Raw genomic sequence first — 66,700 nt, forward strand, 5'->3', positions numbered from 1 at the left:
ATACTATAAATATCTGAAAATGTTCCAACACAATCGATCAAATCTGATCATGCATACAAGAATCAACAACACTTAATCCAAAATCAGGAAGTTTCCTTCCTCACATACTATTCTAACATCTATGCATGCAAAATGAGAAACACGTAAATGACTTAGCGGGTAACCTAGGTTTCATCAGTAATTCCCAGTGAGTTGGTACTAACGTAGAAGTTAGCGGAATACTGTGAACCTTACTTTGAAGAGGTTTTTTGAACTTAGGTTTTTAAAGAGTTTTCAGAGGAAATCAATGAAGAAAAAGAAAACATAAAAGTGTTCAGAAAGACCACCGTTATTCTTATATACTTAAGCTCAGACACAAGGATTACTAGAAAAATCAAATAATTCCAATATTGATTCCCGTGATTAAGTGCACTTAACATAATTTAAGTCTTATAGTCTATAGTAGTCTAGTTCGGTTCTAACTAAATCTCAACTTAACTAACTAAATTACCATACTTAAATGATAAACAAATCTAAACAGCCGTGGTCTTAACAAGTTCGCCCAAAGCATCTGGGTTGGGCAGATACTTAACAGAAGAGTCCACCAAACCACAGAACTCATCTAAACTAAAAGTACACCAAATGGCACAATACACATAATTCTATATTTAGCCAAAACAAACATTTTACTTACTCATATCTGTCCTTATTTTACCAACTATACGCCAAACAGTAATCAGATACAAAGACTTCACCGGGCAAGTTGTTACATCATATATTTATAATTCAAATCATGAAAGTACAAACTGTAATTGTTACTCGTCTATGACTCTCGTCTTTCCTTTCTCTCGGGACAACCCGACGTCTTTTTTAGCTACGTTCAATAATTCAATTACAAAAATGGTATTAGTTTCCACTCAATTACATAAAAAACATATAATTATACATATTTTTATTTTATTCATTTTAGTCCCTATATCCAAAATACTTATATATTTCGTTATTTAACATCAGATCTAATTTTAATTTCATATCCTTCTATTAGGGACCTTATACTTTTAACCTCTATCATAATTTCTTAATAACTCTTAATTTATTCAATTTAGTCCCTAATGTCAAAAATAACTAAACTTTCAATTCTAAACTAATCTCATATATTTAATACAATTTCAACTAAATACAAAACTTAACAATTACATATCTATTAATTTCAAGCTTTAATCTCACAAACCTCAAAACAACAAGTTAGTATAAACTTAACAATCTCAAAATATAATCATTGGGTTAGCTCGATTAAGCTTAATGGATCGTGGATCTATAAAAATCTTAAAGAAAATTGCTAAATTACCTTGGTAATTTGGATCAAATTGAAAAAAGGAAACACCTCTTCTTCCCTTCAACCATGGATGGAAAGCTTTGAGAGAAATATAATGAATTCATCCTCTCTCCACTATTTGATATATTTATACTTAGATTAATTACTTAATTAATAAACTTATTCATGTTTAGGTTTGTTTATTTAAGGCATATATATTATAATTATAATCACAAAGATAAATGACTATCGTCATTATCATCCAATATTCTACAGAAATAATGGTTTAATAACCATTTAAGTCCCTTGGTTAATTACCAATTAGGTCTTCAAGCATTTTCTATTATAAAATTTAATAGTGATTAGACTTTTACAATTTAGTCCCTAAACTTTAATTAACGATTTTTCTTGATTAAATTTCTTAACTAATATTTAATATATTTCCGTACTAACTCTGTAAATCCTCCTATTATAATCTCATGGACTCGATTTATGGAATTTGGGTTTTGAAACCGCATTTTCTGACACCGACTAAAATCGAGTCATTACAAAACTCATCAACAAGAGTGAAAGCTTGATTTGGTAGATCAGATAGCTTGAAATAAAACTCATCAAGAGTCTCACTTTCATGTATTTTAAGTATCACAAATTTGGTGGTGAACATTTACAACTTTGATTGTTTTTACAGTGTTGGGTCTTTAATGGGTTATTTCAAGAATGTTCCATGCTATATAAGCAAAAATATACTTAGAGATGCACTTGAATTCTTGAGGATCTACATTGTTGAAGATAGCATATAAGGTCTCCAAGTTAAAATTGGATTTTTGTCATCATTTGTGGTCCAAGTAGTTTTAGGTTTGATAACTCAAGCTCCATCTATTTCTTTCATAAGTGGCTCCAAACTTAATAAAACAACCTTCTAAGCTTTCTCATCAATTGACTTTATAAAGGCTCTCATACATGTCTTCCAATAGGCATAATTTAATCCATCGAACATAGGGAGATATGAAACTGAAGAACCTTCCATTACAAGCAAATATTGGTACTAGTAAACACAACTAGCTACGTTAAGTGGGAGGCTCTAATAATTGAAAGAACAAAAATGATAATTGCAAGCAAATTAAGTATGTACCAACTAGTTTTGGCATTAGTGAAGAACAAGGTAGAAAAGTAATGAACACACAATATGTTTACGCCATTCGCTTTCCCTACGCTTGCAGGGCCTTGCCCAGAAAGATAATCTTCTATCTTAGTAACTCATACAACAAGTCACTACAACCTTTAATAATTACTAGATTAAAATCCTAACGTTTGCACCTAAGAGCTAAATCACTCTCCTCTAAGGTTTCCCCCTTGGAAACTTAGGATAAAAAACCAAGTAGCACACTTGATTTTACGCTCAATACACTCTACAGAAATGTTCCTCAATGAACAAAACTAAGTGTTTTCTAATTAGTACATCACATATACAAGTCTTTTCAATTTATAAGGAATTGATACTTGCTAACATATTATATCAATTACAATTAATCTTCCCAATAAAACAATAGGGTAACCAACTATTAGAATATTTTCAATAAGTCTAGGATAAGTCTTTAATCTTCAGGGTATACTTCCAAGTTTAGCCAATCCGAACCAATCACTTCAAAGTAAGGAAATTGGTTTCCTTGATATGATCCAAACCAATCTTCAGGATATGTTGCTATAAATTGTTTTGATATCATAGATGGACTTGCATACGTCCATAAAGTCAGTAAAGATCAAAGCCCAATGATTTTGTTACCAGAATTTGACAAAACAAAATATTACAAGTTTTTTAGTTGAGCAATGTCAGACGCCAGTAAACATTACTCATTGGCACTGCTCAAAAACTACCTTAACATAGTCTATCATAGAAAATCTATCCATATTTAAGTTGCAGTTCCTTTTTAGGCGTGACATTCATGAATCTATCAACTACTATAAGAACCATGAAATCTATTTGCAATAAAAACATGCCTAGCATGAGCTCTATTTTTAGGAGGAGGTTCAATGATTAAGATGTTACTCTGCATGTTTCAACAAATAAGTTCCACAATAACAAAAATTTAATGGAAATAATAATAAACGAAGAATAAGTTAAAATGATCTCATCGAATTTTTCGAAGTTGCGTCCTTGATCTCTTGTTGAATCTTCTCTTTTCTCTTGAACTCGAAAGAAGATTAAAACAAGACTAAAGTGATATAAGTTGAGTATAATAACTATATATATACAAACTTAGGGTGGGTTTGAATGGGCCGTGCGTTTACCTGTAGTTAGTATAAAAATAATGGTGGCAGTGAGATTAGATACTGTAGCGATACTGTAGCGTGAGATAAAAAATAAGCTAAACGCACCGCATCGCACCCAATCACCCATCCAAACCAACCCTTAAAGGCTAGGTCTAAGTTTAATTAACATATAATAATCATTAAAAATGTAAAACTATCCTTTAACCCTAATTTCTAGCTGCCCCAATTGCTTTAGGTATGTCAAAATAACAAAAACAGGAAAATATAGGTTTAGGGCAGACCACTGTAGAGCTTGGCCGAAAGCCGTGGCACACAGACACCTTGTCAATCAAGGGCGTCGTGTCACTTAGCTAAATGTCGCGCCGTTACATCCTTTCCCAGTGCTATTGCTTTTTAAGCTCTAGCCACTCATTTCAGCCTCGAAATATCCTTGAGTGCTTGTTTTACTCGAAATTCTTAGGACCATGTGAAGATAATATTTTTACACATGTAAAATAAAAACAATTATCTATAAAAATAACTTTGTCGTTTAGTGATTTATTTGTTTACATTTAAAAATGTCTGCCTCCTGGTGTCAGAATAGTTCCTCTTCCTCTCTTTGAAGTCTTAAAGTATTGCTATCTGCCGAAGCCATAAGAGAGAGAAAGAGAGAAGTTCCTGCAAAAGCTTTTTCCAAACTTTCTCTTTTTAACACATCAAAAAAACAGACCCCAAAACCCAAATAAAAATCTCTCTGTCAAAATACCCCCCCCCCCCAACGAACCAAAACCCCGAAAGTACATTTCTCTTTCCATGGACTTGCATCTGAAGCAATGTAGAAACCAGCATGAGTCAGACCATCAACAACCACCACCTTCTGCAAATATACCAAAACTTCACTTTCATCATCATCATCACCAACACCCATCTCCTCTTCCTTTGCTTGTACCTCATCACCACTGCAAATCCAGCAGCAACAACCTGCCACCAGTTCCTCATTCATCCTCCACGTTTCCTAGCAGTGAGATTTTCTTCCTTTTTCTTTGCACCTTTTTTTGTTTTCTTGGCAGGATTCTCAGAAAAGTTTTCGAGTACTCCTTAGTTTGGGAAGTTTCTGGCTAGCTTGCTTACTTGATTTTTGCCTTCTAAGTTACCTTTTTACTTCCCCCTTTAGGGATGGGAAGTTTCTTCAGCTTGTCTCAATGGCAGGAACTGGAGTTACAAGCTTTGATCTTTAGATACATGTTAGCAGGCGCAGCTGTTCCTCCCCAACTCCTTCAATCAATCGAGAATTCTACTATTCTTCACTCTCCTTCATATTTCCTCCACCACCCTCTTCGACACTTCTCCCATTACCAGCCACCTTGTGAGTGATTATATTTATGAAATGTGTGACCTGTCCTTGCTCTTATATTTTTATGAAATGCGTACTTTAGCACTGTCTCATCAAATTTATAAAGAAAATAAGTACATGGTAAAAGAGATTGATGCATAAATGATTTTATAGTATTATATATATATATATATATATATATATATATATCTACACGGTCTACCTAAGTGAACTTAAGGAATCTGTCCAAATAGTATGTACTTGAAAGATATGACGAGTATGAGGATGTCGGATCAGTGTTGCAATCAGGGTATTGGGTAAGAGCAGCAATGGATCCAGAGCCAGGCCGGTGCCGGAGGACTGACGGGAAGAAGTGGAGATGCTCGAGAGACGTGGTGGCTGGCCAGAAGTATTGCGAGCGCCACGTGCACCGTGGCCGCAACCGTTCAAGAAAGCCTGTGGAAATGCTAAAATCTAGTGGCGCCTGCACCACCATCATCAACAACAATACTCTTGTTGGTGCTGCTGATGGTGTTGTTGATGTTGGATGTGGTGGCCTTAAACCCACTTCTCTGATTCCCAATTCACCCTTAGAATTGGCTGGTGATAGAGCCAACAGTTTACTCCTTTCAGGGCATTCCCCTCCCGTTGATCTTCTTCGCCTTAATTATAGGTAACTTCTTTTAAGTATCTCCTTAATCACCTTAATTACAAGGTATTTTTAATTAGATTTAAATTTTTTTAGGAGAAAAAAAACCTGAAAATTAGGAGGAAAATTTTAATTTGTCAAAAAAATAAAAAATACATAAAATCATAGTTGATACAATCTCTTCACATTTTTAAAGTTGGCTAATATTTGCTATATATTTTGTAGAAAGTAAATTGTTTTAAAGTAGCGATGATGATTACTCCTTGGTAGGACCCTAATCAATATCTGACCAGTGGATGTATCTCAAAATCTGGGCAGGGGGTTTAGATTCTGTACAAGCTGACCCCAACCATTTCTTTAGTCTTTGTAACGTGCTTTCTTTATGCTCCGGTACAATATATTTTCTTTATTTTGCTTATTTTTGTTTGCCCTACAATGTTCGTGTTTCTTTTATGTCTGGCAGTTCCTCAGATTCCAATAATGTTCATAAGGGCCTTTTCGAAGCCCAAAATGAAGTCAATAACAGATCTGATGGTCAAATGTTGAGACATTTTTTTGATGATAGGCCTAGATCCTTACAACAACCTGACAACCATGCTGAAAGCCCGATGAGTTCTGCAACTTGCCTCTCCATTTCGATGCCAGGAAATTCTTCATCAGATGTGTCGTTGAAGCTGTCAACTGGCAATGGAGACCAATTGAATTGGGCTGCTGGGTGGGCCTCAAACCAGGTGGCTTCGATGGGAGGGCCCCTTGCCGAGGCTTTAAGATCATCCATGTCCAATTCACAACCTTAAAGGCTCTGCATCTCAAACTAGCATTGTTACCACTCTTTTTAGACACTTCAAGACTTAAAAGTAAATTGCTTGAACTCTGTTTTTTACTTTTATTGAACCAAACTGACTACAATAATGGTTCCTTGAAAATTAAGTTTGCGAGAAAAATAAGCACATAAGTTGTTTCAAGACATGCTAAACAGGACTCTGAGCATAATTCAGATAACAAACCGATAAACATTTGCAAGTGACCAACTGAAATTTGACTAATTATTAGATGGATAATCAACTGTACTGCACTTGAAAGGAAAAGCCCTTTTGAGTGGCGATCATTTCATCTCCTGGATACCGAAGCTCCAAGGTCATGGACTTCTACATTTTGTGCAATTTGTAGGCCCTAAAACAGCAGGCTGAGTTAGGGTAGCTGCTCAATAAGAGATTCTGTAATAGAAAAAGTTTAGCGGTCCAAAGGTTCTGATTCTTCCACAGGTGTCGATGCCTTCACAGCTTTGGCTTCTTCAACAGTTTTTAACGTTTTCAGTAAGTTGTAAATTGCCAGTTGCTTTTGGTTCATCTTCAACTAGCGCATAAACCACCGCTGTTCTATTTGGTGCATACACCAATAAGGAACGAGGGCGGTTATCATACCATCCTTCCTGGAAAAGCCACCATTAGGTTTTTCTAAGTTAGAGAACCCTTGGGTGAATTGAAGACAATGGTATGTAGGAAGAGTATGCAGAATTCAGCAATCAATGTTCTTCAGCGAATTTACTTACAGTGCTGAAAAACTCAACGTCATGGTTAAGCCTGTTGAACCCTCCAAATAATAGATCATCTGAATCCAATACAATCTGGAAGAGCAACAAAAAAAAAAATGAGTTAAATTATGATTTAATGAAGAACAGGGTAAACATTTTTCTGTCACTATATTCCAAGAGTCAATAACAAGATGTAAGATAAATCATTAATAGATATGAATAATCAGGATGGATTAGATGAGAAAACAAAAGGTTATAAACCACAAAATCCTATACCTTGTACTTTCCTGGCTTTGAGCAACCGACCCGGTAACCGCCATAACTTTCATGCCAGTGAAAGTTGAACACAAAAACCAGGTTGCCTCTTTCAAATACAATTACTCTTTCACCTTCATCCTTTCGTGATATATATTGGTGCTCAGAAGTCATGAACTGAATAAACAACAGAACATCAATTTTATATTTTAAACAAGTAAAGCTTTTTGGCTACCCAGACAGCACCGTTCGGGCAAATCACTTTGCATGAAACAGGTGTTAATTGTAGAAGACCATGAAAAGAAACTTAATAGTAAATCACAGGTCTAACATTGTATTCCAAGAAGTATGAAATAACGGTAATAGAATAATCCAAAAAAAATTCTGAAATCTCAATTGTTTCCTTTTGTCTTTATGTAGAAGACAGTATCTAATAGAATCAGAGCCATGCCCACACAGGCATATATAATGGCAAACTTTGGAAGGTTTATATATCAATGACCATGAAACAGTTTTAAATGAAATCATTTAACGATATATTTTTCAAAAGCTTTAAGGAATGACTCGACTTTAAGAAGAATATTAACTTAACCAAAAAAAAAAATCTATTTGTGAGTAAAGAATATAATCAACATTTCCGAATATCGTTTCCTCTCTTCTGTAATCTCCACTCATTTTCAATTTTTATCATTCCTTTATTTTAAAATTTCACATGTAATTTTTGTGTCATTAATCACTAGTACAGAACAATTATTAAATAAGAAAAAAATGTATCGTTCCACTATCTCATAATTCATCAGAAAGTATAAAACAACAAACCAGTAAGCATCATCATACTTACGCCATACTTAGCTTCAACATGCTGCATTGCCTGATCAAATTGTTGCATCCCCTTATACCTCAGATAATCTGCATCCCCCTATGTGCATATAACCAAATTTTTAATTGTTGATTGTAAAACACAAATACATATAATGTTGCCAGTAGACCTGTTCATGGGCCGGGTTACCCGCTCAGGCCCGGCCGGTTTTAAAGTTTATGATACTTTATATTATGTTATTTTTATATAGTATGTAATTTAGAACACATTAAAAAATAAAACTATACTAATATATAATACTACTCTAATGTAAACATTAAAATAAAGTTATGACTATATAAAAAATTTCAATAAATTAAAAATGTATAAATTTATTAAATACTAAAATAATATAATATAAATATTTTTTTAAAAATTAAAAAATAAAATGGGCGGGCCTAATGGGCTTCGTTTAGTCTTTTACAAATATGGGCAAATTTAGACAATTTTAAGCCATATTTCAGGCCGGGCTGGGCTGGGCTTAAGCAAGCATAAAGTATGTTAATATCATGCTTAGGCCTGGCCCATTAACAACTCTAGCTGCCAGTTGCCAGATAAAAGTAAAATCATGTTTACCTTCAAACTTTTAATGAATTGTAGCACAAGCAAAAAGTGAATTCAAGAGAAAACTTACAAGATCGAATCTACGCCGACATTTATCATAACTGAAATTATTCCCAGGAATTACTTTGCCACTAGGAAGATGTTGCTCTCCCCTTGGAAAATCAATCCACTCTGAGGAAAAGAATAGCTAAGAAATTATATTACAGCATTGAAATTAAAGAATAATAGATGCCAGGAAGAGTTGCAACCAGTTGATCTTACCAGGATGTCCAAATTCATTTCCCATGAAATTCAAATATCCTTCTCCACCTAGTCCCATGGTAATAAGCCTAATCATTTTATGTAATGCTATTCCACGATCTATAATTGGAGAACTTGGTCTATCCAGAGACATAAAATCATACATATCCTGCAAAAAGGAATTGAAACTAAAAAAATTATAATGCTGAATCAGACTGATAATATACATTTTCTCTATTTAATGAAAAGCATAACTTTTTACAGTTGTATTTAACTTTGCAAGGAAGCAATATAATTGCAAAATTTTAATAGCTAGAGAAGTCAAAGAAAGAAAAGATGATCAAGTAAAAGCATTTCTTTTAGCCTGTTAGCTTTTTAAGTGCATAATACTCATCAGCATGAATATAAGTAGAACATATTTAACCTTATCCATCAACCAGAATGCTATTGTTTTATCACCAACTAGAGCTTGGTCATGACTTTCAGCATAAACAACACACTTTTCCAACCACCTCCTGTTGACGAGTGTGTAAACAATGTCACCCATTTTCCAGTCTTCATCCCTCTTCCTATATGAAAAAACAAGGCAAAAAAAGTACACATTAGTTTAAAACAAAATACATTAAAAAAGATTGTACATCTGAAGTCATAACATGGTAAAAAGTTTTGAGTTGGAAAGTTAAGCACTTGAGAAGCTCAATCCATTTATCAGCAACAGCCATGTGCAATCGGTAATCAAATCCCACACCACCATCTTGCACAGGAAGGCAAAATGTAGGCATTCCACTCACCTGTATAATATATAATTGAATAATTACCAAAAGGAAAACAACGACTACTGACATTGTCCAGAGAATTTCCGATCTTTGTAACATTCCTCTTATTGTTATTATTTTACTGGTTTTTGTCATTATGCAATTGTTTTATTTATGACAGATGACAATTTAAGAAGGTGGAAATCTACTTTCAACTTTTGTTTCTTATCCAACCATCTTTGCCTGAATGTTCACAGAACTTTCAGAATGTTATTCTGCAAATAATATATGAAAGTATGCAGCAAAATCACTCCACTAATCTATTTATTTATATAAAAGGGTCACTCCAAAATAGCATTTCGTTAACTAAATGTTCTGTACAAAACAATGCTAATGTCTCTTACATTTTCTTGTGCTAGTAGCCCTTTAGGTATTCTTCGCACAAAGGATGAAATTTGTGAAACAGCAAGAATATTTTAAGGTTTCTAGAGATTCTTGTTACTTCCCTCCTATTGTTTTTGGCATCTTTAGTTGCTATGTTTCCATAACTCTTTGTCTAAAATAAAATTTAGTTTAATTTGCAACAGGTGTTTTAAGAATTCTTCATTTCATTCTACAATGGTCAAATTCACTTAATTACTAGCAGGGTAAACCTACTTATTCATATAGTGGCATACAAGCACAATTGAACAATGAAGAGAGGTGATAAAGCAGAAGAGAATTAGTAAAACATGCACTATACGCAAAAGTTTGGTAGGCTATTTGTACCCTTAACATCCACATGCATGCAAAATGTTTTGGACAGAAAATGTTGCTTTAGAAGAGACAAGAGGACTTAAAATGACTAGTTCAGGAATAGACAAATGATTACAAGTCGAAGGATACTCAACATGACTCAAAAGGAGTTATAGAACATACATCTTCACCAATGGTGACAGCCTCAGGATAGAGTCCATGAATCATGTCATTAACCAGCATCAGATAAACAACAGCTTCTACATCAGTTGCATATCCAAAGTACTCATTGTAATTTCCAGTAAATGCTACCTACAGAAAGTTCAGGAAAGCAAATGTTAAGATGGGATAATACATTGTAAAGATGCAGTGCCACTGACTTCCTTCAGTCCTCCATAATATCAAACCATGAATGAAGAAAGCCATGTGAGAAAAGGAAAAGCAAGATTTAGTTAACAAACATAGAGAAATAAGGAAAAGCAAGATTTAGTTAACAAACATAGAGAAATGTTGCTTCATCATTAGAAAGAATGGTGAATGAGCAAATATCCTCCCATGTTTTAAAATGTCACTTTATCCTCCTTTGACTATTAAGGATGTTAAAAAATTGGTGAGAATTCATACCTTAATTCTGGGTCGACATTGCTTATTTTTTAGCGAAGTTTTATTTCATTTATAGGTTATACTCTTCTTTTTCACTTTAATTTTAATTTATCTTATCAATTAAGAATTAAAAACTCAATCTAAATACCTAAAATTTTCTCATAATAAAAGAAATAAAAAAAACGTTTTGGAGTGAAAAACAAAAAAAAAAAATTAACCAGGTACATTTTCTATTCTATGAAAACCCAAAACCCATACCCTTCACAGATTTGAAAAAGAAATTGAAAATATAATTTCTTCTACGATTGAAGCAGAAAAATAAGGATATCAGAAAAGAGCTTAGATCCATTCGTATGGCATAACTGTGTTGCATCTAGAGGTGCTCATGGGCCGGATCGGGTTGGGTTCAAGCCAAGCCTAAGTATGATATTAACATACTTTATGTTTGTCCAAGCCCGCCTTGCCTAAATATGGACCTAAAATTTTACCTAAACCCGCACATATTTGTAAAAGACTAATCCAAGTCCATTTTAGGCCTGTCCATATTATTTTTTTTTATTTTTTTAAATTATATTATATTATTTTAATATTTAATAATTTTAGACATTTTTTATATATCTTAACATTATTTTAATGTTTACATTAAGAGTATTATAGGTTTATTTTTTTAATGAGTTCTAAATTACATAATATATAAAAAAATAAAGTATTATTAACTTAAAACTGGGTCAGGCCGGGCTCAAGCCTTGAATGTTAAAGCCCAAGCCTGGCCCATATTTTAAACTGGCTTAATTTTTTGCCCAAACCCTCCCAAATTTCAAGCGGGTCTTCAGGCCTGGACGGGTAGCCTGGCCCATGAACAAGTCTAGTTGCATCATGGTTCAAAACCCACTCATATAATCCAAAGTCTTACTCTCCTTAAGGCAATGCAAGGCCATGCTTATATTTGGGTAACATAGCCCTGGGGTATGATTAAACTGACATATTAACTAATAATGCAAACAGTCAAAGGGGAAAGTAACATTCCAAAAATTACATCAGTTCCACTTCTCTATATGACATAAAATTTTGACAATTAATATCTGGACATGCAAGTAATTTATTTTATGACACCAAGCAAAAATAGAATTATCCAAACTCACTAGGGTAATACCTGCAACCCATGATGGGTGTACATCATTGAAGTCACGCCATCAAATCTGAACCCATCAAACTTGTATTCTTCCAGCCACCATCTTGCATTTGAAAGTAGAAACCTTAGTACCTAAAGCAACATGTAAAAAATTAGATACAATAGGATGGAAGGAACCCAAATTCCTTCAACAATGTATGACAAACTATTATACAAGAGAACTTTCAACAGAAGTACATACTTCCCAGCTTCCATAATTAAAAAGGCGAGAATCCCACATCCAGTGATGACCCTTTGACCCCGAATGGAAGTAATGAGCATCAGTTCCATCAAACATGTTCAACCCATCCAAAACATTATTAGATGCATGGCTGTATTCATAAAAGATCAGTCAGATAAAAAGATGGACGAAAAATTTTTATTTGTAACTTAAGTAAAATTTTATTAGTAACTTAATTAATGACTCTAAAGATAAAACTTTCTCTGTAAAACAATATGCTAAGGTACCATTTGTCATTTGGTTACTGTTTTTGCCGCCAGTTTTTTGCTTCCACAAGCAAAAGTACATTTGGATAGGAAAGAAAATAAAATAATTAAAAGTATTTATATATATCATTTATTTTAGAACAAAATAATTTGATTTTTCTTTTAATAGAACAGTTATTCTAGAAATTTCGTTACATTTTAGTCATATATTTTCAATCAATTATGACTTTGCTTTCTCCCTTCCCACTTTCCAGCAGCCTTTTAAAAAATCAAAAGCTCAAAAAGAAGACACAAGGTTGAACCTTGGAGACAAAATTGTTGGGAGGGACAATCGCGAATCCTGAACACAGACCATAAAATGGACATGGAGAATACCAAAATACAAGAAACAAAAAGCAAAAATACATGGAGAATACCGTTTGTCATTTGGTTACTGTTTTTGCTGCCAGTTTTTTGCTTCCACAAGCAAAAAGTACACTTGGATAGGAAAGAAAATAAAATAATTAAAAGTACTTATATATATCATTTATTTTAGAACAAAATAATTTGATTTTTCTTTTAATAGAACAGTTATACTAGAAATTTCGTTACAGTTTAGTCATATATTTTCAATCAATTATGACTTTGCTTTCTCCCTTCCCACTTTCCAGCAGCCTTTTAAAAAATCAAAAGCTCAAAAAGAAGACACAAGGTTGAACCTTGGAGACAAAATTGTTGGGAGGGACAATCGCGAATCCTGAACATGGACCATAAAATGGACATGGAGAATACCAAAATACAAGAAACAAAAAGCATATTCGCGGAAATCTGGGATTCTTTTCCAAGAATCTCGGGATTTGATAGGCTAAATTGAAGACAGACTAAATTACAGGAGATTGTGTATGGGTAATTGATTCTTTAGAAGAGATTTTCTTTCTTACTGTAGCTTATTTTTTGTGTATAAGGTTGGTTTTTCAGGCTGTAAAATTTAGAATATAGAGAAAACTTCTATTTTTTCATCCTAATTCCTCTTTAGAATTCTACATGAATTCTTCATAATCTTCTGAAAATTTCTACATGGTACCAGCGCCATTTGGCTTTCTTTGGTTCAGACTTCATCCATGTTATGCCTCTATTATTCAATCTAAAGCAGTAGCCTGATCCAAACCCTCATGGCCTCAGAATCAGGCCATATCAGGAAGCATGTCCGTTCAGGAAGTTTTGAGCAGTGGCAGATCAGAGGACTCTGTTATGCTCATCACTTGCCGCATATCAGAATGATTACCTCACTAATGCTGCCATTCCCCCAAGACAGGATGATCCATGTTTCAGAATTTGGAAATCAGAAAATAATATGGTTTTCTCATGCTAGGGACAATAACATCAACAATGCCTAAAAAAGTTCAGCTCTTGCTACCCAGGGAACCAATTCAGTCTATGCTGCAAAGCAAAAGAAAAACAGGTCTTGGTGTGATCATTGCCGCAAACCAAGACATACTTGAGACACATGCTGGAAAATTCATGGTAAGCTAACAGACTGGAAGCTAAATAGGGACAAAGAACCCCATGGTTTTGCAGCTGCTTCAAAGAATAAGGATAAATCTGACAGTTAAACTACCTTGGTCAACATGTAGTAGGTTGAATGGCTACAATAAATGTTTGGCTTAAATTCAAACTCTACCACAATTGTCTCTACTAGATCCACTGCCCAAAATGGTAATTTTTTCGCTGATCACATGACACAGCAGGCCGGATTATCAATTCTGGATCTCAGACCACATGACAAATGATGCATCTTTATTACAAGATTGCAATCCATGTCACAATAATTATGAAGTCAACATTGCCGATAGGTCACTTTCCTAGTATATCTGACACATTAATACTTCAATCTATCCTTTTGCTTCCAAAGTTAAAATGCAACTTGCTGTGTTAAATAGTAAACTTACTAGAGATTCAAAGTGACTTCCAAAGTTTTCGTCTTCTCATTCCATGTTTCAGATTTGGATTCTTGGGAAGACAATTGGCAATGCTAAAAAAAGTTGGTATTTACCAAATTAAGGCCAAGGATCCTCAGAAGGCTCAAACTCATCATGTTGACTCCTGCATGATCAATGTTTCAGGTTCATCATTTTCTCATTCCAATAAAGATGGTACAATAATGCTATGGCACTTTTGTCCAGGACACCCAAATTTCATGTACTTGCTCAAGTTGGTTCCATCATTATTCATCAATAAAAATCCAAAATCCTTCCAATATGAGGTTTTCATTTGTAAAAACATTGTTGTCTTGTAACACCTATCTGCTTCAAGAATACAAACCATCTCAACCTTTATCAATCATCCATAGTGATATTTGGGGACCTTTAAATTTGATCAATAAAACGTCATCACAGACCTTTAAATTTGGTACCCCGTGTCAAGTCCTATGTGAGTCTGTTCAACAAAACAGTCATGACAGATATTTGACCAAGAATCTTTGGATGTTTAGCCTATCTCCATGTCCCCCTCTCATCAATGAAGTAAATTTGATTTGAAGTCCATCAAATGTATATTTCTAGGGTACTCACCTCATGAGAAGCGTTATAACTATTACACTTGACTAATTGACAGCTGACAGTTTATAATTGACAGTTTGTATAACTTATTTCTAAGGACTAATTAGATTCAATCAGCTTGTGTTTAGGAATTTTAGTCATTACTAATTTCCTTTTATTTTCCTACTTTGCATATATAAATAGCTATGTAACCTACTCACTGAAACACAAATACAAAGAAATCTTCTCCTATTCTTCATTTTTGCTGCCCCCTCTGGTTTTAACATGGCATCAAAGCCAAATTTCCAGATTTAGGAAGAAATTTTTCAATTTTTTTGAAATCTCTCAAAACCCTAGAACTAAAAATTTGGTACTTACCCCTTTAGGTCCATTTTCTCTTTTCACTGCCCACACTAGAGAGGTCAGAACCCCATTGCCAACAAAACCCTTGATTCCGGTGGCCAACAGACCTGCGCATAAGTCCCATGCACCTCCATCAGATTCTAGTTGCTTCCTCATGACCAACGCATGTAGCTCACCCTGCCAGAGTTTCTTCTCTCCCACCGCCATCGATCTTGGGCAGTATTTCCAGCCTAGCCCTCTGTTTTGACTCCATTTGGTGCTGGTCAGATTTTTTTTATTTTTTGGCCTATTGTTGGGTAACTATATTGGCTACTGTTAGCCTTTTGGGGATAAAATACTTGTTGCTAAATTGAAGGGATTTGATAGACAAAATTATAGATTGTGTATAGCTGATTGATTCTTTAGGAGAGATTTTCTTTCTTATTATATAGCTTAATTTTATTCAGGCTGTAAATATAGAGAACTTTTATTTCTTCATACTAATTCGTCTTAGAATTCTACATGAATTCTTCATATCTTAAAGCTTCTATTTGCATAAAGCCTACGGGAGAGAAGCATAAAGCCTATTAACTTTTTGTCGAAAAAATATGGGACAAAAACCATTTGGATAAGAATTTACAACTAAGGAGCATATTTCTATAAAATATATCTCCCAAAAACCTAATTTGTTTACCTGTGCACAATATCCATAAGAACAAGTAGACCCAACTCATGAGCCCTGTCTATCAAAGACTTAAGATCATCCGGAGTTCCAAAGCGGCTGCTTGGTGCAAAGAAATTTGTCACATGATACCTGCAACATATTAAATGAAAATTGGTAAAGTAGAAGAGTTTAGTTTCCATAATGGAAACTAAATTGTAAAGACATTTTATTTTTACGTCACAACATAGCAGAGTTTAGTATAAGTTAACAAAACATAAACAGCAAGAAATAGATTTGAGCTAATATTATGATTGAGATAATACCCAAAGCTTGCGTAATATGAGTGCTCTTGAATAGCCATGATCTGAACTGCATTATATCCAAGTCTTTTAATGCGGGGAAGCACATTATCTCTAAAGTTGGCATAGGTGTTAATTAATGGCTCCTGCATCTCAAAGTTGATAATATTAAGAAAACTAGGAAATGGAATAACCATACCATAAGGTAGCATGGAAAATAAAGGCTGGAGATGTTTATGATAAAAATGTTCTTTGAACAACATTATGCAATAAAATTCAGCTACTTAAAAAATGAGCAAATTTTACACAATGATCGGTAAGGGACCAAAAACCACAAAGCATGTTAGACTTATATTATATGCACATACCACCACCACCGCATTTTGAGGCAACATATAAGACTAAGTTTGATTAATGCAGAATCAATGTCAACTACCAAGAAAAGAAAGAGCAGACTAAAGAAAGGCTAAAGATTAGTTGACAGAATCTTCTTTCTTAAAAGCAAACATCTTAAAACGCACTACACTGTTATTTATGGCTTTCTTTGTAACAACAAAGGTTTTGCCTAGTGGTTGTTACGCCTCACTAAATAGGGTTGAGGTCTAAGGTTTGGATCCCCTCTCCCTTCATAGACTTCTTCACATGCATGTATGCCACAGAGGCATACTGGCTTTCAGCATCTACAGGTAATTCTTTAACAGAAAATCTATAAGTAATTTGGAATGAATAAAATTTTCTATAGGTTTTTTCTATTTTTAGATGACTTAAACATAGTTTATGCATGTCTAGAAATTTTATTTCACTAAATTAAATTCTTTAAAGGTAATACATATCAGTAACATGTATCTTTTTATAGTCTAGGAATGACTTAATAAAATACAAGGTGAGATATAACTTAATAAAGTTATTCAAACGGCAAAAATCAAGTTCTTTTACCTACAAAAACTTCCAATTAATGCCTATATTTATGTAATTTAAAGGAAATCCATAAGTTCAATATACAACTGATAAAATCTCTTCAAAACTAAATTAACATTTTACCGTATTTGCAATACGACGATTTTCTTTGTAAATGTTCTTTACCTGAGGATTCTTTACCTCAGGAACAGTTATGCAACTTAGCTTTCTAAAGTTATGCCTACACAGAATATGATCCGTGACAACAAATTCAATTTTATTAGTCATAAATAATTAAACTGAATTTACTTATCCCAAAAATAAAGAAGAATAACATGTGAATACCAGGGATGCCATAAAATCTTGAATAAAGAGATTGAGATATTGAGAAGGATAGAAAATTTGTGTATATTAAGGTTTTGAAAAGGGTTTTGTAATAAAATGATCTAAATTTTTTTTTAATTCTCTTGGACATTGTTCTCTATGCAATGCAATTTTGAAGTGGTATTTGCAAAAGATTGCATTTAGTATCTTTTTTTCCCCTACAGTAGAACAAAATCATAAAACTGTCCAAGCATTTGGTTCAATGATAAATGTGTTCCTTTACTCAAATAGTTGGGTTATTTTCCTTCATAATCAAATTATATAAAAGGTTAAACTCATAGTTAGTGCACTGAACTACACTAATTCAATTTTTAAAGAGAAAAGAAAAACACAAAACACATTTGGTCTTAGCTTCATATTAAAAACATGTCGTGGAGAAATCTGAAGATACTTCTAGAACAAAAATAATTAAAAAATCTACCTAAACACAAATTAGGCCTGAAACTAAAATTCCCAGAGAAAAAACTAATGAGTACCAAGAAAAAGACAAAAGGAATGGTCACACTGATACGATAACAGTTTGTGAGTGCTAAAACAGTAACTTGAGTTCGGTTTTAGCATATTTAGTAACATGTAGCAAAAATGAAAAGAATGCAATGGTTGTCTTCTACATTTAAGAATATTAATTGTCTGTAAGCTGCATACAACTTAGCTTATTAAGACGCAAGAACCTCCAAAAGCCCTTAAAACTATATATTTGTAATACCATGTCACAGGACCTTGTGGACCCAGATAGACACCTTAGTTAATAACCATCATACGGACAAGAAGATGAAAAATAGTTCCAGATTTTGGTTTAATTGCAAATCCAGGCTTCTTAATAGGTTTCAGAAATGGGTGAAGAATCCTAATGAAATGCAATTAATCCAACTTTCATTTTGTTGATTTCTAACTGCTAAGTGAGATATTTCAATACACAAAGCAGTTAACAGAAGTGACTAGTTATTTGGCATTTGCAATATCATTTACAGAAGTAACACTCAATATTTAATGCAATCCAAATGGAAGACAGTCTAATTTCCTTTAATCAAAGAACAAGGGAAGTAGGCCACATACACCTACAAGGGTTTTGGAAAGCTTAATCCATCCTTTTCTCTTTAGGAGAGGTCACTCTGTCATCGGGATTCAAACTCATTTTAAAATTAAAAGGTTTCTTGAGACAGCTATACAGTTTGATGCACTTCCCAGTGCATGTTTTTAAATATAATACCAAGATGATTTTTCAGTATAAAAAACTCCTGCTTTTCTTTTCATTCTCAAAGTCTTGGAGGAACATGTCATATAAAATATTGGAAGAAACAGTACAAAAAATATGGCATGATAGCAATTAACAACAAATTAGAACCGTTAAGCAATGTGACAGAAGACTGGAATCAATTCATGCAAGGGAAAAGAGAGATGCATACCATGCTACTCATTCCAACATGTGATTCATAAATTCTAAGTGATTTTGGTCTTTTTGGATGGGGGTGTTTGAATACGTACTTTTCCTGTCACAATATAAATTCCGTTAGTCACACAAGAGAGTAACAAAAATTTGAGATTAGATACATATAACTGCCTGAATCTGGCAGTGATTAAACATGCACATGCAATAACATAACTTAAAAATTGATTTCACATACGAAAGTGAACAAACCAAAATCGGTTAGTTATAAACTTTTTTAAGGGAGTTGATTCTTAACACCAACACTACGTTCATAAAAAACAACCTCCTTGCATAATTATTCAAATAAGTATAAGAAATTATTTCTCTTTAAACTCGTTTTTTCATGCATGCTGGTGCATCTTCACACTCATGCATTCATTTTAGAAGTATTACAAACATTAGTTAGTACTTCTGATTTTACCCAGGCTCCAATTATTTCAGCAGCTCATAGTTTGAAAAGAATTAAGTCATTTAATATTTCCAAGCAAACCACACTAAATATACCTCTTCTGGTGGATCATAGTATATTCCACTGTATGGGATTTCACCAGGTGCTTGAACAGAGAACTTGATCCAAGCAGGAATAGAATCCTTAACCCCGGATCGAGTTTCCATGCGGATCTACAATCATATGGTCAAAAAGTTAAAATGCACAAATGGAAAAGGAACTTTAATAAATGGTAATTGACATTATCATAACAGCTAACCAGAACAGGGTCAAAAAATCTCTTCTGTTCTTTTTTCTTTCTGTTTTTTTAACGCTGGAGTTGGTTGGATCTCAGCTACCTTAAATAATTTTGTTTGACTTCGAGCACCCATTAAATACATTAATGCCAACAGATACAAAGCTTTACACAGACAGATTATAAAGGTATTTTGCTCCATTCCATTTTTTTCTGAAGAAGTTTCAAAAGATTTTAAATTTGCATAAATGATCTTAGAAGCAAGTTCTACAACAGGAAGAGCTTAAACAATATAACTTATAATCTCAATTAGTGAAAAGAGTAACATATATATTTTAAGATTCTTTAATATCTTAATATGATATCAAAGCCCAGGTTTTTCCTGATCCTCCTACCCCCCATGTGAAGTTTTACTAGCCCTTGAGAGGTTGTACATATCTATGACCCTGTGGGGCTAGATGTAAGGGGGAGTGTTAAGTGGTATTATCGCTCATCTGTTAAGTCTTGGTTTTACTGTTTGTCTTCTTTACAAATCAGGCCCTTCCACTTATAGCCAATTGGTTTTAGGTTGGATGCTTAACACAAGTCATGTAAACTTGGTGTTACTTTTAAAATGTTCAACTCATGTCCACCAAACTCAGCAACTAGCCTTCTCAGTTCTTACACCTGTTATTTTTCTCATTACATTACAAATTATTCCCACAATTACTATTCTTTATTTCAATAATAACAGAAGAAAATTTTCTCACTTTTTCAAACTTTTAGTAGCACACTTTTGTGTACTGAACTCTAGTTAAATTAATTATTGTAAACGTTGTAGTACAACCCAAGGTTCAAAATTTTATACTGAGAGCCTTTATTCAATAGATATTTCTGCCAATTAGATGAGCAACAGGATCAGTTCCTGGTTCACAGGTCATGACCAAAAGGTTAAATACATTATTTATTCACAAGGAAGAGTTGCAAAATTTTATAGTTCCATTTTGCTCTGAGTTCACAAAAAGGGGGAAAAGATTTTTTTATTTTTTTTAAATAGCATTTGAATGTACACACAATAACATTCATGAGCCAAATTTATATTCATTTACTGATAACTTACCTTCACTCGAGAACCATGGGGAATTGCTGGTGAACCATCAGCAGTATTAGGCAAAAAGATCTCCCAGACACCAAACTCATTCTGTTAAATTATAATTGATGATTATAGAATTAAGCAATAGATGGAAAATAAAAGACGGAATATATATAAAAGCAACACATCACTACCAATGTAATTTAACATGGCTTTCTAAGAACTTAGCACATAGTCATGTTCCCTTTTATGCTTGGGGGACTTGGGGCTGCATGGCATTAAGTTTTAAATACATGAATCTGCATGGCAAGGTGACACCTCATTATAAAAATTTTGATAGTGTTTATCTTCTTAACTTTTCCATTGGGAGCTTGGAAGCATACCAACTGCACCAGACTATGCACCTAATCTTTGGTCCATTGAGAAGCTTATTTGTGCTCAAATACATACAAAAAGATCCATGTTTACATTAGCGTTAAGCCAAGTTTTTGAAAACCAAGCTTAAATCTCTTTAAACTTCTTTTAGCACATGCATTGAGAGAAGATATAAGCATCAACTTATGAACATCCAACAATGCAAATATTCAGTTCCCAAAAGCATTAATCTTAAAAGAAGACTAATCAGAGACCGTAAGAAAAGCAGCAGAGCAGTAGCTCAATAAAAGCAACACAAATGATGTGGAGTTCAGCAACAGATATAACATAGCAAGAAGACCGCCTCAAAAATATAGTGCTGAGTTGCTGATATTTTGAGATGTCAGCATAACCAGCTAAATCTTATGGCTGCATAATTTAAGACATGCATAGAGGAGAAAGTTCACATAGCAATAAAAGAAAATGCTTTTAGTAAATATAGGACTTCAATCAAGCTGAACCCTAACAACAAGAAGCTTGAGCTCGACATCAAACTTGATCAAGTTTCATTTTTAAAGCTTGAGCTCAATTAGAGATAAAATTCGAATCATTGGAGCTCGCACAGTCAGGTTCGTTTACCTAGTCAAAAATTAATTTGATTCTTATGCTCGACTTCAAACTCAATATTATGCTAGAGCTTGAGTTTAAACTTGAAAATATTTTCTTCTTCAGCAATTAAAAATAATCAAATAGAAATTTAAGAAAGCTAGATCAGGCTCATGTGTTACTCGAGTAGGGCATTAAGATGCTCGAACTTGACTTGCTCGATTACTTGAGCAACTCAAGATCAACTCCACAATGACCAAGCTGAATTTTAATTTTTTCTGAGCCGAATTTAAATAGCTTGCAAGCACAGGTATCCCATTTACACCAGCTAGGTACAACTAATAAAACATTATTCTGCTAGTATGTACTGCACTACACTTCATTCAAGTAATCCTCCATCTACAGCAGAACATTTCTTACAGACATAGGTAATATAAATTCAATTAATAAGTAATGCACAGGTGTAGCAATTGTTCTTGCAGAAGAAAGCATAACATACCTGGCTCATTGTGTCTGCACTAGGGTTCCAATTGTTAAAATCTCCAATCAGTGCTGCTGACTGAAGCATAAAATGCAGTAGAACAATCACAACATTGAAGTAAAACAGAATTCTAAAAGTTAATAAGATTTTTTATCGGATAGAAGATAAGACGACTAATTGTTAAAGTCTCAAAGTGTTGTAATGATGCATAACAAACCTTAGCTCCTGGGGCCCACTCCCTGTAAGTTATCCCTGTCTCACTGAAGCCGGATGAGATTATATTAGACGAGCAACATCAAGTTATCATAAAACAACTTCTAAGACATAAAACATGGAGTCAGCATTTTTCTAAAAATTGAAGCTAACAAGATAGCTATTACCCATGTAATACAAAAAATTGTCAAGGAAACATGGAGAAAACATTCAGAACTTCATAAACAAATAAAACATATAAAAGTGACACATTGAGGAAAGGACTAAACCTAAGGGCTGTAATAAAATTCTTCAATTTTAACTTGCACCAAAGAAACAAATACTTGCTCCATACTTTGAGCATCAAGGAACTTGATTTCTTTCTTAGATTAATCGGCCTGAATTTTAAACATAAAAAAGTAAAAGATGAGGAAGATCATGGACACTTTTCCAACACAAAAAAGTTACAAGAATATTCCAACACTAATTCATTTAATGAAAATTGTTTGTTTGAATAAATCAAAATAAATTGCACTTATCATAAAAAGCAATGACATGAAACCATGAGGGCTACAACCAATATGCCACACTAGGTATTGGAAGGAAAGTAACCTGCGCGTGAAACCAAGCTTCTCATACCCACGAGAAAACACTTCCAAGCCACCTTCATACTTGTCAATTTCCTTGCGTATTTTTTTATATTGTGCATACCTATAAAGGATAAAATATACGAAGTAATCAAATCTTGACAAAGTTATTAATTGTATTCCGGATATGAAACAGTGCAGAAAAATGAGGTATAGCACAGATTAAATAAGAAAAGAGGAAAAAACAGATATTACAAGCTAATATAATACCGGAGAGCTATGCAGTGAAAACAAAACATATTACTGACAGTAAAAACTAAAGCTGGCAAGTCAAATCACACCTAAAACAAGCAACCTAATCAGATACATCTTTTTTACATTTTCAGAATATTTTCCAATAAGGAACTGTAACTCCCCCCACTGCAGTTCAAGGGGACATATAATCATAAGACCGTAAGCAGCAATATCCACTTGTGTTTGAACACAAGTACAATGATAAGATCAATAAGTAGCTTATTGCTTTAACAATTTAAGCCAGTCAAGAATAGTAACATAATTCAAAAATCAATTATATTTGATTCCGTTACAGATTCTAGCAAACGAGAAAGAAAGCAGAGCGACTTGCTTGCTTGTTCAATCAGATCAAATCTAGTTAAAAAACAAAATAATAGAAATAGACAACCCCCAAAAAGCCCTAAAATAATAAAGCAAACGCAAAAATGTAATGAATTCTGAGTGCTTTTCCAAGTATTGCTTCTTAAAAGTCAAAGCATAGAATAAATATTAACAGCTAATAGGAGACATGAAAATACAGATTTATTCACTGAGTTCCTATCCAAATACCAGCAAGGACCTCCAAGTACCACGTGCAAGTCTGCTGTAGTGAAGATAGGCAATCACAGTACACAGGCAACTATAACCAATATGGCAAAAAAAATCCAAGAAACTAAAGAACTAAAACCTACAGCTTCCTTCTAAAGCCCGGAGAAGAGTAAACACTTGAATTCAAATTATCAGATGAGAATCATACGAGTAAATAAAAGAAGATTAAATTACCGGTAATCGATATGGTTACGGAAACCCAACAATAGTGAATCTATTTCATATATTTTCTGCCCTTCACCAGGAGGGGGAATGGACCTTGGTTTTGCTTCACTTTTCTCTGTACTTGCGTTCCTGTGTAAAGGGACAGATGGCTCCTCAGCATGAGCTTCTTCATCACTATTTGCAAACACAGACGGAAAAGATTCTTGTTCTTCAACTGCAATCATTTTATCATCTTCCATTCCTTCAATATCTACATTATGAATTACCTATAGTAGAATCATAAAGAGACAAGGACTTTTACTCTTTGCATTTGATTTTGTTACCTAAAATGTAGAACTTCAAAGATAAAAGTAAAACCAAGAACATGCCATTCCTCAACCTTAGTCCTCAGCGGCTCAACTTTTATGTCCGTTTACTATAATTTTTCTTCCAAAACAGTAATTGCTCAGAATCAGAGTCACAAGTTTTCAAAAAAAAAAAAAAAACAGAGAGGTTAAAAACTGTTTTAGAGAACCAACAAGCTTGAATGACTTCATCAAAGATATAAAAACCAAGAACATACCGTTCCCAAACTTATCCTTATATGTTGTTTATTATAATTTTACTTCCAAAAGATTCGGAGTTCAGACATAGAACCACACGAATCAACCGGCTTGAATGGCATAAACACCATCCCAGAATTTCATTTTCCAAATTTACTCCCAAGTATAAACTCATGAAAATTCAACTGCACTCAATCTAAAAGAAAAGAGTAATATTTCTGTAAATTCAAAATACAGTACGCATTATTCTCAGAAAATTGCAAACCTGAGGATCATCTGAAATAGTGCTAGGACTTTCCAGTTGATCTGTCATGGGTGAAGAAGCATCACCCTGACCACCGGGATCAAGCACTTTCTTGGATGCAGCAACGGTTAAGGATGAGAAGGCTGAATAAGAAGAAGACTTTTCTATAAAGATCCTCCCTACAAGCAAGCATCAAATCAATTCTCCACATATTGCGTAGCCAATGTCTATAAAAGCAGTCACCATCCATAGAGAACTCTTTTTCCAGTACTAAAATTATACTAACAAATTCAGATCCGTCTTCATTACAGAAGAAGAGAAATCAGAATCAACAGCCATAACGGGAAACTCAGAAAATAAAGGAAATGATCCAACCATGACTTTTGACAATAGGCTGATGATGCAACAAATTATACGCCTATAACACTTTTAACGGTTATGATTTTATTTTCTGCTTAAGGTTCCCTAACTGCGAAATTAAAGTATCGTCCTTTTTTACAGTTCCTTCCGTATGCAATTATTACTTTTTCAATTCATAAACCAGAAACTTCGTTGCAATTTTTTTTATTGCAACAAGTTCAGCGGTAACATTTTGAACATGCTGATCAGTTGTTCAACAATCCATGTTTCTTCCAATATTAACAAATCACCTGTTGGCGATCGCGATAGCCATAGCGTGCATCAAAGAATATTTAAATATTCATACTTTAAATATAAATTTCATTAAAGGACACAATATTTGAATTCTTTTCGTTTCTTCGTTTGGATCATCTACAACTCGGAACTCCTTTTCGCCATTGTTTCCAACTTTTTTTTTTTAAATAAATCAAGCATTATAGTTTTGAGTAATAAAACTTGCTAAAGCTAACCGATTGCTGTTCCATAATCTTTTTTTTTTGTTAATAGGAAAATGAAAACAAGATTAGATCAGTTATAGAAAAATAGAAGTTATTAAAGTTAGAGCTGAACAAAACAAAATATATAGAGAAAATAGAGAAGAGAAGGGAGGTTAAATACGAGAAAAGTGATGCTTCTTCAACAAAAGCGACAAACTGCAACTCCTAGAAGCGCCATTGAAGCTTGACGCACCGAACCTGTAGACTGGAGACACACGAGGAAACCGTAAACCAGATACACAAAAAAGCATTATTTCTTCACGGTTTCTTTTTTTACTTTTTCTGATTCGGAAGCTAGAAAAGGAGCGGAAAAGTGTTTTTTTTTCCTTTAAAAATAAAATACAGATCCGTGGGAGAGAGAGAATGAAGAGCAAATATCGGCAATGAGTTACACTGAGAAAAGCGTGAAATATGAATGGAAAATCTAAAAATCAAAATTGAGGAAATTAAATTAAATGAATGGGGAGTGCTACGTGTGCCGTGGCGAATTGCATGGGAATGGGTGATTTGGACTGTGGGACCTACCTATTATTCCTTATCATTTATCATCTAACTCATTAGATGTTTTCATGAAATTGGAACCGTTAACCGTTGCCTTAGTCAAGTGGGCTCTGCTTAATAAGCAATAGACAGGAACAACGGCTGGTGAAACCACTGCCATCATTTCCATTACTTTATTGCCAGTTTTCAAAGTGGCATGATGAGGGGCTAAACAAAATCAAGATGGTCGTAATTCCCAAAACCAAAAAAGATGTGTAGAAATTTGGGCCCATAAAGATGTGGGGAGGCCGTGTGTGGCACACGACTATGTGACAGACTGTGTCTTAGGTCGTGTATACCTAAAATGACTTCAAAACTAATCTATTTCAATATCCATATCTTAGGTTCCAAACCATACTATTTCCATCCAATTATACCTATTCAAAACACATCAAAACATGCCAAAATTACGCCAATTCACATTCAACCTAACTACCTAACTAAAGTACCCCCATTGGTACCACAATTCAAAAATTTAAAATCCAATTCACATAAATCATTTCCTAAATCACAAAACATGTATTTATCAAGCATTTCATAACCTTAAACCACAATTAAAACCAAACTTGCAAAGGCATGAATCATACCACTTATATATGTATGGTCAAAAAATACCAAAAGAGCCAAATAAACACAACCATAACATCACATAACAAAGCATGAACCAACATGTCTAATAACAAGTGACCTTAAACTCCTAGTACATTCTACTTATAACCTAAATCAAAATAATCACAATTTATACCAACTCGTTCAACGGATAGTGTGAGCTCCGACTTGAACTTCTAACCGACATAAACTTTCAATGATATAAAAGAAATCAAACACAATGGATGTAAGCAAATCTTTTCTTAGTAAGTTTATATTAAACTTAAACTTTAACTTACCGTAAATGTTGCAACTTAAACAATTTGCAATTAAATTTATAAGCAAGGTCATGAGTTCATTATTAAACTATACATATCACAAGTCTCACAAGTTTAGTGAGTTCACATATACTAAACTTATAACCTTATCATTTTATAAAACTTATACAGTAAACACATTGATATACCATTCATTCAACATCTATTCGGAATAGCCCGTTTTCAATGAAATCAAAATAGTGGTTTTAGTACTACAAATCTGAGGTCAAAAAATTTATTTTAATATTATTTTAATATCTAAAGCATGATAGAATTATAGTATAAAAATTTCGTTAAGAAATTTTAACGTTTACATGTTCAATTTGATGAAAATGACTAAATCGCGTAAAGTGCGAAAGTTGTGTTCTATTAGCTAAAGCTGTTAAATAGCTATAGAACTTTAAAGTGGAGGTCCTTATGTGATAATTAGACCATTAAAGATGATAGTGGATGAGCATGGCTTGGTAATTTTTTATTTTTAAAGTTAGGTAAGGTTAAAATTGTAATTAGGTAATAAATGAATAAATTAAATAAAACACAAATGATCATCTCTTTCATACTTGTATGCACCGAATTTTATAGGAAAGAATGGCCATTTGAGAGATTGAAATTTTGTCGAAGAAAATCCCTTGCATGTAAGTAACCCTTTGTCCCGTTTTTGTTATTTTTTGTGTTTTCGGGATCTTTGTAGCTTAATCTTGCTAAATATGGGACTAATTTGCAATATGGTTTAAATCCTAGGGCTTTTCCATGAGAGAATTTTAGTTGCTCTTGAATTTTAATGGAAGAAAATGAATCCCTGCTATTAATTAAACAACTTTTGTTAAGTGATTTTTAATAAAATTGTCAAATAGAGATTAAATCGAGAAATATGAAAATTTTGTGTTAAATGTAAGAAATTGTGAAATGTATGAGCTTCTATAGGCTTACAAGATATTCGTTTAGGCTTGGGTGTGGTGAAATTGCATGAATTTCATTTTTACGAGCCTAGGGACTAAATTATAAAGAAGTTAAAGGTGTAGGGGCAAAATAATAATTTTTCCAAAACTTGAATTTTGGATTTGAATTGAATAAAGATTCAAGTATTTAAATTTGATTATATAGATTAAGAAAAGTAACATACGGAATTAGATCGGGGGAAAGACAAAGTATTGGATTGAATGATCATTTTTTCGTCGTACGAGTTCGAGGTAAGTTCGTGTAATTAAATTGCATATTTAAATGCTTTAATTGAAATATATGTATGTGAATGGTTTAATTATTATGTATAATTATCGAGCGCATAACTGACGAAGTACAAAAAAAATACCGAGCCCCATTTGAACCTTAGGAATTCGAAAGATACAAATGACATGTCAATAAGGTTACCGATTCCAGCTCTTATGAGCTTACTGATACTCAGCTCGTATGAGATAACCATTATTCAGCTCGGAGGAGCTTACCATTTATCGCTCGTATGAGCAAAAATGTACAAGAATTGACGGATTACAGTTCACTACACCTTATGTGTACTACCTGCGTATCTAACGATGTTCTAAGTGGTTCAACGGGCATAGTGTTATTACGAGATTATACAAGTTCGATACGAACTAGTACAGGTATTTACATGGAAATGGTTTATATATGATATACAGATACACAGTATAGATGTTACATGTACATGGAATTTAATAATTGTTGAATTCATACATGATTCTCGGTTTTTATATGAATACATGGCTAACTTGGTTATTGATTATGTGATTGGCTTTGGCCAAATTGAATTGTTTTATGTTTTGAGTTACTTACCTAAATTATGGTTAAATGGTAAGTTTAATTCTGTGTTATACGAACTTACTAAGCTTAATTGCTTACTCTGTTTATTTTCCGTGTTTTTAGTGATTCGGAAGCTTGTTTGGATTGGAAGTTGTCAGGGATCTCATCACACAATCAAACGTTATTTTGGTACTTTTGACTTTATATTTTGGGTTAAATGGCATGTATAGGTCATTTTGGCTAATGGTAGCCTATATGTTTTGTTTTGTATTTAGCCATTCAATTTGGCTTGAATTTGGTATATTTTGTTATGTAAATATGTAAATGGCTTTATTGTATATGATGTATGGTTGTCATGTAAATGCCTGGTTTGTGAATTGGTATTTTGGGTACCAAATGGTTGAGATTGATAAATGGCATGCATGATAAGTTTTAGGCACAATGATGCATATATGTGTTTGACCATTTAGGTAGATTTTGGAGGCATAATTGGCAAGTTTTAAAGTGGCTAATTAAGATGTCTATTAGTATCATACTTGCATGTGTTGATATTACATGTTTTAAGCTTGATGTTGGTTGGTTTTGAATGTCTAATTATGCCATGGTTGTATGTAAATTGTTGAGCTTAGGTTAAAACCAAATTGAGTTAGAAATATGGCTTGGAAAATGACTTATTTTTGTCTAGACGAGCAGAGACACGGGCGTGTGTCTCAGTCGTATGTGACACACGGCCAGGTGACACGGCCGTGTGTCCCCTGTAACTTCTATAGAAAGCAAGCTGTAGCTTCACACGGCCTAGCACACTGGCGTGTGGCTTGGCTTTGTGGCACAAGTCAGTATTCCCTCCAGTTTTCACAAGGCCTAGCTCACAGCCTGGCGCATGGGCATTTGAGGCCATTTCAAAGCGTACACGGCCTGGCACCTGGGTGTGTGGTTTGGCCATGTGACCTAAGTCAGTGAGTTACACGGGTACGGACATGAGCTGGGACACGGCTGTGTGTCCCCATTTCAAATGCCTATACGGCTTGAGACACAGGTGTGTCTCTTGGCCATGTGAGACACATGGACTGGCCACACCGGCATGTGTCCCCTGCATTTTGAAAAATTTCAATGTTTTCCTAAAAATTTCTTAAGTACTCGGTTTAGTCCCGAACCACTTTTAATGTCTATTTTGGGCCTCGAGGGCTCATATTAGGGACTATATGAATGAATTTTAATGGTTTATTATTTGAATGATAAATGAAAATGAAATGTATGATTGTTTGATCTATAACTTTGGTAATGCTCTGTAACCCTGTTTCGACGTCAGATACAGGTTAGGGGTGTTACATATTCATTTAACATTTCACGTTTCCATTTCAGATGTCCCTTTTTACATATTTATCTATATAAACATTTCGTATAAACACTTAATATAATTATTTCTATATAACCAATTCATATAATCATTTTATTTATTCATTTATATAATCATTTCAAATAACCATCTCATACAACCATTTCATATTACACATTTAACACATAATCATATTGTAAATCACATTTGTTTTCAATAATTCATATAAATTTCTCCATTCAATGTCTCATTCCATGTAACTATGTTATATACCCATTTCATTTTATACATTTAACACCCGATGAACCAAATGAAATAACATCGAATATGCAGGAACAATACTCATACAAAGTGTGACTGTAACTGTAATTGTAACTGTAAATGCTCACACGAGCTATGGGTCGGGATGTTAGGCTACATGATGCTACTCACACGAGCTGTGAAGAATCCGCAACAAATTTTGGACCTTAGTCATCAGTAGGACATCCAATACAAGCACCCAAAACTGTAATAACCCTAATGACATGACATTTGTATCTTAAGCATTCATGAGGTTCGTACAGGCCTATTTCATATCTTTATCATTTAGTCATATATACATTATGTCATCACAAGAATTCATCCATTTAGTTTCCCATTTTCAAACATAACATTTAATTTAATTAGCGTTACAACTTAGTCGAGTTCATCATTTACCATTTATCAAGTAAATGAACTCAATCACAACATGTATAAATATATATTATATCACAAAAACAATAACTAATTAATTTAACCAAGTTACGAACTTACCTAACCACAATAACTACGAATACTTCAACGACGACTACTCTACGACTTTTTCTTTCCCGTGATTATCAGCCAATTGATCTGTTTCTTGATATGCATGAATAAAAGTAAGACTGAAACTTGAAGAACTTGAATCCATGGAGTTTCCGTGGGGAGCTTCAAATATGGGGAAGACAACCTTAAATTATGTTTTACTTTTAATATTATTATTTTAACATTTTAATAAAAAAAATAACATGTAATTTAATTAATATCAATTCACAAACCATCTATCATGCTAAATTATGGTCAAATTACCATGTTAATCCCCCCACTTTGACTATATATGCCTTTTAATTAATAAAATTCAATAGCGGTTAAGTTTTACGACTTTTACTATTTAGTCCTTTTCCTTTAATTAACTATCGAATCACTAAAATTTCTGGACCAAACTTCAATATGCCTTTAAAGTAACTTCGTAAATATTTAATAAAAATATTTATGGGCTCAGTTTATAGAAACGAGGTCCCAAAACCTCATTTTCCAAAATCACTTGACTTTAGGGACAAACCACTTGTACTTAAATTTTCATTCACTTGCCAAAAATTATCAAATCAAAATTCAATATATTATATTTGACTCGTAAATATTAAATAATAATACTTACAGACTCACTCATTGGATTTATGCCCTCAAAACCACTGAAAATCAAGCTCTTACAAATACCATAGCTGAAAGATGTTATGGTGTCACTGCAAAAATGAGTAAGACCATAGTTGAAAGATGTTATGGCATCATGAAAAAAATGAGTAAGACCATAGCCGAAAGACGCTATGGCATCATGGTAGAAATAAGTAAGACCATAGCTAAAAGACACTATGGCATCATGTGAAAGCACGCTAGAGTGGCTAAATAAGACTAAGAGCATGGTTTAAAGACGCTATGGCATCCTATGATAATCAACCGGGACAGTAAAGATGAGGTTACATTGTGTAAGACCATAACTAAAAGATGCTATGGCATCATAGATAGGTCACCTAGACACTAACCACAGTATAGTATGCCAAGACACTAATCGCGGGATAGTCCGTTGGGAGACTAATCACAGGATAGCCCACCGGGACACTAATCATGGGGTAGGCGACTGGGACTATAATATGGGAAATCCCGTCATGGTGTAAGGACATGGGAATCGTAATTTGAAAGCATTAGGTTTATGAAGAATGCCAAGGTTATGTTCCAACCTTAGAAAGGGTGGAAAATAATATAGGCTTTTAAAATAAAGAGGTATTCGTAGTATACATATACGCCAGTCCACCATGGAAGCTGTGGATTCCATACAAGGTAAACATGCATATTTAATTCTGCATTCAAATGCAATCATGTATATATATTAAAATGGCGAAAAAAATCAATCAAAGGATTGCTAGGCTAAACCGGGTCTGATTGAGAAGGAGTGTATGCCAAGGTAGGATGGCCAACAAAGTTTGTCAAAAGATAAGGGAAAGCAGAGGTTAGATTTAGCCACGAATAAGGGAAATGATTTCGTAGAGACTCACAAGGTAGGAACTGCTTATGTTAAGAAGCCTTCTTTGGGGATATTTTAGCAAGAGCAAGGGTCTCGATATTTCCAGCGAGACCTAGTTCTTCGAGGTAGTGAGGAAATTGAGTTCTAATAAAGACCACGAAGGTAGAAATCCCTTGGGTAGTCACCTAACATCGGCCACCAGAAATATTAAATGCAGTTATCATGGAGTTAAAAATCAGAGCTGAACACTTCACACTTATCTTAAATTCTACATGTGGATCTCACTAAGTTCGCCCGAACTTAAAAGTTTTCTGCTCAATATAGGTTAGGTAAAGACTCAAAAAATCGAGAGGGGCCAAGCCAGACTCTACTAGGTGTTGGGGGAAACACGACAGCTACGCATGTTTATAGAGTGACATTTGTAGAGGCTTAACCTCATGGTTAAGCTGTCTATATATTTATATTATTGAACCTCTATCTAAAGTTTGTAAATTTCCATCAAAATAAATGTCTTCAAGATTTATTACCAGTTTGCAAATGTCTGTCAGAATCAATGTCTTAGAGATTTATAACCACTTAATGCGAGTTTTAATTTCAACTAGGTTTTCAAATTTAAGTAGTTTAAGTAAGTATTGTAATTGAAACAACAAATTGGTTAATTTATTCTGATTTATGTGGCATTCAATACCCAACCTTGGCAATCGAATCAAACAAAGGGTGTTACAAATTAAATGGTATCAAAGCTTCAATTTAGTCGATCCTCTAAACATAGAAAGTTAAGAAGTAGCCCCTATACATGTGTTACAGTAAGTTGGATTATTTCCTCTAGGGTGGATAGGAGATGGTAAGTATGACAAGGATAAGTACAGGATTGGCAAATTAAAGACAGAACAATGGAAAATATGATGCAGGAAAAAAAAGAATGGGAATTTTCATTGCTATGGGAACCCAGTACAAATACAAAAGGGTAATTAGGCACCATCCCCAACTAGCGGAGCAATCTTTTCTCTTGCGTTGTCCTCCCCCTTAGCAATAGTCTCTTCGATTGGAGTAGGAGTAGAAGGCTCAGGATTAGGTGGGAAGAAGAAACCATCAGAATCTTTCCATTTCTTCTAAAATTCTTCCCACTTAGCACTAGAAGGGTTCATCTCTTTAAAGCTCAAACTTTCTTTGATAAACTAGCATAGACAGCTAAAGTCCATTTAGTGCATATCAAAGAGGCCCACGATAACATGGGCATGAAGGATTTAATTAGACTTCAGCTTGGGAAGATAACCCGTAATCCCCGCTACAACCTCTACTTTGTACTACTCTAGGGCTTCACTGTTTTCCTCCTAGATCCTCTCCAAGTTCGCCAAGTGGTGCTCTTCATGTGCCTTGATTTGTTCTTCCAATTGACGGACCCTACTGTTAAGCTCATTTTTAAGGAGTTGTGCTTAGACTCCCAAATGGAAGCAGATTTGCGAATTTCTGTGCCTAACGAGCTGTGACCTCCTGCGCCTAGCGAATTTGAATTAGTTTTTGATTTTGAGAGGTTAAGACCACCTCTAATTTAGCCTATTTTGCTTCACTTTCATGATATAGAACATGGAAGGCCTAGCCAAATAAACCAGATTCCTTCATCGTGATTTGGTAAGAGTTTAACAAATCTAAGAGAGTTAGTTTTCGAGCTTTAGAGGAAGAGAGAAGAGTATAATCCTTCAATTCTTGGGGCAAGTCCCTCTCCCAAAGTTGGCTAATTTTAGTCAAGAAGAAGGGAGGCTGACTTGTAGAAAAAAGACCCCACCAAAAGAAGTGGAAGATTGTGTTGGTACAGTAGGGGTAGTGTGAGGAGCAGACTCATTAGACGGACTTTGTACTAGAAGAGTGATGTCGATAGGAGTGGTGGACTCAGTTTGAGTCTCAGAATGAGATGAGAAGATTGACAGAGTAAGCTCCCTCTAGGAATCGATTGGTCTTTTGCCTCGTTTACGGTGAACCAACCAATTGTCACTACTTTCCTAGGTACTTCAAGAGCTCTCTTCAATCTTCAACCTCTTACGATTTCTACCACCCATCAATAGCTTTGCGTTAGCGTCAATGACAAACCTTTGTGCCCTATTCATAATGGCATCCACATCCATACTGCTTGAGGTCTGTGATGAAGTGGATGATTGAATAGAACCTGCAAAAGAAAGGTCAGGGCTCAACTATACAAGGAATAAAATCTGTGTAAGAGACTTACTAGCAACCACTACCGGTGGAGTGGACCAACGGCGCACGCATTGCTTCCAATAAGAATAAAAGAAGCTTGAAGGTTCCTCTTTCCTCTCAACCAAAATAGTGGTTACGCCATCAATAGTATTGTAGGGCCACATCGTATTTGAATTGAGAGATAACCTCAGTATTAGAATTCGAGGGCCTGTAACCATCTGAGCTATGGTTTTCTAGATAGAAATGAAAGACATTTGTAATGGTAATAAGGCTTTCCAATGCGAGAGAGTGGCTCAACTGCAAGCGATTGAACTTATCCTCCGCAACTTCATTATTTAGCCATTGTCTGCGGGTACAGATAGAACTAGGAGCAATATATCATTGGGTTGGAAACCCAGATCCACCCATTAGATTACACCTCACTAGGATGAATTTTTTTCTGTCAAAGTGAAGGTTGGAGGCCCAATTCCTAATAATGGGCTCACATCCCTAGCGAGTATTGAAATGGTCCAATCTAGCAGGAAACCCATGAGAAGTCATCTTTGATTGGCAAATTTTTTGGAAAACGCAAAGGATGGGTGGCTTGCCCCTTAGGCCACAATCGATAAACTAGGCCATTAAAGTCTACCAAGATAAACTGATGAGTTACCCAAGCATGATTTCGTACTCATAAAAGACAGAGAAAAAGAAGGGATGTAAGGTTAAATGGAACCCAACTTCGAACAGATAGAGAGGGAGGAGGATACTATCGGAAAGGTAGCTTACTCAGCACTAGCCTTGGACGAGGCTGAAATCGTCGGGAATTTAGGAAGTTGAATCCCTCTAACACCCAAGAAGCAGACCATTTCCCCCTGGGATGTGGTGTAGTAAAAAATAGGGGACTATACTGGGTACTTACCCCACAGCCATTAGATCCAACCACGTCGCCTTCCCTGTTACCACTACGATTCTTCTTGCTACCACCCCTATGATGGTACTAGAAACATAAAGGGTCCCCTATGATGGCTTTGCCTAAATTTGACCATTTTGGGAAAAGACGAAAGAAACATAAAGGGTTTAAGAAATTTCTTGGGAAAATGCTGAGAAGTGATATGAGAAAAAGGAGGAACTCAAATGGGAAAATAAAGAGGACTAGGATAAAAAATAGGGATTTATAAAGAGGCTTAATCAGTAAGGAGTTGAGGAGTTATTTCAGGCAAATAACATCTTTTCCCCAACATCTTGATTTAAGTAGCGAAACGTCTAAGTGGAGTTGGGAGAGAAGCAAATGGTTCAAATTCCCGAATCCATAAATGATACTTGTCAAATTGAAGGGGGGTTTTCTTAAACCCCTCGATAACTAAAAATGTAAAAGAGTCCGCCAAAGCTGAACGTTTATCAAGTATCCTCTACATGACCCATGTTAACCCTGAAAATGTCTGTTGGTGCTGTGTTGAGACATGATTGGCTTATGGTGTAAGTGAACATCCAACCGAATAAGAACAAAGTGGCCCCGTGCTGCTAGTTCCCCTATAAAGAATCAAGGTCGAGCCACCAATGAGCTGGATAAGATCTAGATGAGACTCAAGCTGTGCTAAGGCAGTAACCTATCCTTAAGAATGGTGGAAGTGATAGTCATTGGATGTGCAGTGAATTTTCTAAGACAAGGAAATTAAAATAGACATTGCCTCAAGAGGATTTGGTAAGAAAGGAAATTTTGAGGACTAAATTTTCTTTAAAGGTAGGAGAATTGTAACACTCGAATATCATTATTAACCCTAAATTTAAAAAAGTTAGGACTAAATGGAGAGGATTAGCGAATTCTAAGACCTCACTTGGTAATTTAGAAATTTAAGTGGCCAAGTTTTGATTTTTTGGATTCCAATGATGGTTCGATTATGATAAAACTGGCTGGTTTCAAAGTGGGAGACAAAATGATTAAGAATGGATGGTAGAAGGGTCGATAATGACTGTGCCGGAGGTGTATATATAAGGTGTTAATGGAGATATAATTTTTTGAATTCTGATTATCACTTTCCCCTATTCATCACACCATATTTTTCGATCTTTCTGAAGAAGAAAGGGGGTGCGAATGAAGAATGCTTTACATGTTGCAACAGAGGAGTGAGATTAAGACTAGTAATGGAGAATGGAGGAACTGATAAGTTTCTTCACCTTCCTCTATGTTTAAGAACTAAATAAAGATGTAGAATAAGATTCTCAAAACTTCTTTTTAATTTAAGGTTCTGGGTTTCTAATAATTTACCACCTTTGGTTTAACCAAAACATGGTTTTCGTGCTTAGCTGACAGGATGAGGAAGGCTCTGGCATTTGGACTAGTTAAGCTATCAAGAATAAGGAAATAAGGTGAGTATTTGCACTCTACCTTCTGGTTGTTGAATGTTATAGTGTGAAGTTACCATGCTAACTATTGATCATAGTAGTAGATGATTGTTGAATAGATATTTGGTGTAATGCATTGCATAATGGTATGTTGTATTGTATGTATGTTATGAAAGGGAAACTACCAAGTGGATAGACAGAGTTAGGAATGGGAAAAAGGGGAATTCCGTTAGATACAACCATACAGCGTTGTTGTGTGCACCCACGATGTGCGAAGCTTCGGGCCTTGTGAAGGGGACACTACGATGTTCGAAGATCAAGGTTAGGCTGGCGAATAGAGGAATAGATGGAAGGATATGGGGAAAGTAAATAAAAGATCATGGCTAGGCCATTGATTCAATCGGAGGCTATACACCAAAACTGAGTACGACCATAGCTGAAAGACGCTATGGCATTATGGTAGAAATGAGTAAGATCATAGCTGAAAGACGCTATGGAATCATGTGAAAGCACACCAGATTAGCTAAATAAGATTAACACCATGTCTAAAAGACACTATAGAATCTTTTGATAGTCCGTCGGGATAGTAAACACAAGGTTACATTATGTAAGACCATAGCTGAAAGATGCTATGGCATCATAGATAGTCCATCGAGACACTAATCACGGGGCAGGTAGCTGGGACTGTAATATGGGAAATCCTGCCATAATGTAAAGACATGGGAATCGTAATTGGAAAGCTCAAGGTTCATGAAGAACACTAAGGTTATGTTCCAACCCTAGATAGAGTGGAAAGGAAGAGAGGCTTTTAATCTGCCATGGAAGCTGCGAATTTCATATAAGATAAACAAGCATAGTTAAGTTTGCATTAGAAAAAGGTCCTATATATATAATAAAATGATGGAAAGATTAACCGAATGATTTAATAGGTTGAATCGGGTCTAATTGAGAGGGAGCGTATGCCAATGCAAGATGGCCAGCATAGTCCGTAGAAAGATAGAGGAAAATAGATGTTTGATTTAGCCTGGGAGAAGGGAAATGATTCCATGGAGACTCCCAAGGCAGGAACTACATATGTTAAGAAGTATTTTTTGGGGATATTTTAGTAAAAGCAAGGGACTGAGTATTTCCAACGAGCCCTGGTTCTCTGAGGTAGTGAGGAAATTGAGTTCTAAGAAAAATCGCGGAGGTAGAAATCTCTTAGCAGTCAGTAAGCGTTAACTGCCAGAAATATTGAATGCGGTTATCAGGGAGTTAAAAATTGGAACTGAAAACCTCACACTTCTCTTAAATTCTATATGTGAATTGCATTAAGTTTGCTTGAACTTATAAGTTTTCTACTCAATTCAGATTAATTAAAGATTTAGAAAATCGAGAGGGGCCAAGCTAGGCTCTGTTAGGTGTTGGGTGAAATACGGCAACTGTGCATGTATATAGAAGGGCATTTGTAGAGGTTTCGCCTCAGGGTTAAGTTGTCTATATATTTATATTATTTAACATATATCTAAAGTGTATAAATGTCTGTTAGAATTAATGTCTTAGAGATTTATTACCAGTTAATGCAAGTTGTAATTCCAGTTAGGTTTTCAAATTCAAGTCGTTTAAGTACGTACTCAAATTGAAAAAACAAATTGGTTAATTCATTCTCTTTTGTGTAGCATCTGATACTTGGACTTGGCAATCAGGTTCGGTAGAGGGTGTTACAATTGGTCAACGAATTCAATTCATTTCAAAGGACTTGGAACAAATTTTGTTATACTTAACAACTCTGATTTCAATTTTCTTGCTATAACATTGATATCATCATACCCTTCCCTGGTTTGGACCATATAGAACCATACAAGAGCTCTATCTTCAGATTGTTTGACCGTAGACCCAGCTTTCCTTATTTAACTATTCCTCGCTATCAATCCCCTATGACTATTTCTTCGGATTCTATCTGAAGGAGTAGATTTCTGAGTAGCTATAGGAATATCCTTAACATTTCTCAGACACTCACAAGACAATGTTCTTGGGGTATATATTGAAACACAAGGGTCAACCTTTTTCAAGCAACCGCCCTTGTGGTTTCTTCAATAGCAACATTTCTCAATTTAACTGACATTATCAGTTATGTAATAGATAAATTCATAATCAGCGCCCAATTCTCAACTCAGACTCGACTTGACCTTGGCATGTCAATTTAGCCCAAGAATTGGCTAAACCTATAGCTCTGATACCATTAAATGTAACATCTCATACCTGACCTTATTGACGAGTCTGAATTACAGATTGTCACATTCATTGATGGAGCAACTATGACCAATAATATTCAATTTAAACTAATAAAAATTTAAGTACGAGTGACTGTAACGAGGAATATGCGCACGTGTACATAGTCATTCAATTAATAAGTAAGTAAAATGAGTTATCGTTTCCACAAGGATTGTATAAGCTTAACCGATTAATTACAAAATTATAATTAACAATTTGATGTAAAAACTCAATAATTTGGATGGTAATGATTAAACTAAGTAAAATTAACCAGATGCAAAGATTGATCCTTATGCAATTCTAATCTCGATGCAATTTACTTAAATGTATGAATGAATAGCTTTAGCAAAAAAAAAACAATCAACATTAAATAGGCTAGGATAATTATATTAATCAATTCAATTTACTTTATCATGCTTAACATTGTTCGAAAATACTTCCACGACAACTCGATCTTTCATGAGTTTGGAAACCAAAATAAGTTATTTCAGAGTCTTTTACTTAGTTAAATGTGCATTTTACTGATCATTTTAACTAGGAGTTTCTTAGCATTTTTGGAAGGTCACATGGACATTTACGTTTGCAACAGTTTAATTATATAAATCTAAAAACAATGCAATGCAATAGAGCTAACAAAATATATTACGAACCTCAACTTAATTGAGTTTAAGGATCTAAATTGAGTATTACACTTTTTTATTACGTGTCTACTAGCCGTTGTCTAGTTAGGATCACTCAGCTAATCTGAGTGCACCCAATCACGTATGAATAAAATGCATCTTGATATTAATTGAAAACATGATTGACTGAGGCCTAAACATGTTAAACATGAATAAAATAGATCTAATTGAATTAACATAATCATCCTAGCAAATAGGGTTTAAAATATCATTATTGATGTTAGCTTATCAGAATTCACTAGTTTAAATTTTACCTTTTCAGAATTTGCAGAATTTGGCTTCTCTAGTGTAGTAATTTCAATTGTGGGTTGATTTCCTCTTTATTGGGTTCAAAAGTCCTTTCACTTCGTAAATTGACCGCTTTACAATTCTCCTTTCTCGGTTTTCTTAGGTTATCCATCTCACTGGCAAAGCTCATTGTGATCTATTTCGAAGTTCGTTGGCTAGCTGCCCCATCTAGTTCTCCAAATTTCTCAAAGTTGCATCATTCTTCGCCATGTACGCTTTTAATAAGTTCTTAAGATTGGAAGACTCGATTGACAGAGGATTTTCTATGTTGTTTTGTACAGCACCTTGGGGTTCGTTTCTAAACTCATCAGCTAATTGTCCCACTTGATTTTCCAGATTCTTCAATGTTGTTGCTTGGCCTTGAATCAAGGTATCAGTTTTAGCAATGTATGCCTTCAACAAATTCTCTAAATTATTTGAAAGTTCAACTTGCAGTGGGTTTTGAACTTGTTGATTGAAACCAAGAGGTTGATTTGATCTATGCTACATGTAAGTGTTGTTCGGTCCACCTCCTTGGTAGTGGATTGGTGGCTGAGCTACAACATGATTTAAATTGTTAGTAGTAAACTATTTCAACATTGAAGAGATAGATGATACCTGAGCTGAGAGTGAAGTAAGCGCGTCTACTTCATGAACTCCGGCCACTCGTCTTCCTGAAGCTGCTTGATTTGTTGGCCACTGGTAATTATTACTTGCTATTCTCTCAATGATTTCATAAGCCTCATTATAAGACTTCAACGAGAGAGCATCATTCACAAAAGCATATACCACCAACCTTGTGTGTGCGTTGAGACCATTATAGGATGTCTCCAACTGGATACAATATGGAATTTAGTGATGAGGGCATCTACGTATTAACTCCTTGAATCTTTCCCATGCCTCGTATAAGGACTAGTCATCCAATTGTTGAAAAGTGGTGATCTCATTTCGCAACTTAGCATTTTTGCTAGGTAGGAAATACTATACTAAAAAGCATTCAGCTAATTCTTGCCAAGTAGAGAAATTGAGTTGGATGGCAATGAATTAAGCCATACTCGTGCTCGATCTCATAACGAGTATGGAAATAGCTTCAACCTCGGTGATTTTCAATTACATCGGCTATCTTGAAGGAATTGCTCACCTCCATAAACAATCAAAGGTGAATATGTGGATCTTCTATGGGCATTCCATTAAATTGGCCTATTGTTTGATGCATCTGAAACATCACAACCTTCAATTCAAATTGTGGTGCCTCAATCTCCAATCTCCTAATTCCTGATTAGATCTTGAGCATTAGCAGCTCTATTCACTTGATCATCATTTTGATTCTCAAGGTTTATTTCTCTGTCTTGTCTCTTGGGTAATTTTTCTCATCATGTTTGTCTAAATTCCCACTCGATTTTAAGGTCTATATGGTGTAAATTGATGATTCAATTTATGCTCATGACGACCTAAAAAAATCATAAAAAAACTAAAGATTAAAGAATAAAATATTAATAATAAAAGGAAAAAGAAAAAATTAAAGAATTAATTAGTAAAGTTAGAAATAAAAAATGAAAACCAAATTGCAATGAATAATTTCACAAAAATGATTAAGGCAACAATCACCGGCAATGGTGCCAAAAACTTGTAACGAGAAATATGCGCAAGTGTACACAGTCGTTCAAGTAATAAGTAAGTAAAATGACTTAACATCTCCACAGGGACTGTATAAGCTTAACCGATTAATTACAAAAATTATAATTAACAATTTGATGTAAAAACTCAATAATTTGGATGGTGATGATTAAACTAAGTAAAATTAACTAGATGCAAAGATTGATCCCTATGCAATTCTAATCTAGATGTAATTCACCTAAATGTATGAATGAATGGCTTTAGCAAAAAAAAACGAACATTAAATGGGCTAGGATAATTATATTAATAAAATCAATTTACTTTATCATGCTTAACAATGTTCGGAAATACTTCTACGGCAACTTGATCTTTCATGAGTTCTGAAACCCAATTAAGTCCTTTGGGAGTCTTTTACTTAGTTAAATATGCATTTCACTGATCATATTAACTAAGTGTTTCTTAGCATTATGTAAGGTCACATGGACATTTACGTTTGCAACAGTTTAAATACATAAACCTAAAAAATTTGCAAGGAAATAAAGCTAACTAAAGATATTGCGAACCTCAACTTAGTCGAATTTAAGAATGTAAATTGAGTATTGCACTTTTCAATTATGTGTCTACTAGCCGTCATCTGGTTAGGATCACTCCGCTAATCTGGGAGCACCCAATCATGTATGAATGAATTGCATCTTGATATTAATTGAAAATATGATTAATTAAGGCCTAAACATGTTAAACACGAATAAAATAGATCTTATTGAACTGAACATAATCATCCTAGCAAATAGGATTTAAAATATCATTGTTGATGTCAAAAACAATAAACTCAAAGCAAACAACTTAAAATAAATAACAAGAGGAAAGAGTACCTCTATTCAGTTTAGCAGCCTTTTAGATCTATTCTGACTGATGTGCTCCTCCGTTCTGTTCAATACTTCTTTTGCTAATGAGTTCCTAAGGTGGCCGGCCAACAAATGCTTTTGTGGCTAAATAATGGAAAGGAGATAGACGGCTATGTACGGGAAGGAAAAGGGAACTAAAATGTGGAGAAAATGCTAATGAGAGAAGAAAAATTATAGATTAAGGGATTGGTGCATGGTATTTATAGGTGAAGGTAAGGTGTAGAGTTAGCTAAAAATATATTCAAAATTCCTTCTTTTTCTACCATGCATGGCCAGCTATATTTCAAGGAGAAGGGGATGACTTAGTCTCCTCAATTTGAATTCAAACCAAGGCTATTAATAGCCATAGGGTGAACGGTTTCAACAACAAAGTAGTTGGGCTGATTTTTTATTATTTTCCAACTGTAAAGACATTCAATTAAATACTGCAAAGCTTGCTTTTGGGTTGCCATCGACTTGTGTCGGAATTGGGCTTCAGTTCCCCCTTGTTGGACGGTTTCTCAGTACAATAACTTAGCAGACATGACCCAAATTGCATGGTCTTGTCGTCCACATGAATTTATTTGTGCATGTCCATATTTCATTCACATTAATCACATCTTCAATGGTCCTCTTACATAGTAAAAAATCACATATTAATAAATTAACATGAGATTATATAAAATAAGTACAAAAATCATGTAATTAAGCACAATTTCACATACTCTATAAAGTCATGCTCAATATTACTAATTAAGTAAAATTAACTTATTTTAATAAAAATTACTCAAGATAAACATATTTATTAAGTAAAAAGGTGGTAAGAATATATAGAAAAACCCTATATAATTTTGAGTTTATTGTGACATGTGTGAATAACATGTTATAGAATCATTTTCGGGTCTCAGACGAGCTTACAAAAACTCTTTTACTAACCTGAGGTCGAATTAGGACCAGATTGTAAAGTTCACAAAATATTAGGATGACATCACGATGTCGAGGGTTCCTCGTCGCAACGCCACATACTGACTTGGTCTCATCGTGATGTTAAGGATCCAACATTGCAAAGTGACCCGTATTTTGCACAAAGATCAATTTTATACATTGCTCAACAAGAATATATCACACATAGATGTCTTCAATGTCTAAATTGATCAATTAACATGTATTCAATTTGTTTAACAACCAATTTCCAACTCATCAACACCATTTTCAAGCATAACTAATAACCAGCTCATCAATTTATACTACCAATTCTAAAAATTGACCATTTGCATCATTTGAACAAAATAAAGCTTAGGTACATGCCATTTGACCAAAATGAAATGAGTTATAGATCTGTCGTAATTCGACGTAGCAGATTAAACTAGTTTTTGCACTTAAGAAGCTTAAACGTAAGCATTCTAGTTGTGTTTTAATCACATTTCAGTAAGTTTAGTTAAGGTTAATAGAATATGTAATTTCAGTCTTTTCTTGACCTTAGGGGCCGAATAAGGCCTACGGGTGAGCTAATATACTTTGTGAGTGTGTAGAAACCATTAGAAGGCGTATTAACTCAATACTGGTAGCTAGGTTGCAGCGTGGAGAATGTGATGTCACAACATAAGGAGCAGAATAAGAAAAGTCCAGGACTACCTTTAATGTCGCGACACAGCCTGAGAATGTCGTGACATACCCTAGACGACACCCTAAAGGTGAGCATACTACCCTCAATATCGCGACACAGGACTTGATGCGTCGTGACATCGCCTCTTTACGGGAAATTAATACGAGCCCGAGGTGTTTTGGTCTGCACAATCCAACTTTAAGCTTAGGAACATTAGCTGACCTAAGGGTTAAGGATGGCGACCATTCTAAGTCCATAAATAGGCTCAACTAACACATGTTAAATACACTTTTCACTTTGTATAATTTTCTCTTTAGATTTAGTCGTTATAGTTTCTCTTTTCTTAGGTTTTAGATTTATGTTCTTGTTATTTACTTTTGTGAGAAAGTCAGATTCTAGAATTACTGTCAAACTCTATGAGGATTCTGCGCTTAAATTCAACACAATCAGACTTCTTCTAAACTTTATTCCTGAAATTGTTCTTCATGTTCATTCCTTCATTAAAGTTTATATTGTTTAGTAGATCCATGAGAAACTAATCCTCCTGTGGGGGATTAACGAGTGGAGGCAAGAATAATTAACTTGTTTTGTATGGATTTCTTAACGGGTTAGTTGTTCAAGAAAAGAAGAATCTAAACTATAGGCCTGACAACCCTAGGAAGTATCAATGTGGGAATTAACCCATATTTGGTAATACTTATCCGTGAACACCTTACCCCTGAATCAGTTTAGACTGTTAGGTTGAAAGATAAATAGTTATTGTCGAACCGATATTTTAGTGGACGTATCAGAACATCCTACTAGGGTACCGGCTAGTTGATTGAACAAGAAAGCCTGAGATGACAGTTGATTATGACTACCAAAGTGAGTTGATCACCCATGCCTATATTTGATATATATTTGATTATTTGATTTCTTACTTTTCATTTATTCACTTTTCTTTATCTACTTTATTATTATATTTTGTATAGTTCATCAAAACCTCCTTTTAATTCTTCGTACTATAATTTGATAAAGTATTAATTAGATCTATTTATGCTCATGTTAGAATTAATTTAGTGCTCGCCTCCCTTGGGTACCATCCTCGGAGTACTTGCTCACTCTGTTGTAAATATATTAAAACCTGACCCGTATACTCGTAGATACAACTTTTTCATAATTTTTGTATAGGATTTCTACTTTAGACGTTGGTACGTCTGAAGGTGATCAAGTTGTTAGCATCGTTGTCCGGGAAGCAATTTCAGTATATTAGTTTTAATGTTTGCTTACTAATAGAATAATTAGGAAACTTTTAGGCTATAGTTACGAATTAAATTTTCTTTTATACTAATTTTATATAAAGCCAATCACAGATCCAGAAAGAATAATATGCAGAAATCTTCAATAGCAACAACATGAATAGCATATGCAAAATCCACCACCTACTATAGGCGATATACCACGTGAGAATTCGTTGTTCGATGAGGCTAACAATAACAATCTAGATGATCTACTACCACCACCACCACAGCTACTTTTAAATCTAAACATGGCGCGTAACGAGAGGACTCTGAGAGAGTATACGCTACCAAATCTCGATATGGTTCAAGGGAGCATCATGACCAATAATTTTGAGATTAAACCAGCTAGGATCTAAATGATTCAGAATAATTTGCAGTTTCGGGGACTAATGACAGAGGATCCGAGTCAGCATTTAAAACGGTTTCTCTAACTTTATGATACCTTCAAATACAACCGGGTCACTGATGACACTATTCACTTTTAATTGTTCCCCTTTTCATTAATCAATAACAAATTTTCTTAGCTAGATTCGTAGGCACTAGGCTCAATCACGATGTGGGATGAACTTGTAGGGAAATTCCTACAAAAGTTCTTTCTTATTAGCAAGACGGTCCAGCTAAGAAGGTAAATTTCGATGTTCAAGCAGTTAGAAGGGAAAAGCTTTCACGAGGCATGGCAGCGTTTTAAGACAGTAATTCAAAAATGCCCACACCATGGATTGCCTGAGTGGTTATGACTACAAAGTTTCTACGATGGGTTGGATGTGCATTCGAGGTCAGGATTAGATGCAATAGCAGGAGGAGCCTTAATAAACAAAATGTACGAGGATGCATATGAATTAATAGAAAGTATTGCGATGAATTTTTACCAGTGGCCAACTGAATAATATATATATGGACACAGACCATCTACAGTGAAAGCTATCTAGGAAGATGATTGATATCAACAGTTAGTGGACAAAATCAACTAAACAGAGGCTGAGAAGAGTGCACCATCTGCTTATGGAAGAGAGAAACCACTTTCCCATTTTATTAATAATCTTACCGAAGATGTGAACTACATCAAAAATTGGGGTGGAAATCCCTATTCCTATACATACAATCCCAAATGGAGAGATCACTCGAACTTGAGATGGAGAGGAAACCAAGGAGAAGGTAATAGCGGAAACCAAGTTTAAAACACTAACTATCAACCTCCTTATTTGTAGAAATCTCAAGAAAGAGCCAATCCGAATGACCATGCTTTATGTGGTCAACATTTGGACAGAATAGAGGGGGGAAATGCAGCCAATGAGAATGAATGTGAAATAGGTGCGGTTTGAGTGCACAAATTCAACGAGAATATTGACTAAACTGAAAGATTAGATGAGCCAATTGTTGAGCATGATGGGTGATATAAAAAGACAAATTGGCATAGGTGTTCCTAGTAATACCGAAAATAATCCTCTTAGAGAAGGGAAGGACCACATGAAAGCAATAACGCTCCTATAGGGCAAAGTACTAAGTAGCCTAGAAAACTCAACTCAGGAGATAAATATGGAGAATACCGATGATCTTTAGGAAAGACCCTTAGAAGTTGATAATGAACTTAAACCAGAGGAAGCAGTTGTACCGGTAGTTGAGCCTGAAAAAGAAACAACTAAAAAGTTTGTCATTACAAAGATACCATTCCCTTCAATGCTAGAAAAGAAGCAAAAATGGGATGAATACGAATTTGTAAGTTTTCTGAACTTTTTTAAAACGTTAAATGTTAACTTGCCCTTGATCGAATTAATTGAGAAAGTTCCTAATTATACCAAATTTTTAAAGAAAATTATGTCTAGGAATATGAAGATTAAGGTGCGACCAAGTTAATATAAGTGTTTCCTGTAGTGCTATCTTTTCAAGACAGGTTTGTCAAAAGTTGAAAGACGCGGGAAGTTTTACTATTCCCAGAGAGATAGGGAGCATTCATTTTAATAAAATTTATGTGATTTAGGAGCTAGTATCAACCTAATGCCTCTATAAATATATGGAAAACTTGGGTTAAGGGACCTTAAGAATACCCAAATAACACTACAGTTGGCCGACAAATCTTCAGTACATCCGAAAGGAATGTTGGAAGATGTGTTAGTTAAGATATGCAGCTTTATCATCCCAACTGATTTTGTAGTTCTAGACTTTGTGGAAGAAGGCAAAAATACCAATCCTATTAGGTAGACCGTTTCTAGCCACCTCAAGGTCCAGTATTGATTTAGAAAAAAAATTAATTAACTATGGAAATCAATGGTGAAACCGAGATTTTTAAATGTGGTCACAAACAGAGTAGGGAAAATAAAAAGGACTCAATGGAGCATTGTAATGAATTATCTATTTCTAATAATCTCGAGCCAATGGACGTATTTCCTTTAATTCATGCAGGTTGAAAAAACAAGTTTAAGGAAAGGGATAAGCGAACAAAGGTGGAATGGCACGATGGGTGATGAACTAATACTGACACAACCAGAATATCGCCCTTTTATGAAGTAAAGATGTTGTTAAATGAATCTAGCAGTAAAACTTGAATTACTTAAATTAATTGTTAACGTTATGTAAATTATTGTACATTTAGCTAACTGTTTAGTTTAGACTTCAATTTTTATTAAATTTATGTTGTATAAAAACTATAGCACTTTCAAAATTGGAATTTTGGGTGAAAACAAAGCCAGTGTCACAACACGGTAACCCCGTGTCACAAAAAATCATTTCTATGTTGCGACAAGGACCCTATGTGTCATGACACCAAAGCTAGTATACCCAAAAAACTAAAAGTCCAGAGTATGTCGCGACATCAAACCCTGATGTCGCAACAACGGTGAACTGCCAGAGGTGTCGTGGCACAGAACCCCTATGTCGCGACATTGCTGCAATTTTTTGTAGGGTTATCCTGACCTGCTTTGTGTAACTCGGCGGATTAAACTCTATTTTACCTAGTTGTTAACCTTAGAATCATTTTTTTTAAAACTTAAAAACACTTTAAATTCACATTACCTTTCTTAACACTCTAATCCTCTTAAAACTCTTTCAAACCCCAAAAACCCTTTTACATTAATTCCCTAAATCTACAAAGCCTCTTTTGCTGTTTGGAACACTAGTGGAAGCAGGATTGCCATAAAAAGTTGAAGATGAGGCAACAAGAGCTACAACATCGAGGTTAAAGGTTCAAAACTTCCCCTTTTTACTATTACATTAAAAATATTGCTTGATACCTCATTTGTATTAGCATAGATTATAATTAATATGCCACCTAGAAAGCTTAAAAAGATGGTTGTGCAAGAACCATCAACGGTTTCGAATCCTCTAAAATTTTGAAATTGAAATGACAAGAAGTATTATCTTGAACTTTAAGGCAAAAAATTTATCCAAGAAAGGGGATTCAAACCATCAATGGTTATTTGTAATGAAATATGGTCCTTAGTACGGTATCATAGATGGGAACGATTTTGTGATACTTCCAAAGAAACTACTGCTATTCCACTTGTACAAGAATTTTATTCGCTCTTAAAGATGAAGAAACTCGGCGTCCTCATGAACAAATGTGGAAAACAATAATGATAAGAGGAAAAGATGTACCATTCTCTCCGAAAAAGATTTGCAAATAATTATGATGCTCCATACTATAAATATGATTATTTACAAAATATTGATTTAATGGAATTTAAAGACGTAGATATGGAAAGCATCATAAAATACTTAACTGAAAACCGAGAAGAATGGAACATTTCACAAGATACCGGACTACTGACTAATTTCAATCAAGCTATAATGTTTCTAGTAGCTAAATTATGGAAATAGTTTATTTGCACCAGAATTACACCTACCCTTAATGTTTCTAATGTCAATACATTCTGAGCTATTTTGTTATATGGAATTTTATAGAAAAAGCATATGTACATTGGAGAACGGATCCATCAAAACACGAAGCGTTGTGTTAGTGGCCAGAAGGTTGGGATTTTCTTTCCCCATCTCATGACAGCACTTTGCAAAAGTGCAGAGGTTCCAATGGATGAAAATGGGCAATTCATGAAGCCAACAAAAAGTACAATTGGAGATTCGTTATACACGCAATATGTTGAACTCCAGAGAAAACAAATTATCGATTAGAAATAGGGAAGGAAAGAAAGTATGGATGCCCCAGTATCGCTCAAGCGGAAAGAACAATAAAAAACTTGGAGAAGGGTAAGTGTAAGCCCCGAAGAAAAACTCAATGGAATGATCAGGTGGATGTAGGAGATAGGTCTAGTTTTAAAAGAATTCACCTGACTGAACGTGTTGAGAGCTCCAAACTATCCACCAAATATGTTAGGCCCAACATGAACCCAACATAGAGCCAAAAAAGAGGAGGCGACTTCAGAGGATGAAGATGGGGGGATGAACACGATCTCCCCGAAGATGAGGACGGCTATAAGACGACATTTCAGTCGCAATTTTATACACCAAAATGGCCTGTCATCTGAAGCCCAACCTACCTCGTACCTTCAACGGGTGGAAGCTCTCATCAAGGATATGCCACAGGAAAAGGAAAAGCACCAATGGAAGTGGGCATTTGCCTCATTTGGATGATACGGATTAAAACTAAATTTTTTCTTTTTATATTTTGGGCTTGTGCTATTTTTGGATGACTTTTCTAAATTTATTAGGAATAGAAATAATGGTATATTAATAGTTGTTTTGTGTTAAATTTTTTGTGTAAAAACCCAACATGGAGGAAGCACAACAATTAAAGCTTTCAATGAAAATGGAGGAAGCACCCACCAATAACCGATAAAACTATCACGATCAATCGGGTAACTTCTTTCCTTATCTTTTTCGAGGCTACACATTGAGGACAATGTGTTATCTAAATTGTGGGGGTGACATAGAATTTTTTTTTATATTTTTATGTTTTTCTTTGATTTTTTTTTGTCATTTGTGTGCTTGAGCTTGTAGAAATACAAGTGATTGGTTAGAAGCATGTACATAGGTTGCTTGTATTTACAATAAATTTGGCATGAGTGTAGGTGATTTAAAATTTATGATTATTAGACTAGTAAGTTCTATATATTACACTAGAAATAGGAATTAAAGCAATTGAATGTACCAAATGATATAGAGAATACAAGGAAATGATCATGCTTGTATGAATAATAAATTATTCAATTTGTGGTTGTTTGGTTGATTAGAGTTGTCAATATTGAGACACCTATGGATGACCTAAGGCATTGTTTGGAACACACCTAGAGCCAAAAAGCTAACCCTGTTATTTATCTTTAGTACCTATTTTTGAACCAAAAAACACTTCTTCATGAACCTTTATACAAAACTCGAGCCAAAATATAAATTTGTACTTATCCTTTTCTACTGGTCCTGAACTACACGACTATAGACTTCTGACCATACGTATTGAGGGTTAAGTAGACACATTATAGCGGATTTGTAAAAATAGAGTGAAATAGGAGGGATTGGTGTGATATAGTAATCATATGTCAGCCAATATGTGCATCAAAAGAAAAATTCAAGAAGAAAATCAGAACGAGTAGAAAAAGTGCTTGAAAAGTAAAAGCATTTGTGAGTGAGATGTATTGAAAAAGAAAAAAATGTGAGAAACTCATAAAAGTAGAAAAGCTCAACCATTAGTGCACAAAAACTCCTAAGCTAACCATGATTGTTATATTATGCTATGACTTCCTATATGGAGAAATAAGGAAGGTGAAAGAAGGAAACATAAGGCGGTGAGCGGGAAATGGTTTATAAGGGGAAGAATAGAGGACAATATGATGTGTCAAACTATTTTTGTGCTTGAAACTATTTGATACTTACTATTCTTGAAATCCATACCTATCTTAAGCCTCAGTACGTTACAAGCCGAAAGGCCCTATGTGATCTAGGTAGACTTATTCACAATTCGACATCATTCTGAATAAGTGCATTTACGATTATTTGTATTCTACTAGGATAATCAAATTAATTGTATAATTTATCGATGGATTCTTACATTTGATACCATTACTTCTTGTATACTTTATAAAATACTAAAGTTAGGTGTTTAATTTCAAAATTGGTAAGTCAATTATATCTCATGCCAAGATTACATGTGAATATGAAATGCTTATTCATGCGCTCCAAAGCTAACACTTCTATCATACTTGCTCAATGGTCATCTTTTCATTTATTATTTTTGTTTGTGTTGCTTGGGAACAAGCAATAACTTAAGTGTGGGGGAGTTTGATCTGTCGTAATTCGGTGTAGCAGATTACACTAGTTTTTGCACTTTAGGAGCTTGAACGTAAACATTTTAGTTGCGTTTTAATCATATTTCAATAAGTTTACTTAAGTGTAATAAGTGTTTAATTTGAGTCTTTTATTAACCTTAGGTGGTGAATAAGGCCTACGAGTGAGCTAATATACTTTGTGAGTGTGCAGGAGACCATTAGAAGGCATATTAACTTCATACTGGACGTTAGGTTGCAACACGGAGCATCTGATGTCTCAACATAGGGAGAACAATAAGAAAATTCCAAGACTTCCTTTAATGTCACGACACAGCCTAAGAATGTCACGACATACCCTTGAAGACACCCTAAAGTTCAGCATATTGCCCTCGATGTGACATCGCCTCTATATGGGAAATTAATACGAGCCAAAGGCGTTTTGGTCCGCACAATCCAACTTTAAGCTTGGGAACGTTAGTTGACCTAGGGTTAAGGATGATGACCATTCTATGTTTATAAATAGGCTCGGCTAACACATGCCAAAGACACTTTTCACTTTGTATAATTTTCTCTTTAGATTTAGTCTTTAGATTTTCTCTTTTCTTAGGTTTTAGATTTTTGTTCATGTTATTTACTTTTTTGAGGAAGTCAGATTCTAGAATTGCTATCAAACTCTGTGAGGATTCTGCGCTTAAATTTAACACAATTAGACTTCTTCTAAAATTTATTCTTGAAATTATTATTCATTTTCATTCTTTCATTCAAGTTTATATTGTTTAGTAGATCCATGAGAAAATTATCCTCTTGTGGATAATTAGTGAGTGGAGGTATGAATAATTAACTATTTTGCAGGGATTTCTTAACGGATCAGTTGTTCAGGAAAGAAAGAATAACCCTAGGCCTGACAACCCTAAGAAGTCATCAAGGTGGGAATAAACCCAAATTTGGTATTGCCTATCCGTGAAACCCTTAACCCTGAATTGGTCTAGACTATGAGGTTAGAAGATAAATAGTTATTGCCGACTCGATATTTTAGTGGACGTATCGAAAGATCCTACTAAGGTATTGACTAGTTGATTGAACAAGAAAACCCGAGATGACTATTGATTATGACTACTAAAGCGAGCTAATCACCCATGCCCAAATTTGATATATATTTGATTTTTTGATTTCTTGTTTTTCATATATTCACTTTTCTTTTGTCTACTTTATTATTATTTTTAGTAAAGTTCATCAAAACCTCCATTTTAATTCTTCATACTATGATTTGATTAAGTATTAATTAGATCTATTTATGCTCAAGTTTGAATTATTTTAGTGCTTACCTCCCTTGGGTACGATCCTCGGAGTACTCGTCTACACCATTGTAACTATATTACAACCTGACCCATATACTTGTGAATACAGCTTTTTCACATCTTTTGTGCAGGATTTCTACTCTAGATGTTGGTACGTCTTGAAGCGATCAATTATACAAACATAGTTGAGTTAAATTCAGTGGTCTAGATGTTGACTTCAATTCCTGAGGCTTCGAGGAGTACCTAAACCTATGCATGAAGAAAACAAACTGTACGCTGAGCAACAAGGCTCAATGGAACTTTCCTGATTCAAGATATAAGGGCATAACAACATTGATATAACATAATGCATATGAACTTTTAGTCTATCAATGTATGACTTATAATACAAAACTTTTTCCTAATCTTTTCACATGAAGTTACACATATACCAATTGGCATTTCAACCTATTCAAACATTCATCGTTTTTAACCAATTCCTTCATTTGTTACTTACCTTTTAAATGAACATTTAATGCTTATACTCAATAAATATTTCGATATCTATGCATACATAACATTAGCATTAATTCAATGAAAGTTTATAATGAATCTATTATACTTACCTTTATACTTACCAATCTATTCCTTTTCTGGAGTCTTTCGACTCATTCACATTCATCTTGGCCTTTAGGGCTCGTTTCCATTCAATTTTCACGATAAAATACATGTTTTATTATCAAAGTTCACATAAGAACATATTCAATTCCATGGCATCATATGCATTCATTTTGGTATCATTTGTCAAACTTACTAATTATAACCCCTATTAACTTGACTCGAACTTGGATGAATACACGAATCGTCCAACCAACAAACCAAACTGGCACTGAAGTACATCATCTGATAAACCGAAGTAGGGTAACATGGCACGTAAAGTGCATACTAGAGCACAAAACGCATATTAGCGAATGAAGTGCATCCTAGCACACGAAGTGCATCCTAGCACATAAGTGCATAAACTCATATACAATTTAATCCTATGACATGTCAATTATATCTTACTCAACCTGACAAGTTAATAAGGTACCAAAGTTCAATTTCATTTACAATTCAATACATATATCATTTCTTGATCATATTCACAAATAGAACCCATTTCATTATCAAATCACATATATTTCATGTCATACAACATGTTTCTACTAAATTCTATAACACATATCATATCTCAAGGCAATTCATGTTAATTTCTGTTTTATTCATTTTAGTCATCAATTTCGATAATTCATATAAAATCACATCTAGGCAATTCATAATATTGTCATATACTCACTATGACATTCAATCATTCAACTAACACATATAGGCAAACAATTAAATCTATCTCAAATCATAAAAGTATAAATTGTGATCTCACATCACTCATCGACAACTCCTGTTTTTCCTCTCCCTCTGAAAGGTTCCGCTTCGACCTTCACTACGAATAGTCACAAAACATATCACATTATCAATTTCCAGCCAATTCAGAATCAAATACCAAATTATATATTTTTTTGCAATTTATTCAATTTAGTCCCTAAAATCTGGACAAGCATAACTTTCAATTAGGGCTTCGAATTAAAATCTGATTTCACCAAAATTCATTACAGATCTTTTATTTTCTATTCCTAACAACATTTTATAACAATTGTGCATTTTATTCAATTTGGTCTCTAATGTACGAAACTAACAATTAAGCTTTACAATTTAGTCTTTTTCATAAACTAAGCTTAATTTCTAAAAATTCCATGTAACACCTTATACCCATCTCTGTCGCCAGATTAGAGTTACGGGTATTACAGAACAATTCAAAACTTTGGCATTCAAATAATAACAACTATTACTATTTATTCCCTCTTGAAAGCTAGAAATTGGATACATAACAAGACTATTCTAATTATTAATGTTGAGTATTCATTTGTTATATGACTACTACCTTCGATGATATTAGTAGAATGACCTGTTTCAATCAAATTTAAAGTTTGCCAAAACAAATTCATACTATAACACTTGTCAAGAATGGCCTACAAATACTTTTATATACCTTAACTCAAGTTTAAAAGATGCAATTGTGGCTTCAAACACTTAACAAATCCCAATTTTTAAAGTTGAAAAATAGATAATAAAAATTAGCAGATGTATCGATACCAAAATGATACCTAATTGAAAAGCGATACCAAAATGCTATACTATTTTCAAAATAAAAATAGTGGTATCGATAATTAATTTGTGGTATTGATAATTAATTTGTTGTATCGATACTTTATATACAAGTATCGATACTTAATTAAAAATCGATACTATTTTAGCATTTTGTTTCTCTGAAAAGTTTTTCCAAAGCCAAGTACCGATACTAAGTGATGAGGTATCGATACCTAAGTTTAAATGGTTAAAATCACAAGTTCAAAACTTAATACACACCAATTGCACATACTGTCAAATAACACATTCATTTTACTACAAAACAAGTCAATTCAACTATCCTATAATAACTAACTAATATGCCATTCAATGGCACCACAATCAAATTTATTCAATTAATCATTTCATACTAAATCCTTATCCCAATATGATCATATAAACCACATTAACCAAACATATTTCAATTCAACCACAAGGATTATAATAAACACATGCAAAATAGCTTGCCATACATAAGCATTAATACCAAGATCTAATCTTTAAGCCAACTTAAAAACAACCAAAACTAATTTCATCTAGGCATAATATATCAACCTAACATTTAACATATTCAAAACAAAAACATATATACATGCCACACCCCAAGACCAAAATACAAAAACTACCAAATGGCTGGATAGTGTAAGATTCTCGTTGATCCGCCCAGTCAATCTGCAATTATAGTAACTAAAAAAGAACATAATTGAAACGAGTAAGCTTAAGAAGCTCAGTAAGTTCATAGCTTAAAAACATCAAATTTAATCTTACCTTACTTGACATCAAAATATAAAGAGATAATATAGAATTCTTGTTGATCCAATAGATATCCACTGCTCATATTAACTTTTGATCTCATAACATAAATACATCATGATAATCCCTTGTACAACTAACTTTCCATTTCCATAAGCAACATTTCATTAACATAGATGTACTAGTATATAATCATGTCAACAAGCAAATTTGATGAACATTTCATATCTTTATGCATCTTGAATATGTATTACATTTCGATTCATAAATCAATTGTATAATCCATTAACATTTAGCCCGACAAACTAATTAACTCGACTTGGATACTTAGGTAACTACACCACACCAGCAACATCATAGATGCATAATAGGGGCACCGAAGTGCAAACAGGGACACTGAAGTGTATATTGAGGCACCAAAGTGCAAATGCCGTACAAGAGCGCATACTGACCCTATTAGCATGCCAATCTTATCATAGGCGATTACTATGTTCAACCGGGAAATACACATAAAACCATCACTTTAATACATTCTCATCATACAGAGGCACTTCATCATTTTCGTATGTATACTATATCTTTAATACATTCATATATAAATATATAACTCCAAACCAAACTACTACCATTTCATTTCAATCTCATGTAAATAATTAATGGAATTTCTTATACATTCAATAACTAACTAGAAACAATAATAAATTCACAAGCATTTTATTTTACATAATAAGTCATCATGCACTTACCTACGATCACTTCCGTAATTTTCCCTTTTCCTTGGTTGTTGCCTTTTTGGTTTGGTTCTTGATGTAAATAATAATTAAATACAATATATTAATTTCACATTCAATTCAGCACACATGACCCTTAACTTTTAATTATTTACATATTTTCCCTAAACTTTTACATTTTTCACAATTTAGTCCCTAAACTTAAAATCTCCAAAATTAACAAACTTTGCCAAATACTCAAGTTAGGCAATTTACATTTATTCAAAATTCACATGAATTCCATGTAAAATTTATTATATTATCAAATTAATCCTTAACTTAAAAACTAATAAAACCACTTTATAAATTACTCAAAATCAACAACTAACACTTCAATTTCATTATTTAACATCTAAAATAACAAGTATTCATCAATGACAACATCTAAAATCTTTAATAATTTCAAAAACAAAGCTATAAGTTAGTTAGATCTAGATTACAAAAACATAAAAATTATAAGAAACGAAACTAGAATAAGCTTACATACAAAGAGTTTATGTTGGCCAAATATAAAGCTCAACAATGGTGGTTTTCTTCTAAAGTTTGATTGCACTCAATGTGGAAGATGAGAATGTTTTATTATTATTATTTTACTTTAGTTTTAATATTAATTTACTATTCTACCCTTTTTATTTTAACATACAATTTAATATAACGTTGTACATAAAAGTCCACTATTTTATGCATGGTATATTTACCACCTAAGCCATTTAACTTACATCTCCAAAACCATTTAACTCATTTAACTAATAGTAATCAATTTTTGCAACTTTTACAATGTAGTTCTTTCTAATTAATTAAACAACCAAACATTGATATTTCTTCACCAAAATTTTATACGACTCTAATGCAACCCTATAATATTAATTAAATAATAAAATGCAACCCCAAATACTAGAATTGTGGTTCCAAAATCACTGTTTTCGACACCACTGAAAAATGAGATATTACATTTCACACTAATTTCATTTAATCCTCAACGATGATAACTTTAAAAAAATTTGGAACATAAGCTAGATAAATTAAGCTTCCATCACCTCAAATCTATAAAAATCAATGAAAAATAACTAGGGACTTACTTAAAATTAAGGGTCGAATGTTGAAATACAAAAACCAAGCTTTCTCTTTTCTTCTAAATGGAGACGACAACTTTGGAGAAGAAGATGGTGACTTTGTCATCTTTTTTTCCCACTTAATTTACTTATATACTTAGTTTTAATTTAATTAATTACTTTAATCAGGCTTAATTAAACTTGAATCCTTAATTAATTAAATTTAATGACACTTAACATCACATCCCACACTCATTCATCTAAAATTGGTTTATTAGCCTGTCATTTGGATAATTGCTATTTGAATCCCCAAGTCTTATTCTAATTAAAAATCTATAGCGATTAAATTTTTACGATTTAGTCCCTAAGCCTTAATTACTCACAATTTCGGCTAAATCGCTTACCTAATTTTCAATTCATTAATATGCTAATCCCGTAACATCTTTATTTAATATTTACGAACTCGTTTACGGACTTGAAATTGTATTTTTGATATCACTAAAAATTGGATCGTTACAAAAATATTTATTTAAATTTAATTATAAAAGTGAAGTTAATTTTTAAGGGAAAATTACATATAAAAGCCCATTTTTTAAAAAATTTACCGAAATGGGCCCGGTAAATAATTATTTACCGGAATGGCCCTATTTCCCCGAAAGCGAGTCCACGTCAGCGCATTGTCAGGTGACGAAGCAGGAAAACGTGTCCTTGAGGAAGCGTTTTGCCTACATTGACAAAAATCGCTCCTTTAAGGGCGCGCTTTATGTCCAAGTAGGTAAAACGCTTCCTGAAAGACGCGTTTTGCCCGTGTGTCCTGCGATTAGAGTTTTGAGTTATTGGTTTAGGATTAGGGTTAGGGTTTTGGTGTTTCTAAGTTTAGGGTTTTAGAGAAAAAATTAAATAAATAAGGGATTAGGGTTTAGGGTTTGTCAATTAAATTAATTATAAATTTTTCAAAATTGGATTAGGTTTCGTGTTTATTGTTTTTTAAGAAAAAATCAATTAAATTAGGGTTTAGGGTTACTTGAGTAATTTAATTAAAAAAATTTTAAAAATCAAAATTTCTATTTTATTACATCAAATAATATCAAAATATTCAAAATGTTTGTACAAATATATTAAAATAAAAATCAACCTCTGTGCCTGCCAGATTAAGTGCCACATGGCGGCCGTTGACGGTTACGTGCTTGATTCCTCTTTTGTCCAGCTTCTGGCGAGGGTTATGGTTGCTCCAGCGAGGATTCTGGTTCCTCCGGTAGGGGATCTAGTTGTCGATGTTGGGACGATGAGCCACCTTGATAGAATAGTGACTATGGAGGTGTTTGCATCACCAACGGCGAAGCTGTTTGAAACCTATATAGTGATGGGGATTGGTAAAAAGAAGAGCTCCCCAACGGCCCCTCTTGCGGTCCCTCGTGCGACGCTGGCCTATACATCTGCAGTCCATTCGGCGTAATCAAAAATGGAGATGAACCGGTCCATGGACTCCAACCTACCATAGGACTAGAAAAAGGAAACATAAAAGGGTTAGGATACATAAAAGGGCTAGGATACGCACCTGGCATCATCTGAAAAGGTTGTGTCGTGGGTATCATCGGTTGAACTACTGGGTCGGGTGACTGTGTCGGTGCTGTTGCTGGGTGTGGTGATTGTATGGGTGCTGATGATGGGCCGGGTGATTGTCTGGGCCTCGTTGATAAACCTGCGTCGTCGTCCCTTCTTCTTGGATTTAAAGGGCCACGTCATTCCCTTTGGACACGCAATTACTACTGCCTCTCCTCTGTCATAGTAAATACGGCTTGCCATAGATCCTAAACCATGGCATGTATTCTGGCACACACGCTAACTCTTGAACGATGAGCGGTTCCCGAGTAGGTATATAATCATACTGATCTTCCCACATTTGGATGTAGTATGACCAAAATCTTGGCCAATCCGTATGCAATTGTCGTAGGTCGATTTTGTGATGATCATCCAACACCTCAAGTGCCATGGGGATCGGTTGTCGAAATCTAAATTGCCGTAATACTCTGTCCGACTGGTGCATCTCCACGGTCGCATAGTTGACCAATACGACTTTCACATGCCAAGCTTTTGGATTTTGGAAGTAGTCATCCAGAATTACTGCCCAAGTTGCCCAATCGTCGTATGGTGTCTATTGAAACTATATGAACATGATGGAAATATTAGTTATATACATAATACTAAATACTAAATACCAATCGACTATCTCGTAATGGAAATATCTATTTTATTTAATACTTACTTGTGCTTCTGACGGTTGGTCTAATAGAAGCCGTATATCTTCAAGAGAGGTAGGTAATCGAGCATAACTTGTTGAATGGTTCCACCTAATTAAATAAATTTTTAGCATACTATTATATTTTAAATCTACGTAATAATTGTAAAATCTAATATAAAATTTACCTCGTTATGAGTGAGAATGTATATGGGTGGTCCACTCGAGGACATAAAAATGGAAAGCGAAATCGTGCCTATGACTACAGTAGTAACAGGCAACCTCTGTTTTCGCTTTATTCGGTCGCGTCGCCCCGTACATCTCCTAAGACAATGTGGCCAAAACGGCAGACCCCCAACTAAATTCATCAGCTGCTCTAAAATTAACAAGTTTCAGCAGCCATCTTAGATGTACAAGGTTCCGTGAGAAGTTTGGCATCAGATAACCTCCAATTATCTGAAGAATGTATGCCCGAGCATATCAGATTCATTCTAGTTCGATAAAATCATCATCCGGCTCTAAAAATATGTCTCGTAACCAGCCCATCTTGATCCGACCTCCGTTAATATTCTCTGGAATAGCGCCTAAAAGCTCGTAGCATACCGCTCCCCAGTCACCAGATTGAACAGACCTAGTGACTGCATACCCGTCCACCGGCAATCCCAAATGCAAATTGACATCTTCCAAAATGATAGTACACTCTCCACGTGAAAGATGGAATGTGTGTGTCTCGGGTCTCCACCTCTCAATCAACGCACTGATGAGTTTCGGGTCCAACTTGCATCCCTGGCCTACCGTCGCCACGTGCCAAAAACTCGCTTCCCGCAAGTAATCTCTACCAACGGTGATTGAGGACCATGCATATTACGGATATAGCATTGCAATATCCGATCTACAGACTTTTATAACAAATAATAAAATAATAATTATTTAAAATTGCATAAATAAAAAATATCTTAAATAATATTTAAAAATTAAATTTAACACTTACCATTTTTATTTGTTCGACGGATATGTGCTTGTCATCAAGACGAATTAATTCTCCGGCCATTGCTAACACGAATAAATTTTTACGATTTAAAAAAATTTTCAAAAAAATAAAATTTAAAACTTTTTTAAAAATAATTAAAAAATTAAAACTTTTTTTAAATAGGAATTTGAGAGGAATTTGAGAGGAAATTGAGAGGAAATTGAGAGAATATTAGAGAGAAATTGAGAGAAAGGATTTAGTTGTGAAAAAAATGAAGGGGTGTTTTTATAGTTTTTTTTATTGTTGGGGGTCACCAACGGTAAAAAAAAGTAGCCGTTGCTACTGTTCACGCGCGGGCAAAACGCCTCCCCAAGGGAGCGCTAACGTGGTAGGAAAACGCGTCCTTGAGGGCGCGCTTTTTGTCCACGTGGACAAAGCGCTTCCTTAAGGAAGCGTTTTCTTGCCACGCCCCCTGACATCGCGCTGACGTGGACGCACTTTCGGGGAATTGGGCCATTCCGGTAATTAATTATTTACCGGGCCCATTTTAGTAAATTTTTTAAAAAAATTAGCTTTTATTATTATTTTGCCCAATTTTTAAAGTGTAGAAATAAATTCTTTGAATTTGCTATATGAATACGATTGTATGCGATTTATAAATTAAGGCTCCTTTGGATCCCAGTTTAGCATCAATACAGTGCGTTTTTTACTGATTTCTGTGCAACCGCAGCACAAAACCTTCTTTGGATAGCCAACTTCCAGTGCAGTGGAAGGGAGTAAATCGCGCCACACCCCAAAATTTCCACTGCTCCATTTATGCCCAATTGAAAATTCAAAATTACAAACGCAGCTTACATGCCTTTTTGGTCCCTTTTCATTTATTAATAAATTGAATAAAGAAAAGTATAAAAAAAAAACTTTGATGGAAAAAAATAGAAAACGTTGATGGCTAAAGAAAAAAATATTTTATTATAAATTTATATTTTATTATTTTATTAAATAAATTAATAAATTCACATATTTTAATAATTTTAAAAAAGTAAAAAAATTTAAAAAAATTCTATTATATATCAATTCTAATCTGATGTACTTAATAGTCATTTTTTTTATTTTTCACCTTACTGTTACAGCTGCGTTTGAATCCAAACATACACTCCATCATTATTTCTAATCTCACTGCTACAATATCTAATCTCACCGCTATAGTATCTAATTTCACCGCCACCGCTGTTTTTAACCTCACCGGAGGTAAACACACCGCCCATCCAAACTAAGGGCCCCTTTGGATGCAACTGGATCTCAGTACATTATCTTTTTTAGGCTAAAAAAATTGCAACTGAAATGCTAGCAAACGTCAGGCTATTTGGAAAGCATTCTTCAGTGCGTTGAAAATGTATTTCACCTCACTGGAGCCTTAATTTCAGACTGGAGCCTTTTGTTCCAGTAAAAATTTCTCAACTTCAATTGCTTTTTCTTTTCCTCTTTTACCCATTCTTCAGTTGCATTCTTCAAGCTTTTCTGATGTTTGGTTACCCTTCTTCTCCCCTTTCCTCTTCCCCTTCCCCTTCCCTTTCCCCTTCCCCTTGGGTTGCAAATCAGTTTGGTCAAAGACCTCTTCCGGTTCCTCCTTCATCCAGGTAAGGCTTCTTCTTCTTCATCCGTTCTTCATTCCTTTTTCTTCTTCCGTTCTTCATCTTCTCTTCTCAGCATATTTACCAAATTTGTCAACGAAGACAAAGTCTGATTCACCGAAAGAAACAATGGCAGAGCCTTATGTTGAACAAGTAGAGTATCTCGACGTTCTCACTAAAATCGATAAAAAAATCGGTAAAAAAATCGGTGGTTCCAAGCCCAGGCACGTCCCTTCATTCTTGTCCATTTCTGGATTATCTGTTTTTGATCTTTCAACATAAAGGATTACTTTACAACCGGCTCTTTTATTTATTTTCTATACTGCCTATTGCTTACTCTTAGCAGAAAACATGTTTTTGTAGTTATCAAATTGGAAAAATATAAGACAATTTAATTTAAGCTATACTTGTTATTTGCAGCTTCTGTAAATTGGGTTTGATAGAACCTTTGAGATTAGTTAAGCTGGTTCCTTGAAAATGGTAGTAATAGCTTCATTTGTTGATTTGGTTTGTAATTTCTTTCAATGAACCCTTAATTTTTTTGCTTAATTTTTTTTGGTACTCAATCTGGATTATAGAACTGAAAGTTTTCAAGTGTGTGTGTGAGTTGGGGGGGAGGCTGTTTATGGTCCTTGAAATTGGAACTGGGAATGGAAAACTTGCAAGCTAGAGCTAGGGAGGCATACATTTGATATAAAATATTTCATTTTGAGTATTATTGTGTGTTAGAGGTTGCTTATGATTTCAGATCTTGGCATTTCTCTATAATGGTAGTTTTTGGTATGTAACTCATTATGATCTCTTTGCAGGGAGATGTCCATCGAGATGGGGATTACCATAAAGCGATCAATGTCTGGATTTTTCTTGAGAGCACACAAGAATTACTTCTCCAAAATGTGCAGATGCAAGGACTCGTGGCGTGGTTGTGGGATATCTCCAGTCTTGGCCATATATCTGCTGGTGACTCATCGCTAATAACATCACGATAAGTGAATCCAATTTCACAAGTCTTCAGTGCTATTTCTTTCATAGGGCATTTGAAAAACTGTTCGGTCTTTAATCTTTCAATGTGTGCCGTGCACAGATATTCTCCCCATGTTCTTATTTATCATTGTTACTTTTTGTTGTTTTATATACTTGCTAGATTTGGTTAATACATTTCTTTTAAATATCTAATTGATAGTTTCCTGACTGATGGTAAACCTAGTGGTTTCTAGATGGCCAAGAAACCTTTTAAATATGCAAAATTCTATATTTGTTTTCCATATCAAAGTACTTTCTTTGTCCAAAAATTGTTGAGATGAACAATAGTCAATAACAGTCGGAATTATCATTCAAAATTTCATGGATTTTGTTTTGTATTGGTTTTCTGGTGGAGTATGGATTACTTTTCTTGATATTCCAAACCTGTCTACAATAGTGACAAAGTTGACTACAGTGAAACATCTGGTGTAGGTGTGGTTTATCATCTCAAGTTTAAACATTGTTTGTACTGAATGAACAAGTGGAATTCAACTCTAGATCTTAAGCCCTTCCACTATTGGTTGTATTTCAGTCTGTTTTCATGTTGTAAGCTTTTTACTCTTATTTGATTGGAAGTTCCTTTCGATCTAAAGCGAAACCGAAAGAAAATGCCATTGTCGATGATGAATTTATGGAAACAAGTTGAACAACTTTGTCTCTTTCTCTCTCTAAAATTTTCCAAAAAATATTGGACTGCCAAAGAGTAAGTGCAATTCAACTTTTGGTGCCTCTTTTAAGGGGGTTTTTTTTTTAAAGAGAAACATCTTGCACAAAGACAAATGAGAAGCCTAAAAGTCTATAATGTTTGATCACATTTATTTGTTTAGAAAATCCATTTTTTATGGTTTGTTTTTGAACCTAATAGGCTTGCATGGATTTCTTTGCAGAATCCCTATTCAAGTATATCAATATAGCTCTCTGGTCTTCATTCTATGGATGAGATTCATCCTTCTAAACTTCCATCTTTACCATGATTGTCCTCCTTTTAAGTTGGTTTTAGTCTCGAATTTAAAAGGTGTTGATGGTGCACGGTGCTTAATGAATAGTTTTTATACATTTTCTTTACAATTATATATGAAAGTCATGCTTTGAAAATGTGAATGGTGAATGGTAAGCAGGGAATCTTGATAAGTGATTTGTCCCGCTACAAAACTACGAAAATGTGAATGTTTTTATTAGCTTTTTTTATGATAGGATACCAAGTCTCGATGTAAAATACATTTCTTTGGGGAATATAGAAGTCACCTAGTGAAGCAAATCCTAAATATGTTCCTTATGATGTAAATAAACAATATGGTCTTCTCTTTGATATAATTACAAAAGGTAAGTGAGTAACTACGACCATGTTGTTGAACAAAATAATTGTCAAATTCATCTAAATGTTGTATTCATGTTGACATTTCATGTTGTGGTTAACGGTTCAAATACTTGCTTAAAGGTACAAAGAGAACAATGAAAGCACGCATCTAATACTACAAAAGCAACTTCGTCGATATGCTCTGTTTCTCTCATCGCAGAGGTTGTCAACTTTCGCAATTTTAATACCACTACCCCGCTTTATTGGTTGTTATATTTCTAATCCATCTCAATATTTTTATCCTCAAGCTTTATGTAGTCGGTTTGCATGTAGACATTGTACGATATGAGCGAGAATCGTTGTGTTGTATCCTATGGACACTTTTGGTTTCACGTTCATTAATTTGTTAGTTTACGGTGGATGGTCTTTCTATCACTTTTAAGTTTATAAAAGGTCCATTGCTTTCTTTTTGTTGCTTTGCTAGAACCATTGGTGCATTAATTTCTGATGCTAATGCCATCTTACTAAATTCAAGTCTATTTTGTGTTCATTAGGGTTCAATATTTTCAATAAACAATTAGCATTTGGCATAAATTTACTCTGAAAAATGGTGTTATATTTTTCATTGTAAGTTCATAGTTGTATTGACTTTGGCCTGCAATATGCGCTACTTTGTTAGTAAGCAAAGTACAGGATGTTGTTGAACTTTGGCCTGCAATGCAACAGAAACCAAAGACAAACCAAACATGCGATCCGACATCCAATTTGAACCGGATAAGCAACGACATTTTGTTTATTTTGTTCATCTGTGACTTGATTTAGCTGCAATGTAATTTATACTTAAAGTTAGTAGGAATAGTTGTTGATTTATGTTTGATGTTATAGCTGGTATGTCAGCTACATTTTGTTTGTAATTCTATCTAGGCTTTAGTCATGTATTAGTGGGAGCAGTTATACATTAGTTAACTACCATATTTCATTGTAACATAAATGCTTCTGTTTTCTTGCATGTTGCTTATTCAAGTAATGAAGTTAATCTTTACATCATCCGGGTTACTTGCTTCTGTTTTCTTCCTCTGCTGTCAAAACCCCAACAGATGTGATTCTTAACTCTTCCCTTTAGCATTGATGACCAGCTCAAGGCTCAACATTGCACGTTCTACATGGTGGCCATAGGCTATTTCAGTTACTAGCCAACTGTTGGCTTTAGTTTTAAAGTTATTTGGTGCTAGCAATGTCTTGCATTGAGTTACTGATGACAAACATTTGAAATAACATGCATTAAGACCCTTATTCTAGAGTTGCTTTATTATTTTATCTTTCAATAATGTTTTATTTTTCTAAAGGCTCAATAATTTCAATAATCTTTCAATAATGAATTGAGCCCTATAATTAAAT

General features: G+C 34.3%; 2 protein-coding genes and 2 non-coding genes across 6 annotated transcripts; 2 read left to right on the plus strand and 2 right to left on the minus strand.

Annotated features, from left to right (window-relative positions):
• The first annotated feature begins 4,171 nt into the window (after positions 1-4,171).
• Positions 4,172-6,456, plus strand: LOC105766713 (growth-regulating factor 3). 3 transcript variants are annotated; one of them, XM_012586290.2, is made up of 4 exons: positions 4,172-4,565; positions 4,719-4,910; positions 5,175-5,550; positions 5,990-6,456. In XM_012586290.2, the coding sequence occupies exons 1-4, from the start codon at positions 4,358-4,360 to the stop codon at positions 6,321-6,323; spliced, it is 1,110 nt and encodes a 369-aa protein (XP_012441744.2). In that variant the 5' UTR covers positions 4,172-4,357; the 3' UTR covers positions 6,324-6,456. The 3 variants fall into 3 exon arrangements, with proteins under 3 accessions (XP_012441744.2, XP_012441746.2, XP_012441745.2); XM_012586292.2 differs by having other exon boundaries at positions 6,092-6,456; XM_012586291.2 differs by having other exon boundaries at positions 5,187-5,550.
• Positions 6,389-26,229, minus strand: LOC105766711 (1,4-alpha-glucan-branching enzyme 2-2, chloroplastic/amyloplastic). Its single transcript, XM_012586289.2, has 22 exons — positions 26,046-26,229; positions 25,050-25,207; positions 24,252-24,508; positions 23,221-23,319; positions 22,634-22,676; positions 22,435-22,494; positions 21,003-21,083; positions 19,725-19,841; positions 19,198-19,281; positions 16,535-16,656; positions 16,242-16,361; positions 12,445-12,574; positions 12,225-12,335; positions 10,652-10,780; positions 9,666-9,769; positions 9,403-9,547; positions 9,000-9,147; positions 8,809-8,909; positions 8,157-8,234; positions 7,337-7,492; positions 7,079-7,153; positions 6,389-6,958 (listed from the first exon to the last, which is right to left on the minus strand). Exons 1-22 carry the CDS (start codon positions 26,173-26,175, stop codon positions 6,821-6,823), a joined length of 2,586 nt encoding a protein of 861 aa, XP_012441743.1. The 5' UTR covers positions 26,176-26,229; the 3' UTR covers positions 6,389-6,820.
• A 15,092-nt stretch (positions 26,230-41,321) lies between these two features.
• Positions 41,322-41,428, plus strand: LOC128040866 (small nucleolar RNA R71). Its single transcript, XR_008195672.1, has one exon. It is a non-coding gene; the product is annotated as a small nucleolar RNA R71 (small nucleolar RNA).
• Positions 41,429-46,473: 5,045 nt separating this feature from the next.
• On the minus strand, positions 46,474-46,579 carry LOC128040753 (small nucleolar RNA R71). Its single transcript, XR_008195559.1, has one exon. It is a non-coding gene; the product is annotated as a small nucleolar RNA R71 (small nucleolar RNA).
• Between the last annotated feature and the right edge of the window lie 20,121 nt (positions 46,580-66,700).

The sequence above is a fragment of the Gossypium raimondii genome, chromosome 4 (genome assembly GCF_025698545.1).
Source record: "Gossypium raimondii isolate GPD5lz chromosome 4, ASM2569854v1, whole genome shotgun sequence".
Classification (NCBI taxonomy): Eukaryota; Viridiplantae; Streptophyta; class Magnoliopsida; order Malvales; family Malvaceae; genus Gossypium; species Gossypium raimondii.

Coding starts and splice junctions, on each gene's coding strand:
- LOC105766713 (XM_012586290.2), top strand. CDS start 4,358: ATGGACTTGCATCTGAAGCAATGTAGAAACCAGCATGAGTCAGACCAT. Junction 4,911..5,174: donor CTCCCATTACCAGCCACCTT/GTGAGTGATTAT, acceptor ATGTCGGATCAG/TGTTGCAATCAGGGTATTGG. Junction 5,551..5,989: donor CTTCTTCGCCTTAATTATAG/GTAACTTCTTTT, acceptor TATGTCTGGCAG/TTCCTCAGATTCCAATAATG.
- LOC105766711 (XM_012586289.2), bottom strand. CDS start 26,175: ATGCTTTTTTGTGTATCTGGTTTACGGTTTCCTCGTGTGTCTCCAGTC. Junction 25,208..26,045: donor GAAGAAGCATCACTTTTCTC/GTATTTAACCTC, acceptor GCTTGCTTGTAG/GGAGGATCTTTATAGAAAAG. Junction 21,084..22,434: donor GTGCAGACACAATGAGCCAG/GTATGTTATGCT, acceptor ATAATTTAACAG/AATGAGTTTGGTGTCTGGGA.